The 59,993-nt window shown below is 37.9% G+C and overlaps 2 protein-coding genes across 3 annotated transcripts; one reads left to right on the top strand and one right to left on the bottom strand.

Moving 5' to 3' along the window:
- Window positions 1–3,436: 3,436 nt before the first annotated feature.
- LOC104611315 (glycoside hydrolase family 2 protein) lies at window positions 3,437–47,496 on the bottom strand. 2 transcript variants are annotated; one of them, XM_010278318.2, is made up of 18 exons: window positions 47,268–47,496; window positions 46,452–46,584; window positions 44,612–44,851; window positions 32,814–32,960; window positions 28,138–28,216; window positions 27,338–27,521; window positions 27,025–27,090; window positions 17,801–18,037; window positions 7,371–7,577; window positions 6,924–7,227; window positions 6,700–6,859; window positions 6,490–6,598; window positions 5,787–5,922; window positions 5,591–5,646; window positions 5,183–5,482; window positions 4,966–5,088; window positions 3,971–4,660; window positions 3,437–3,789 (listed from the first exon to the last, which is right to left on the bottom strand). In XM_010278318.2, the coding sequence occupies exons 2-18, from the start codon at window positions 46,579–46,581 to the stop codon at window positions 3,619–3,621; spliced, it is 3,339 nt and encodes a 1,112-aa protein (XP_010276620.1). In that variant the 5' UTR covers window positions 46,582–46,584; window positions 47,268–47,496; the 3' UTR covers window positions 3,437–3,618. The 2 variants fall into 2 exon arrangements, with proteins under 2 accessions (XP_010276620.1, XP_010276621.1); XM_010278319.3 differs by having other exon boundaries at window positions 46,452–46,594; window positions 47,268–47,389.
- Window positions 47,497–54,134: 6,638 nt separating this feature from the next.
- Window positions 54,135–55,004, top strand: LOC148790184 (uncharacterized). Its single transcript, XM_088892222.1, has one exon. The coding sequence runs from the start codon at window positions 54,135–54,137 to the stop codon at window positions 55,002–55,004; it is 870 nt and encodes a 289-aa protein (XP_088748348.1).
- Window positions 55,005–59,993: the final 4,989 nt, after the last annotated feature.

Genomic DNA, 59,993 nt, shown 5'->3' with positions numbered 1-59,993 from the left:
GCTATATTATATACCCGTGTCTTTAATCATTTTTCCACTAGATTTAGATGATCACATTAATACATTATTATTTTCAGATGGCAATACAAATGGTTATTAACAAAAGCTCGATTAAGTAAATTTGTTTGTAAGTTATAGGGGTGTTTTAATAAAAAGCAAGTCTATAGGATAGCATTAAAGGGAGTAATGGAAATGTGGATGAGACGAAAATTAGGGTAAATAAAAGAAGAATCTAAGGCAGGGCCCATGTATTCGGGAGGACGTTGTTTGCCTGTAGAATGGGTTGATGGACCCCAGCTTGATGACAAAATCTGTATCAACGTCTTGATTTGTCATCTTTGCAACCACATCTTTAATCTTTATCTTAATAATTGAAGCTTCATACCCTACAAGTTACACTTATCCATCTGGAACACAAACACCCAACTATAAATAGGTATTCCTCGCTCGAGATAAGGGACTTTTGGAATGACATTCTTTGAATACCTTTTCGCACTATCTCTTCGGCCTAGACCAGCATTACTCTAACCTGCTTGGCCCGGCCACCTCTTCCTCTGCTCAACTGACTTGAGCATCAGAATACTTACCAGGGTATTAACTTCTCGAGCTTCTAACCTTTCTCCTGGTAGCTAATCTCAGTGCGTGACTTCGTCCAGTTAGCAAGATTATCTGATTGTGTCATCGGTTCGAACAACATTAGCGATTTCAAAAGGAATCCCATAGAGACTTTGTAAGGGCCATTACTTGGTGTAATGGTAAATTCTTGTGATGTCAAATCCAAATCCCATGCAACATCTGATTGTCAATGTTAAATTTGTATTCGATTAATAACTAGATCAGATGCTAATATAATCTCATTCCACTAGATTTTTTTTAAACCCCAAACTTTACTCCAAGTGGAGGGGCGGCCACCTAAAATTTTATTAAAAATCTACTAAATAAAAGAGATATAGGGAAGGACATAGCCTGCTTTGCCCCAAGCCCAGGATACAAATCGCTCCCTGACACTCACCCCTAAGCCTTCTATCCTATTCTAAGCTTTGGAATGTACAATAAATCATAAAAAATGAAAGCTCAAACATTACGTGGTAGGGCTGTTCATGAGTCGGATTGGGTTGGTTTACTAAGATTTTTTCAACTGACCCGATCTGGTCGGGTTACCTGAAATTGAAATGAAACTGATCCTGTGTTAAGCAAAACCGACCTGGTCGGTTTGAGTCGGGTTGGGTCGGTTTCGGCTCTAAGTTCAACCATAGTAATAAATTGGTAGATTGGAGAAAGAACACTGAAATTTGATGTAAAAAATGACACCTAATTCTATTAGAGAAAGAAGACTTAAATTGGTAGGGGCAGACCAAGTTAGAATAGAATTATAGAAATTATCAAGAAAATAGAAAGTCAAACTATATTAGAGAAAGAAGACTGAAATTTGTATATTTCAAGAAACCTTATAATCTAAGTAAAAAAGGACACCTAATTCTAATTGTAATTAGTTGCCTATTTGGTGTAAAAGACCATAAAAAATAGAACCCTTTGATTAATTTTTTTTAAACTTTTCCAAAAAAATTCCTTGTCTAGTTGTTTTACAATACTTTCCATTAATGTCATTCATAACTAGAAGACTAGAAATTAAGTTAGGTTGTAAGTAGGATAGAGACAACTTAGTTAAGTAGGAACTAAGTAGGTTGTAAATACTAATTAGGAATTAATTAGTATGAAACCGACCCGAACCATCGGTTTATGATTTTTTACAACCCGAAACCGACTGGTGCTGAAGAAAACCTGGCCGATTCGAATTGGATTGGTCCGGATTGATCGGTTTGATCGGGTTGGGTCTTCTTATGAACAGCCCTATTAAGTAGAATACAAGAAATATGATTAAAGACAAAACTTGTTTCCTCCATCACTACAAGCTTAGCAAGAGAGTCTGCTACCGAATTCCCTTCTCTAAGAGTATGATGAATGTGGAAGTAATTAATCTGATCAATCATGTCCATAATTTCATCAATCCAGCAGAGCAGATCCCTTGGACCATGGGTTTTACTTTGTATGATGTTCACTGGCAACTTGGAATCACTTTCAAGAATCGCCGAGTCAAGCTCGAGTTCTTTAGCATGATTAATAGCATCTAAAATGATTCGACATTTAGCAGTTATGTTTGATCCTAAATTGTAATAGGATGTAAAAGCAAAAAACACAGCACCATGCTTATTTCGAAAAACACCACCACCTCTTGATTTTCCAGTTTTACCTGAGCAAGCATCTCCACGTTAATTTTAATTTTACCTGCAGGGGATGCTCCCGTTTGATCGCTCTCAGCTCGGGACGAGGACTATTAGCAATGGAGACATTAAAAAGAGCAAGAATTGGTTTTTCTCTTTCTGTAGAAAGTCGGCCTGGGTTTGGGATGTTCAGCTCATGAAGCCAAGAAAGAACTTTCGAGATAGTTGTTTGGAAAGACAATACCTTGTTCTCCATTCAACGAATCTTGTCCCACTCAATTAAAAGCAGATTAAGATTAAAAATTATTATTATAAATATGTCCAGTCCGAAACTTGCATTTTGTGGGTAGTGATATTTAGTCCTCCATACTTTCATTTGCAACAAGGGTTGTAAGTTGAGCGCTTAATTTGAAGGGTTTACATTGCATCTTTAAAAACGTTTAAACAAGCACATGACAGTGAGTTCACATCTCCGCCTCACAATGTCCCACAGTGCATCCCCGTCAAGTATTGAGAACATCTTCCAATGATGATATCATTAGTTCTGGTATTATCATCAGATGTTCTCAATACACGGCAGGGATATGCTGTGAGATGTTATGAGCCGAGATTTGAAACCCATTGACAGTTGCATTAGAATCTTTTTTTTTTAAGTTAATTGATGGAATGCTTATGGGCAGGGAAGGGGTGAAATGTGTGAAGTGCTGGAATGTGGAATCAGAAAGATTCTTTGTGCAAATGAAAGTTTGGGGGATAAGTATCACTACCTCCAAAGTATCACCAACTCCTCCAACAACCAAGGGGAAGCCAAGTATGGGAGTCCCCCAGGGGTGTGCTTATGAAAAATAGAAAAACCAAGCCAAACAAAAAATGTAATTAACCGAATCAATCAATTCGATTTTGGTTTGGTTTCGGTCTGATATTTTTGAAAAACTCAAGAACTAGTTTGGTTTTCGGTAACCTAAAAAACGGTGACTAACCATATAAAATAAAATTTCTTTTTATTTAATATAATAATTATATAATATTAGAGATTACCTATAATTTTATATTTTCATTATTTAATTTATGATGTTATGGGTTGGCTCATTTGACCTGGATGGTTGAACTGCTTATCTACCACCCAAGCCAAAAAGCAGTTCCATTTCCCGGTTTTGGTTTTAACAACATTGTGACAAACAAACTTCCATCAAATTTACAGAACGAAGATCTCATGCAGCCAAAGTAACTCTATTCATTGATATTTACGTCAAGTTTGCTCTCAACTTCCCTAATACAAGCTGCTCAAGGAAGAACGCTTGTTCACAAAATGACAAGACTGATTTATTTTTGCCATTCAAAAGCATCAGATAGCCAGGTATCTCATAGATGTCATGAACGATGAATGTTGAAACCCCTAGTTTGGAAGCTGGGATCTGTATATGTCATGACAAGAGGTAGCTGCATCAACCGGGCACAGGCGCAGTGTAAAGGAGTAGGGCACTGGAGGAATTAGATACTTGTCATGGACGCATGGTGACCAACTATCATCCCCACCCAAACCCATGTGCTTGTGGTCAAGATGTACCTGTAAAACCAAAATGCTAAACCAATCAAAAGGAACACGCAAACAAAGCATTTATACTCTTTATGGTACACTTCCGAACTAGAATATATGCTCAGTACTGTGTCCACTGGAACAAAAATTTCAATATATGCTAACCATTGTTGTAAATTCACACTAGAAAGAAAAGAAAATGAAAAGGTACCTCAATGTCATTTCCCTTTACTAGTTCTTCATTGTGTGTTGCCCTGTCAAGCTCTGCAGTGCTGTAGTAACTTGCACTTATTTGCATAGGTGGAGAGCTTCCATACATGGAAGCAAAAATTCCATGACCATCTTTGTTTTGTAATACTACCCATCTGACGTCTGCTCTACCAGAACATTCCCCGGGAACAATGTATGGCACATGCATGTCATTCACATTCTGTTGATATATTCCTACATGGGCAGCTTCTTTTCTATCTGGATAACATTCAAATGGCCCTCTTCCATACCATGTGATCTGATCCAGTGATTTGTCTACTTGGAATTCAACACCGACACGTGGCAAAGGTGGAAGATCAGTGCTTAGTTGTACATTGCATTCCATAATCACATCTCCAGATCCATAGATCTTATAATTCACATCAACCTTCGACATAACATTGGATGTTCTGGCTTCTAAAAGGGTATTTTGCTCATCCTTCTGGACACCAAGATAAACAACATTAATTTGCACCATGACATCAGTCATATTCTTTATGCAGCAGCTTTCAGTATGAAAGACCAAGTTATCAAGGCCTGCATCTTTCCACTTGGAGGCATAGCTATTTGGGCCACCTCCTCTATCATTGTCTGTAGGTGCTCGCCATAAGCATGGGATGATACCGCTATTCATGATTGAAACTCCTCCAACCTGTCATTTATCACCAGATGATTAGAAATGGATGGCTTGTAGCCATTCAAGTATGGTTCCATATGTAGAGGACCACAATTTTCTCTATCAGAAATAAGAAATAAAAACAAGAATTAAGTGGTGCCAACAGGAGAGTTTTTAGTATTTTTTTCATTGTGTAGTCTGCGAAGATTATAACAAGTTCAATAACAACGGGAAAAAAGGCCTCAAAGGTAAGTAAGACCAGTGCGTTACATTTTCTAAAGCTTTGTGCATGTCAATGAATAGGACAAAAAGGCTTGAAAAAGATTAGTACTAGACACTACCTTCCAGCTCTCAATTATTCCTTTTTGAGCATTCATTTTTATCTCCCAAAAATGCTCTCTTGTGATTTTGATAATACCACCAAGATTTTCCACAAGTAAAGTAGTAGCTGTGGTTTTAATAACCTGCATATCCATTCATAATACAGTAAAAGATCCAAAAATGTGATTGATGCACACATGTATACTTTGGGAACTAGGGTACCAGAACAGCACATACATGAGGAATACATTCTCTTTTGGCAGGTAGTTTGACTTGTGTGGAGGCAAGAATATGACCTGCCTCAACCCAGCGTGTGGAATTCAAAAGTTTTGTGGTTATTGTCAAGAAAATTTCTGCTGCAGAAGAAGATGCCCATACAGAATACCATGGAGCTGATTCCCATTCTATGTCATAAGCATTCTGGGGTTCTATTGGTGGGAGAAAGAGTACCCCTGATCCAAGGCTACATCCATCCCCATGAACGACCCAGATAAATTCTAGTGCTTCTGTTGTTTCAAAAAAGTATTTATTTGCCACCTACAAAAATGAGCAATCTAATTGTCATACTACACAGATAAATTAAGAAGTTTTCTAGTAGTGTGAAATATGTCAGGAAAGTCTTATAGTTTTGTATGAAATGAGTACCTTAATTACTCCTTCCCTGAATGAAACCTTTATTGGTTGATATACATATTTGACCTCTGAAAACCACAAATCATTGACACTGTTATTGGGAAAACCATAACTAAAGAGATAACTTAAATATAAAATTACTTGGCACATGGTTACGTTTTTACATATTACAAATTGTTACAAGAAATATAAGTAACGTTGAAGTCACCATTTAATGCAGGGTGAGGAGTTCGATCTGGCCATGTAAGACCATTCAAGCAGAAGTTTAGATCATTAGGAGTATCCCCAAAGTCACCTCCATATGCCCAGTGCTTACTACCATTTGCACCATCCTTCAGCAGTCCCTGCATACAATTACAAAAAGAAAGCTCCTCAAAACTCCATGTCACAAAAATTCTGCAATATATTTCAGGGAGTTGTTCAACTATAAGGTATTAGTGACTGCAGTGTCTCAAAGCAATGGATACAACCAATATAATATCTCTATTGAACCATGGTTAAAATTACAAGGTGTTCAACACTGATTATACAATAAGTAGTATTAGGCCATTAGTAATCAAAGCAGATAAAATATTATTTCATAGATCTGAAGGAAACCTTCTTGATTATCAAATAAAAAACAAATTGAATAAAACAAAACTCTCACATAATCCAGCAACAAGGAAATATTCTCCACCATGGACCATTAAGACTGTAATTTATTTCTTGTGTAAATTTGTTTAGACCTATGCAAAACAAAAAGAAAAAAAAAAAACATGGTACAGTAATTATGATATGGATGCCTATATTAATTTGGAATACATCTTCCTGCAAAGGATAGACAAGATTGAAGCTCAAAATTGTGCAAATGAGGTCTGGTGAGATATGATATTGATCATCAACCATATAATGATCTGGGAGCTTTTACTCACTTGATCCACCCAATCCCAGATAAATCCTCCTTGAAGACCAATTGTGCTATCAATTGCTTCCCAATATTCATGAATATTTCCATTGCTATTTCCCATTGCATGAGAATACCTGCAATGAAGCTTGAAGATCAGAAAGAGGAGAAAATGGTCTTATTAAGAAGATTAGAGAACATCACTGTACCACATTAGAGGGAGGAAAGTAGAACATACTCGCACAAAATTAGTGGACGAGTTTCATTTGGATCATTTGCAATTTTAACTATGTCCCAAACACGCATATACATGGGGCATACAATATCTGTTGATGAGGTTCTGGATCCACCTCCTTCATAATGTATTACCCTTAAGGGATCCTTTGTACGAATCCAACCTGAAAGGAATAATTTCATCAAAAGATGACACATAAAACAATGATGACCAGGGAAAAATCATACCAGCTAATGCAGAATGATTAGGTCCATATCCAGATTCATTTCCCAAGGACCATGATATGATGCATGCATGATTTTTGTCCCTCTCTACCATGCCAATCACACGATCCAGCATAGAAGAAGCCCAACTTGGTTCTGAAGTAGGATGCTTTAAATGTCCAGAGAGATCAAAACCATGTGTCTCAATATTGGCTTCATCTATCATGTAGACACCAAACAAATCACATAACTCATACCATCGTGGGTGTTGGGGATAGTGACTGTTTCTCACAGCATTTATATTGTTCTGCTTCATCAAGATCAAATCCTACAAAACAATGACACGAGGAAATTTCAATAAGAAAAACTTTGGCATGAGCAGAAAGTAACTGTTTCTGTCATTAGTAAAGGTTGGGGAATGCAATAACATAATTTGAAGAGGTAAATACTAGGAAAAGAAAAAATAATCACCTTAACCATGCAGGACTCCATGTTGGTCTTCCCTAGACGTGGATGATGTTCATGTCTGTTGACACCACATATTACTATAGGGTGCCCATTAACAAGTAGATATTTTGGGGCTTGTGATATTTGCCGTATGCCTACTTGGCAAGATTCACAGTCAACCAGATGACCAGATGCATCTTTGAGGATGATGACAAGAGTGTACAAGTTTGGCTGTTTATGATTGTAAATAAGAAAATCTTAGAACAACAATACAATTACTTGTGTAAATGCACTAAATCATTTCTGCAGAGCTCAAGTAAAATGCATTAGGCAAAGAATGAAATAAGAAATATAAAAGGGAACAGAAGGAAGTCAGTCCTAAATAAGAAATATAAAAGGAAGTCAGTCCTATATATATATATATATGAAATATAAAAGGAAGTCAGTCCTATATATATATATATATTAGACCTGTTCATGGGCCGGGTGGCCCGACCCCCGGACGGGCTTGAACAGGTATATAGGCCCGTGGGCTTAACCTCGGGCCAAAAAGCCCGGCCTGCAATAAATTCGAGCCGGGCTTGGGATTTGTCAAAATAGCCCGGCCCGGCCCGACCTATAACTAAACCTAAAAACCCTAGTTGAATACCCCTCTTTTTTTCACCTCTTTCCCTTCTTTTTCCAACCAAATTCTTCTTCTATACATCCTCTTTCCCTTCTTTATACTCTTTTTTTTAATATAAATAAATTTTGAATTTATATATATTTTTAATGTAAATAAATTCTGATTTATATTGATTATTGAATAGGGAAAATTTCTAATTTTTTTATTAGGTTGGGCTTCGGGCTCGGGCTCGGGCTTCGGGCTTTTTATTAGGGCCAGGCTCGGGCCCAAGTTGTAGGCCCGTTGGTCGGGCCGGGCTCGGGCTCGGGCTTGGGCCTAACATATTTCTGTTAATGAAGAGTAAAAGACCAGCCCGAGCCCGGCCCGGCCCGGCCCATGAACAGGTCTAATATATACATATATATATATATATATATATATACTTCAAATCATACTCATCTCATCAGATCTGGACCTTCATTCTCACAGTTCTCAGCTCAAGGTTTAATCTACAAGCATGACAAAAACTCTATATTCTTACTTTAACAGATCTTGAGTTTCTGACCTAGATGGACCTGGTTGCCTGCTGACATCATTTATATGGCCTGCTGATGTAGATAGAGTTCAGTGTGGAGAAACCAGAAACAGAACCAAAACTTCCTCCAGTGGGTGCTATAGTAATAAGTGCTATAGATCAACTGATTCTAAGAAGAAAAGTAATAGAAAGAAGAGAAAGTAGGAGAAAAAGAGATTGTTTGAGACAAGAACAGGGCAGTTGGCCCTCATTCTGATATTTATATATAAAAAAAAGTAAAAGGACAATAAACGCCTCTAAAATTTCATAAGTAAAATATACAAAAATGGTGCTTATCTAGACCCCTCAAAACACTATCACCTTAGGCAATGCATTGGAAACCATGTATGTAGCTACAAGAACTAGAAGACTCTACACAATCATTTCTTTTTGGTCAATAAATTGAAAATTTTTTGTTAGGAATATATTCAATACAATATTTATATCTTTTTTTCTTCTGATTTTTTTGACCACATATGCAAGTATATGAATGCAACTGCTTGGTATAAGAAATGAAAGAGATTTACAGAAAAAATATGCAGCTCTTTACAATATGTCACCTTAGACAGCAGACCAATTAAATACACAATCTTAGCCATCTATACCTTTTAATAATATATTATGAAGTTTAAATGCCATCTTCACTCAAGTTCTAAAATAATACCTCATATAGATGAACAAAATATTCATTCTTTTGCCACAACTTTATTCTTGTGTGGTTTGTATAACCAGGGACTAAACAGATTAGTTAGGCAAACAAAGTTGAAGGTGTTAGACATTTTCATACAAAAAAGGTTATAATTGGGAACTGAATAATGATCTTAGCTGCACTATTTAGAAATGGCAGTTAATTAATAATTCTAATTTAATACCTGTATAATTCAATAACTAAACACTTATTTAATAGAGTAGCCCCAGCCCAAAGGAGATTCACTCATCACAGTTGTATGGTATAAGTATTGTTGTCTTATGAAAATAGGACATTATATACAATCAGTCTTGAATTAAAAAGAAAAAGGATGAAAAATTGAAGAGAAGAAGAAAAGAAGTACACGAAGAGAGTTTCAGAAAAGAGAGAGAGTAGGTCATAATTTCTGCCGACCCTCTCTTAGTATTTATATAACTATTGGCCAACTGTAAAAGGGCTGAATTGCCCTTATTGCTTACATGGCACATAGAATAGAAATAACTAATAATAAAGCTGAAATAACTACCAACTAACATTGTCATATCTAACAGAAATATTGCTTCCATACGAACACTGTGGGGACCACATCAGTGGGGTCCACATCAGTGTTCTTTACACTCCCCCTCAAGTTGGGAATAGATATTTGTTATTCCCAACTTGCATAGATCTGCCTCTAACTTCTTCCTTGGAACAACCTTGGTGAGAAGATCTGCAAGCTGCATGTTGGAGGTGATATACGAAAGACACACTTCTTAAGATGAAACCCTTTCTCTGACAAAATGTCGGTCTACTTCAATATGCTTAGTTCTGTCATGTTGTACCGGATTATGAGCTATATTAATAGCAGCCTGATTATCACAATACAGAATTAAGGGCTTCTCATAAGCAATACCCAACTCCTCAAATAGTGATTTCAACCATAGGATTTCAGCCACACCATTAGCCATGGACCTGTATTCAGATTCTGCACTAGAACGAGAAACAACACTTTGCTTATTACTCCTCCAGGAGACCAGGTTACCTCCTACAAAAGCACAATATCCAAAGGTAGACCTTCTATCATCAATACTCCCAACCCAATCAGCATTTGTATAAACCTCTATCTTCATGTGATTATCATTCTTGAATAGTATACCTCTACCTGGGCACCTCTTCAAATATGCTAATATCCTCGCAACTGCAAGTAAGTGAGTAGTCCTAGGAGAGTGCATATACTGACTGACAACGCTGACCGCATAACTAATGTCCAGTCATGTGAGACAAAGATAGAGGAGTTTTCTAACTAACCGCTGGAACATAGCTTTATCTTCAAGTGGCTCTCCACCCTCTGCACTGATCTTGTGATTCTATTCAATAGGTGTATCTGCAGGCTTAACACCTAACTTTCCAGTTTCTTCCAACAAATCTAGAACATACTTTCTTTGGGAAACAAAAATCTCATGTTTAGATCTAGCTACCTCAATACCCAAGAAGTATCGTAGCTCTCCCAGATCTTTCACCTCAAATTCTTGATGGAGTTGTTTGAGAGACTCAATCTCATCATTATCATTCCCCGTCACCACAATATCATCCATGTATGTTCACTCTCTTAATGAACAATGTATGGTTTGACTGGGCCTGTACATAGCCGAACCTTTCAAGGGTTTGTTTGAATCTATCAAACCAAGCTCTAGGGGGCTGTTTTAGTCCATACAAAGCTTTATTCAACCGGCAAACCTTATTTCCTATGTCTGCATCATAAAATCCAGGAGGCAACTGCATATAAACTTCTTCCTGCAAGTCTCCATTGAGGAAGGAATTTTTGACATCCATCTGGAACAAGGGCCAAGAGTAACTGGCTACAAGGGACAATAAAACTCTAATAGTGGTCATCTTTTCTACTGGAGCAAGTCTCCAAGTAGTCTATACCATAAGTCTGAGTAAATCCCTTTGCAACTAACCGAGCCTTATACCTTTCAATGGAACCATCAGCATTATGTTTCACAGTAAATACCCATCTACATCCAACCGGTTTCTTCCCTTCAGGCTGGTCAACTATCTCTCAAGTATTATTCCTCAGAAGAGCATCCATTTCAATCTTCATTGCATCTTTTCACTTAGGAACTGACAAGGCCTCTTGCATTGTTCTGGGGATAGGAATATCAGCAATAGATGTGAGGAAGGACCTGTAAGAGGGGGACAAGTGATCATAGGACAAGAATTGGGAAATGTAGTGGGTTGTGGATGTGGTGCAATGTCGTTTGCCTTTACGGACTGCAATGGAGAGGTCAAGGTCATCCAAAGGAGGTAAGGGCTCAACAGTGGAAGGTATCTCAGTGGAACCCGGATCCGATAAAGGAACTGTAGTACCTAGATCTGGATCCACAGAAGGAACTGGGGCTGGCCTGGACTGCTAATGACTGAAATCAACCTGCCTCCACCGCCTGTGATAAACTCTCAAATCCCGGCACCTCTTACACCCCTCCCCATTACATCCCTCATCACTCAATGGAACAAGTAAAGGAACTTCTGATGATTTAATCCCACACTCACTACTCTCCCCCTGAGGAGAAACCCTAGGATAATAGGGTACATCCGCGAATAAAGTAACACCCATAGAGACAAATCTTTTCCCAAAAGTGGGTTCATAGCAGCAATATCCCTTTTGAGTTTGATACATTTGGAGGCCTTAGGATCAAATTTGGAACGATGAGGTCCAAGAATCTGAACAAAGCAAGTACAACCAAAGGTTTTAAGGGGAACAATAAACAAGTCTTCATCAAGGTATAGGAGGGTAAATGGAGGCTTCATGTCAAGAACCCATGAAGGAACTCGGTTAATGAGACACACTGTTGTAAGAATAGCATCTCCCCATAAACGAATAGGCACATTGGAGTTAAACATGATGCTTTTGGCCACCTCCAATGTGTGCCTATTCTTCCTCTCAGCAACCCCATTCTGTTGTGGTGTATGAGGACAAGTACTTTGGTGGATAATCCCATGGTCAAGCAAATAGGAGGCTAATTGGTTGGCAAAGTATTCTTTCGCATTATCGGATCTGAAGATTTTGATTTTGACCCCAAATTGGGTTAAAATCATCTGATGAAAGATCCGGGTCAAAGTAGGAACCTCATCTCGAGAACACATAAGGTAAACCCAAGAAAACCGGGTATAGTCATCAACAAACAACAAGAAATATCTATACCCCCCCCCCCCCACAATATCAAAAGGATTATTACTTCTTTTATTACTCAATGAATAAGATGTTCTACAATGCTTTGCAAGCTCACAACTCTCACATCTCAAATTGGACATCTAAACAGACTCAAATAAATCAGGAAACAAACTCTTTAAAGACAGAAAAGATAAATGACTCAACCGATTATGCCAAAGCATAACCTGACTAACAGACTGAGAAACAAAAGACTTCCTATCTTCACTATCTTCCCAATGTGAACTCTCTCCAAACAAATAGATCCCATTTGTCTCACAGCCAGTCCCAATCACCTTCCTTGTCTCCAAGTCCTGAAAAACACATTGGTTAGGGAAAAAGGTTACTGAACAATTCTGATGTTTTGTAATGCTACTGACTGAAAGTAAATTAGTATTAAGCTTAGGAACATGCAGAACTAAACATAAGGATATGGCATTAGACAACTTGATGTCTCCCTTGCCAAAAATGGGAACAAGGGAACCATCAGCAATGGACACCTTATCTATGCCAGAAGATAAGTGATAGGTAGTGAACAGTGATGGCAAGTCAGTCATATGGTCAGATGCTCCTGAGTCTATTACCCAACAATGTTCAGTGTTACTTGGAGCTAAAGCATGATAAGTTGAGGCCCGAGTACCTGAATGAGAAAAGGCTGATGTGGGAGCTTATGGTGGCTGAGATGATTGAGCTGAATTGCCAACTTCCTTTTCCAACTGAGTCAGGGCAGCCCGGACAGCAGCTAGGGTGTCTAGGGGTGTGCCTTTTGTGCCCGATGAGGAGGCACAATCAGTATTAACAGCCATATTAGCATTACCCCTTTTGTTCCTAAGTTTTGTTGGGACTAAATGAGGGCGCAACTTCCAACAGGTGTCTTTAGTATGCTTAGGTTTCTTGCAATGTTCACATACTAGACCCCGCTTGTCTTCCTTCTTTATATCCCCCTCTCCATATCACCCCCGGACTTAGGTTTGACTGCTGCCAAGGTTGGTGGGAAGGGCTGATGCTGCATCATAACCTTTCTCCTAGTCTCTTCACTATGCACTAAGGAGTAGGCTTGTGATAGGGTCACACTGTCTCTTGTTAGTAGTTGTTGTCTCACAATATCATACTCGGGATTCAGACCAGCTAGGAACTAAAAACCCTATTAGTCTCAACCAACTTTCTATGAGCTCGTGCATCATTCTGGCTTTCCCACTCAAGTGTTTCTAGGTGGTCAATTTCATGCCACAAAAATTTCAATGTAGAGAAGTAAACCGAGATTGGTTTCTCTCCTTGCTTAAGGTTGTTAACCTCACATTTCAGTTCATAAGCCCTAGCAACATTAAGGGGTTGGGAGTAGGTCTCTTTCATGTCATCCCAGATTTCCTCAGCTGTTTTCGCCCACAAATAGTTTCGGCTGATATGTGGCTGCATAGAGTTGCACAGCCATGTCATAACCAAATAGTTCTCCTGAACCCATTTGGTATAGGTTTGGTCCTCCTTAGTTGGTTCTTTCACATCTCCCAACAAGTAGCTCAGTTTTCCCCTACCCAATGGCCATCATGGCCGATTGAGCCCATTCTAGGTAGTTTGATCCATCAAACTTAACTGTTGTAATCTGAAAGGTATTCTCAGACATGTTACCAGAATTGCTAGTCCCAAAAACACCTTCCCCTTTGTTAGAATGCTCGAGTCAGGGGTATTTTGGTCATTCTGGTGTATCTTCTTGAAAGTGAAAGGTCTATTGTATCTGAGCTTAAGTTATGTGTCCCATCTTCTATGAGGGACAAAATTGTTTTTCTTGTAACTCTAAGTTTTATGAATAAAATTCAAGTGGGTCGGCTAGGAGAGTGATTTTTCACATTCTCTCTTCTAGTCTGGCCGAATACTCTTCTCTCCTTCTTCTTCCTCTTTCTCTTTTCTTTCTTCTTTCTTCTTCTCTACTTTGACCTAGAATCAACTAGGGTTTATTCACACCCTTGACTCTTGAACTCCATTCTTGATCAAGAATTAATAAAAAACCTTTTTTTAATTACTGTAATAGGAGAAACAGCACCCAAACAACTGATAACAGCCGGCCTAGGTCTTCCAAAGAACACGGAAAACAGAATTCTGAATGAAACCAGTTCAAATTCTGATCTGAAACAAATAACAGTTCTGAATTTTAGGGTTTCTCTCAAAACCCTAAAGAAAACACAAATTCAGAAGCCGCACCCCTCAGACTAAACCAAGATGATCTTTTCTGAACAGAATCACAAGAAAAAGCTTACTTTATCAAAAAATCTCTGGCCGCCACCTTCTGGTTAATGCAAAACCCTAATCTTGAGGATCCGAAGCTTCTTCTAATTCTTCCTGACTACTGGAACTCTCCCAGACTTCTACAATCTCTTTAGTAGCAGCCACACACTACCAGTAACCTCCAAGAATCAGCCGATCCTCCTTCCTTGTTGAAAAAACTTCCAAACCTAGGAGGTTCTCATGCAGTCGGCCTAATCAGACTAGCATAAGAACTCCTAGGTCGGCTCTGATACCAAGTAGTCAATCTAGACTACAATCAGTCTTTAATTAAAAAGAAAAAGGATGAAAAATTGAAGAGAAGAAGAAGAGAATAGAAGAAAAGAAGTACACGAAGAGAGTTTCAGAAAAGAGAGAGAGTAGGTCATAATTTCTGTCGACCCTCTCTTAGTATTTATATAACTATTGGCTAATTGTAAAAGGGCTGAATTGCCCTTATTGCTTACATGGCAAATAGAATAAGAAATAACTAATAATAAAGCTGAAATAACTACCAACTAACACTGTCGTATCTAACAGAAATATTGCTGCCATACGAACACTGTGGGGACCACATCAGTGTTTTTTACACTTTCAAATATTTAATTAATTAATTTGTGACCATAGTTTCTTATATGTATTATATTCATTGCTATGGTATCAAATTGACTGGTCAATCCTCACATGCAAGATGTTCCATGGTAAGGTCTTTTCTTATCAGTAACTGTAAAATTCATTCATTAAAATCAGAAATAAAGCTCAACTATACAATAAAGATACAGACGCAGTGAGAGATAACCCTCTTATCTCTCGCCAAAACAATTTTTCTTCTTTTACAACTGTGCCCAAAGCAACTGATCTCAACCCACCCCTTGTTTAGCAAGAGCATCAGCAAAGGCATTTGCACTCCTTTTGACCCATTGAACTCTCATTTCCATTTTTGTATGAACCATTTGAATTTCTTCCTTTCGTTGTTATAACTCCACAGATTTGCCTTCTCACTTAGTATCCATCCCACAACCAATTTGGATTCCCCTTCAATAACTAATTTTCCAATGTTCAGAGACCTTGCCCTCTTTAGGTCAGTGGGCCATACGTACACCCTGTTCTATCCCCATCCCTTAATCCCCTGTAATGTGCAATATGTAATACCAAAAAAACAAATGACTGGTCAATCCAATAAATCCGAGTAAGCAACATATATATACAACTTTGAATGCTTATTTGCTTGCAATTTCAAAATGAGAGACGATAGGAATACATCATGCATCATCTGGATTTTACTATTCACATTAGGTTTAGAATATTTAATGATACAGAAATTACTTAGAACTACTTTTTAATTATAGCTGTATTAAAATAATCTAATTATAATATTTTCAGGATGCATCCACAAAGAATAAGAGGAAGGGGAAAAATAAGATAATCCCAGGACCCTAAAAGCTCACAAGAAACCACCTTGAAGTGCCTAACTGTAGTACCAACCAGCTAACAGCAACAAAACTTACAGCCCTCCAACCTATGCAACTCCCAACACCTAGTCTCCTAAGGCTTAACCCCTATAAGGCAATCAAATAAAGTAGATGATCAAAGAAATGAATTTCTCCAACTGTCATCTCCCACTCAACCTCGATACACCCCCCTTTCCTCTTACTTTCCCCCTTTCTTCTTCTTCTTGGCAGATAATCCTTAAACCTCTCCCTTTGTGAAAAATCCATAAATAAACCTACCTAAATTCTCACCAACACCCTCATTAAAATCATCTTGGACTACTGATTCCTCACCGTTTTATCAACCATCAACCTTCAAAAGGAAATCAACTTAACCTCTATGAACTTAATCTTTTTGCTCCATCCTTTTAAGCATCTGGAGTTATTCATTTTCTCTGGCATCCCACAAGAGAAAACACCCAACTTTTCTACTGACTGTAGCCCATTTTCCTATAGTCTATCTCTTCCTCAATATCAAGCCTCCTCTATCCACCCAAACATCCTCTTAGAGTAGACTTTAGATATTCCTGTTTTATTGAACCTGTTATTTCAGATTGTTCCAATAATGCATCTGTTATAGAATAAAAGCCTCACCTAATAGCTTAAGCTTTTAGGTTGAACAATTCCTTGAAATGGTATCAGAGCCTGTTTGACCAAGTGGTCTAGTGTTCAATCGTTATCACCCCCCATTATAATTAATTAAATTTCAGCACAAGGTATGGATGGGCCTGTGCTTTTCCACACTTCAAGCCCGATGGGCTTTTGCATGAGGAGGTGTGTTAGAGAATAAAAACCTATTCGGGGACCTCACCTAACAGCTGAAGATTTTAGGTTAAATGGTTCCTTGACAGCATCAATAGCTGAGCCAGCCGCCTTCATCATTTCTAAGGTGTCTCTCTCCACCTCTGAGACCATTTCCTTTAGAATAGACCCTCAAATCATTCAGATTCTTCCTCTAGCAAGAGCCCATGGTATGATAACCAATATTGTTCCCACTTCCAACAACTAAGTTTCTTTTTTTTTATCGATAACATCAAATTTTATAGAAAAAGACATAAGCTGATTGTACATAGAAATAAAGGTGTAAATGGTAAAAGGACAGTGAGAGACAAAATTCTTCTCTCTCCCTACACCCAAGTTCCTGATTTACAACTGTTCCCAGAACAATGTTTCTCTTCCCACCCCTTGTTTGGCTAAAGCATCAGCTACAGAATTAGCATATTGCTTTATCCAATTGAATGAGATTTCCATTTCTCTTGTCAACCACCTAAATTTCTTCTTTTCATTGCTATAATTCCACATCTTCATCTCTTCCCACAACTAAGTTCATTCAGTGGAAAAATGTAATAAGAAAAATTGTCTTATTTTATTATATTATTTGTACTCTTCAAAGTAAAGAACGAAGCAAGTTGGGAAGGAAATAACATTCAGATATGGCAGTAGAAATCACAAAATGTCTATTTGGTTTTGATAGTGTAATTGCAATGCAGGTCAAGCAAAGTATATGCAATACTTTAGTGATTGCCAAAGAGTTTCCAGAACACATCAACACACTCAACATGGTCCAGAACCCTGATTTATGAGGAAGCTAATGTATCTCTATTAATTCTTACTTGGAGGAAGACAAATCTAAATGAAGTGAGATTCCTTACTTTTTCTGCAGACCAAAGCTTAGGCATCTCCAGTTTTCCACTGAGTACATATGCATGAAAACCAGGACTTGCATTAAGGGTTGTATTCAGTTCCAAGCGAGCCACTTCAAATGAGAGTAGGTTGGCATTCCTATCACACTCATACCACCTCCCATTGTCATAAAGTGTAGCTTCTATAGTGAACTTTTCAAGCACACTTTCTTTAGGTGATCTTGAGTTATCAATCTTAACTTCAACCTGAATTTTGAACATAAAAAAGTATATATCATGAATGCTTCCATGCTAGGATATTATATAATCAATACATTGCATGTATCACAAATGTAGATCCAAGAAAAAAAAAATAAAACAGATCAATGAAACCTCTATTAAATTTGTAAAGAGTGATATAGATATATGGTACATGCTGGGCTGAAAATAGCCAGCAGATCTCAAAACAAAACCTGACTAAAGAGGCATTAATTGGAGAAATAAAAATAAGGGTCATTCACTGGATCAAGACCATGGAGGAACTCTCTTGCTTCGCTATAAATGAAGCAAGTAATATCACATGACAACCCAAGAGAATGGTTGGTGGAGAAGCATCATTTTCTATGACAGATGCAAGTAATATCACGTGGTTGCCCCCACCACATGGTTGTAGTCCTGGAAATCCAGGTGATTCAAGAACTGATGGTGCATTAAGAGGTCACGAGGGAGGCATCACCATCATCATCTAAGCCTTGTCCCAACTATATGGGGTCAGATAGAGATGACAAGGGAGACTCATAGGTAATTACTAGTTGGATGAAAACCATGGCTCCTAAGAAATGAAAGAATAGAAGCAAGATAGTTGGCCAATTACATGGAAGCAGAAGCTTTTTTTTTTTTGAAGATAAATAAAAAATAAAATTTTATTGAAAAGAAAAAGGTACAAAGAAGGTGACAAGAAATCACCCACAACAGAAAACAAAAAATAACAACCCAAAAAGCCAAATCCCTCCAATCCTAAAAAACAATCTTTATCCATACTCCTTACAGAATAAACAACTCTTGCTGTCAGGACCCACTCCCCTCAAGAACCCTGAAAAGCACCTTATTCGACCAAACAAACTTTAACAAACAACCTTTCTCCTCAAAATTCCTCCTAAGAATTTTCCTCATTCATCAAAGACTTCTTCTCTGATTCCCAAAACACTTTTCTTGCGAAATCATCCCCTCTTAAAAATGAAATCCCCAACAATTTGCTAACTTGGACTTCAGTTTCCACCATCATCCCCTCCTTAAAAATGAAATCCCCAAAAAGAAATCACCCACAGCAGAAGCTTTTTGGATACCCCAATCTGCAAACCCCTTTGCGCATTCACTAGCTGAAGAGGGAATGACGGAAAGACATTGATTTGGGAAGGCTATCCTTAAGTTAAAAACAAATATTATTTCTGGGTTTCATCTTTTGTACCTTATGAGTTGAGGGGTGATGAGAAATGGGCTGGCCTTTTGTAAAGAAATAAAATAGAAAGTATCACATATCATGCTGTAACATACTTTGTATATTTTTCATATGATCAATAATAAATTTTCAGTTACTGATAAGAAAACAGCCAGCAGCTTCCAACAATCAAAGCTCCCCTAACTAAATTAAATCCTACCTCCTAGGCAGACCATTGGATCCACCTAAAATAAGTAATGAACCTAGGTTCTAAGAATCATGCTTCCCTAATGGTATGGAGATGTAGCCATGGATTAGTGATTTTCCTTCCTTATCTATCAAATTACAACTTGGTAGCCTCCATCAATCTCCAACCTTGTGTATTACAATGAGACTACCAGTCTCAGATCATGAAGGACAATAGCTAAACCAGAAATGAGGTTCCTAATGCAACTAGAAATTCCACAAAAAAAAAAGAAAAAAAGAAAGGTGAACAGAAATGACTTATTACCAATCAATGAAAGAATATGTAAAAGCAAGTCCAAAATTGTATTGATATGACCAGATTTTTTTTTCGATAAATAGATATGATTGATGTCAGTTCTAGTCAAAATAGAGAGGAAACAAGAGAGAAACACAATTTGGTTGGGTGTGCCTAGATCTCACAACCCAGAATATATATATATAGTGTAAATGGACAATCTTGTCCTTACAAAAATGATAAAAATACAGCAGTGTACATGAATGATAAAGTACAACAAATAAAAGAAAGGTAAAATTACAATATTAACCCCCATCTTCTCTACACATCCCCTCAAGTTGATACCAAAGCAAGAGATTGGTCAATTGAAGATTGGATGACACATTAGGAAGAGTGATGTGACCTGCAGTGAGAAGATCTCTGATGAAGTGGCAATCCACCTTGATCTGTTTAGTCTGTTCGTGAAAGACTGGATTCAAGGCAATCTTGATTGCACTCATGTTATCAGCAAATAAAGTAAGGGCTGGATGATCAATGGCTAGGTCATGAGGAAGAGCCTTAAACGAGACGAGCTCACTGCAAACAGATGACATGGCATGATATTCAGCTTTAGTGGATGACTTGGAGTCTATCTGTTGCTTCTTACACTTCCAAGAAATGAGTGAATCACCCAAGAAAACACACCATCCAGTGGTAGACCATTTGGTGTCAGGGCAACCGACCCAATCAGCATAAGCAATCAACTAAGAGGATGAGAAGGACAAGAAAAAGAGTCCATGAGACAATATTCCTCTAATATATCTAATAATCTGAAGGACTGGAAAAATGAGGCTACCAAGGAGCAGACACAAACTGATTGACTATTCGGATGACATAGGATATATTTGGCTGGGTCGCGGCAAGATAGATGAGACTGCCAACAAGCTGACAATATAAGGTGGCGTCAAGAAGAAGTTCTCCGTCATCCCTATTGAGCCTCCGATTCAGTTGCAATGGGGTATCAACCTGCTTCAAATCAGAGAGAGTGGTCATCTTAATTAAGTCACTAGCATATTTCTCCTGGTTGACAAAACATCCCCTAGCACTTCAAGTAATCTCAAGACCAAAAAAGTAGGTCGCTAGACAAAGTTTCTTCATCTCGAAGGATTGGCTGAGAAGTTGCTTCAATTGATTGATCCCTTCCAAATCTTCACCAATAATAAGTATGTCGTTGACATATACTAGAAGAAGAGTCAAGCCTTGAGGATGCTTGAGAACAAAGAGAGAATCATCTGAGGAATTTTGTTGGAATCTTGCTTCAAGGATGACCCCACAGAATTTCTCAAACCAAGCTTCCAAAGCTTGTTTAAGTTCATATAAAGACTTCTTAAGTGAAAAGACTAAGTTAGGATCATCATGGTAGCGTGGTGGAGGTTTTATGTATACTATCTCATGGAGGTGCCCTTCAAGAAAGGCATTCTTTACATCCATCTAGTGAACAATTCATTGCTTAACAATAATGAAAGCAAGAAAAAGTTTAATGGTAGTCATTTTGGCAACCGGTGCAAAAGTCTCCTCATAGTCAATATCATGCTCCTGCTAGTATCCCTAAGCAACAAGGTGGGCTTTTATCTATCCAAGGTCCAGACTCCCATCTAAATTCAGCTTAACAAAGTATACCCAACAGCTACCAACAACGGAGGCATCTGCTGGAGGGGGGACAAGTTCCCAGGTTTCATTTTCCAATAGGGTCTGGATTTCAAAGTCCATAGCATCTTTACAATGCTCAACTGCTACAACCTGTTGGTAAGACTTTTGAATATCTGTGGAAGACAAAATAGCAGAAAGGGAGCAATGGGTTGCAAAAAATTCCATAGCAGTTAGGAGGATGAGAAAGAGGAACAACGTAAAGGAGTGGGAGTAGGAAGTGAAAGGTCACTTACATGAGGAGAAGAGGTGAATGGAATAAGGTCTAAAGATGACGGAGGAGCAGGCACTGAGTTAATGATGGAAGAGGAGGCATAGACATTTATGTAGCTGAATACTTCCTAAGGTAGACTTAAAGAGGTAGTATTGGAGGATCAAAATCACCTGTAGAAGCAAAGTATACAAAATAGAGAAGGATGGTGTAGGTAACTTAACAATGTGTTCAAAGGACAGATTTTCAAGAAAGATAACATTCTGAGATATGCAAAGATGATGAACTTTAGGAACATAGCAAAAAAAAGTCCCTTGTGTTCTAAACTCTAACCCATGAAAGAACACCTACCCGATTGAACAGTAAGCTTAATGCGCTCATGGGGAAGGAGATATACAAAACAAATTCAACCAAAGCCATGAAGCATAGAATAATTTGGTGAACAATGAAAGAGACAATAAAATAGTAATTTATTAACAAGAATTGAAGACGAAATGATATTAATGAGATGCACAGCAGTGTTGGTTGCCTCCACCCAAAAGGTAACAGGGACATGGGAGTTAGGCAAAAGGGATCTCACCATGCTCAAGATGTATTGGTTATTGTGTTCAGCAACTCTATTTTGTTGAGAGTTCCTAGGCAAGACCTTTGGGACAAAATACCATGCTTCTTTAGATATGTTTGGAACTCTCCATCCCCATCAAAATATTTGCCCCTTGAATCTGAGCGTAGTATGTGAATGGTGGCATTATGTTGGGTCATTACCATAGTATGAAAGTTCTGAAAGGTAGAAAGAACCTTTGATTTCTTGTGGAGAAAATAAACCCAGGTGTATCTAGTGCAGTCATCAATAAATAGCACAAAATATCTATAACCAAGTCTAGATATAATAAGAAACGACCAAACATCAGTACATCACTATGTATAACTTGATAAGGAACAGTAACATGCTCAAAAGAAGATAGAAAAGGAAAAATATGACTTCTTCTAAGACCACAAGTTATGCAAGATTTATTAATGTTCTTACAAACAGAAGAAGCTGTATGCAAGCAACCAGAAGCAAATAAATGATCCAAGTTCTTAGCATTTGTGTGGCCTAAACGTTTATGCCATAAATGCAAAACATCACTAGTAGAAAGAAAACAAGAAGTTGTAGAAGAGGGTCTTCTCAAACTCAAGAGCAAATGGCCTCCCAAGCCTACGCCCCTTCACTTCCCCAGTGTGTTGGTCCTATATAACACAATCATCACAAGCAAACAAAACCAATTTACCATCATTAACAAGCTGTCCCACATATATATGATTGGTTGTTAACTAGAGAATAAAGAAGGCTTTTGGGAGATGACTGAGAAGTAGAAAGAAAAAAATCATCATTACCAACAATTTTCAATGACTCACCACTAGTAGTTATAATCTGGTCATTAGAAAAGTAGGGTTTGGGAGTCTAACCAAAAGAGGCCCCAGTTATATGGTTTGAGGAAATCGAATCAATAATCCACATATGGTTAGGAGAGGGACAAGTGGTAGAGGACTCACCAAATAGGTTGGTAGCAAAAGAAACAGGTGAAATAGCTGAAGACATAAGCTGGCGTATCTTTTCTTTAATCAAAGTGCTAGAAGATTTCCCTTTTGGAACTTTAGTAAGGTAAGGAGTACCATCAAGGTGAACACTCTACAACTGTCTGAAGTGCCTTATGTTGATCTTTCTTGGGGGGCAAGTAGGGCATTTAGTGATAATATGCCCTTGTTGTTTACAGTGGGTACAGGAGTTCCCTTTCTTATAGTGAGAGGCCACATGCCCGAACTCCTTGCATTCATAACACTGAATCATGGAAAAGTCCTTCCTTTTTGGTTTGGTAGCTAGAAACACTGTGTCTAGGCCATATTCTCTCTTGCTGTCAAGAGATGACAGTGTGTACAGTCTAGTCTCCTCCCTTAGAAGTTTACCCAATGTAGTGTCCAAATCAGGCACACTTTCCCTACCGAGTATGTTCGACCTTATCATCTCATAATCTGGTCTAAGATGCATCAGAAAATGCATAATTTTCCTCTGATCAAAATGTTTTTTCATAGTCTTCACACAACAATCAGTTGTGATAGCTCCAAAATAAACAAGTTCATATTCAGTCCATAAATCCAACACAGTATTATTGGATATTTCTCTCCCCCTAAGTGTAGGAGAATATGTCCATTTCAATCAGATATTGCCTAGACATGTTTGACTTCCGATAAACTTTCTCTGGGTAGTCATACATCTACTTAGCAATTTTTAGATCCCTCATAGGAATGGATGCATCAACAGTAACCAAACTCAATATCCAAGAAATTATTTAGGCATTATTAATTTTCCATTGTTTCAGCCCTTTAGCAACTATGCTATCAAGGATGGTTGTGGTACCATCCAAATAACCCGACATACCCACTTTAACAAAAAATTGGAAATGAAATTTCCAAAGTGTGTAGTTTGTTCCATCAAACTTAACAAAAATGAAATCACTCCTTTTGGATCCCATATTCAGATAAGAAACCAAGAAAACAGCAAGAGTAACTGATAATACCCACCAAAGAACAGGAGGAATGCCTTAAAGTAAGACAGATAATCACCAGGATTCACTGAAGACCTTTGAGTAAGCAAGACAAGCCCAAGACTTGAGCTCGAATTAGTGATAGTCCAAAAAAGTAAACTGTAAGTAGCAGCCGCCCAAGTAAGAAGATCAAAATTTCACCACAACAAGAGTTGTTTATGGAGAAGAGAGATCAGGTCTAGGCGACACCAGATTTGAAGTTTGGCCTTGATCTGAACTCTCCCAAGAGAAACCTAATGAAACCTCTCTAGCCGATTACGCAACTCTGTCTGGACTGCAAGTAGGGCTGGTCAAAACAGTCCTACACTCTTCCACTGAAAGAAGAATATAGTAGATCCCAGTGGGAAAACGAGATTACTGGGTACAGAGAATATTAAACAATCAAGATACTGATCAGAGAGAGACCTGCTTTGATACTTCCAGTTGAACTTATATTGAAGTAATAAATCAAAAGGACAAAACTGGACCTTTTTTCCCTGACAATAGACTAAAACTCTAAATCACTCATACCTAAACCTAATCAATGAGATTTAAACAAAAATGCTAGACCTATGGGTAAGGCTGCAACTTGGGCCGGGTTGGCCCGAAAAAGTTGGGTTAGGTTGGGTCGGGTTGATGCTTGGGTTAGGGTTAGGGTTGAAATTCATGAACCCGACTTTACTTCGGGTTGAGTTAGGGTTGACCCCTTAGGCAACCCAAACCTGACTCTATGTACATGTCATATATAAATATATGTTATATGTAATATATAACATACATTGATTTGTTTAGATGCAAGATATTTGTATAGCCCCCACCACATAGTATCATGTATTTCTTTTAAGATAATCGATACACTTAATCCTAATCAGAAAGACTAAAACCTTAATAACATTATTTTATGTTTTTTGAAAATTTTATTCTTCATCTCCTTTCTGTTGTTTGTTGCCCATAAAAGATCTATCATAAGTCATAACTCATGATAAATTATAGTCATTTCTAACACTTGTATTTCTGAATTTTGTACTAAAAGAACAAAAAAAACGTCAACAAATAAATACTAATGAAACATAGGATTAATATATGTAGTGAAAGTTGAGTTAAGATCTAAAATCGAGAAATTCCATGAAGTTTTAAGGGATGGGAAGAAGGTTGGGTTGGGCCCAACCCGAAATTGACTTCGGATTGGGTTGGGTTGGGTTAGGGTTGAAGGAATTTAGTTAGGGTTAGGGTTAGGGTTGAGTTGGTCGGGTTGAAGGTCGGGTTGAGGTAGGGTTAGGGTCGGGGGTTTAGAACTCCAGGTTGGGCTAGGGTTGGCATCAACCCGACCTAACCCGGCCCGACTTGCAGCCCTACCTATGGGCATCTTAATATGTGGGGTCCATGTGGTTAAACTTTAACTTTGGCTGTTGACATTGTTGACAGTCCACATATTCCAACAATAAAAATATTTTTGATGAAGACCTTCTTCTGATCTGATCAGTTTGAGATTTTGAGGAATATTTTTGCAATCTTTAAATATTGACAAAGTTTTGGATCAATCCAATGGTGGGATCGAGAGAAACTAAGCTTGTAAGTTCTGTCCAGAAGCAGTGTTTTAAAAGTGAATGGTGTGGCTACCCGAACCGGTGTGTCTACACATGGCACAAGAGAAGTGCAAGAGCCTTTTAACATATGAGGCACAAGTACAAGGTGAGATTGCACCTTTTTGACATTGTTGACAGTCCACATATTCCAACAATAAAAATATGTTTGATGAAGGCCTTCTTCTGATCTGATCAGTTTGAGATTTTGAGGAATACTTTTGCAATCTTTAAATATTAACAAAGTTTTGGATCAATCCAATGGTGGGATCGAGAGAAACTAAGCTTGTAAGTTCTGTCCAGAAGCAGTGTTTTAAAAGTGAATGGTGTGGCTACCCGAACCAGTGTGTCTACACATGGCACAAGAGAAGTGCAAGAGCCTTTTAACATATGAGGCACAAGTACAAGGTGAGATTGCACCTTTTTGAAGCAAGGTGCAAAATTTTGAAAAAATAAGATCAAAATATCAAAAAGAAAATTAGGACTTGATCCCCTAAAGGGAATTATAAAAACCCGGGGTGGCTAGTAGCAATCAGTATACGTATTAGGCAAAACCTATGGTACATGAAGCAAAAAAACATGAACCAGTGATAAAATGACACATCATAGCTGACATCTTTAACGTTGTTGAAGTCTTGATGGTAAATATACCTTGTGAAATATGAACCAATGAAAAGTAAGTAGACCATGTGACATCTTTAACGTGATTGGTTGAAATTTTAGTTAACGTGTTGCAAATATTTGTTAATAAACCATAGTTGGGCTCTACATATTATTCTTCCATATCTTTCTAGTAAAATTTCAACAGTTAAAACTCCCTAGGCCCACATCCATTGAACTGCCTATCTTACAAGGCAAGGCCCACAAGTATTAAAAAGCCTGTGAAAATTTTTCAGTGACCAGAATCAACTTGCCCTTACATCCATTGGATGATGAGCCAAGGTTGCAAAACAGTAGCTCTCAATTAATCATCAGAAATAGAGCTATAGCAACCATGCCAATGGAAACTCAATCATGTTGAAACCAAATATCAAAATGCAGCTTTAACATAACAAAATCATTGTCGTGACACTGAATAGAAAATAAGGATAAATAGATGCATAGCAGTAAAAGCATCAAAATCCTGTAGTAATATGTGCCTCGTGTGTGAAGGCAAATGGAGTACAAACATCCCTTTGACTTATTTAAGTATAATTGTATAAGTGAAACTGGTTAAGATTCACTTTTCTAATCAACAACAAATAAATTTTCTTGAAATTAAGTATTCTTCTCAAAATAATATAAAGCATACCTGAATATCTGCACAAGAGAAATCTTCCACTAAACTTGATTTGAAAAAATAATCTGTGATGAACACCTGCATAACCAATTAATTCCTTCATTTTGTGATCATGAAAAACTACACAAGATAGAATTTAACAACATGGATAAAACGAGTATAGTTTGTATAGAGATATTGGGCTGGATGGACAAAACAATAGAGATTTCAGCTCTCAAAATCTTATCTTCTTCTTTATTCTCTTCCCTATCTTTCCTTGATTTCTTATATGAAATAATAGGTTAAAAGAAAACAGTGTTAAAATTGTAAAACAAAGCAAACCAACCTGTGGCTTAGCTAGAAGAAGCACATCACGATGAATACCAGATAACCACCAATGGTCTTGATCTTCAAGATAAGAACCATCACTCCACCTAACAACTTGAACAGCTAGTACATTTTTCTTGTCAGAGCCACATGGATGGCAGAAATCAGTGACTTCAAACTCTGCAGGGAGCCTACTATCCTGACTGTCCTAATTCATAAAATTGATGTTTTCTTGTTAATTCATCTGACAAAGGAAATAATAGAATTGTCATCAAAATTTTCATTATTGATTAATTTAAACAGCTATTTTTGGTCAAAAGCAACAAATCCAAATGAAGGATCAGAAACAAGTAGAAAGGTGATTGTTCAGTACAGTAGTACATTTGCATGTCAAATGATCCCTTAATGCATCTTGAAACTGTCATTTTCACTAATTGGTTTTGCATCTCCATTCAACTATCTATAAAATCTGTAGAGTCTTCCATAAATAAAGTATACAAAGATATATTATTAAATAACAAGCCAAGATGGGCTAATCTAAGAAATCAAGAAGGAAAGGAACATGCAAAGGAATTCCCAACCTGCTGAAGTTGCCAAATCCATAAATCAAGATTAGTGTAACAACCACTCTTCCAGGTTACTATAACAAACCTATAGTAAAAATCTAATAAAAAAATGTGGTGGAGTTACTAGTTACTAATTATTCAAATAAGAATACAAAAGGTTAGTGTAACAAAATCTAGGATCAGAAGCATAGCACCCATGTGAAAAATGGTCAGTATATTTGTTAACGACTTGCTTCTAATGCAAATTACACACCTATATCCAACAAGGATCCCATTTATCCAAACATGAAAGGCAGAATCAACAGCTTCAAAGTGCAACAAGATCCGACGACCTGTCAAATGCCAATCAATGTATGAATTTTTTTTAATCAATAATTGAAGACCAAAAAGAGCTTGTGACATACAAAGAAAAGCTAAAAAGGATTTAGAAGAGTGCAATGCAAATACAGTTAAGAAGACATAAAGCAAAAGAAAAGAACCCCAAGCACCAAGTGACTTTCGAGTTCAGATCAATCCAACAGTTTAAGATGAGTTTTCGACTTTGGAAGGAAAAAAAAAACATGAATTCTGGTGCCCTCTGTTGTTCAATTCTTTGCTTTTTTTTTTTGATGAATAATAATAAATTTATTGATTCAGAAGCAAATCTGTTGTTCAATTCTTTGTTGTTTACTGAAAGAAAACCCCACAGCAGATGAACAAACCCTCGATAGATCATCTATGGTGACTGCTTGGATTCTTACATGTCAAAACCTAATATGTAATTTTATGTAATTTTATGTAATTTTATGTAATTTTCAACATGATGTGATCCATTCTGTCCTTATTCTTGAATATTCTTGCATTCCTATCAACCCATAAACTCCACAATATCGCTGTCCTAATGTTGTACCACAACATTTTCTACCTTTTTGTATGGACAAGAGATTAGTTGAAAAGAAAATGGCTCACAAGCGTTTGAAGAGGGTGATCAAGTTGCCCCCAAAAAGGAGGAAGTGATTCCATAACTGAGGCACGACCGTGCAAATTGACAAGATAAGAAAAGGTGATTTTTACTCTCCCCACTTTTGAATCAGAGGACGCAAATGTGAGGAGATAAGAATTAATGATCTGAAGCTGCATCCAAGTAGAACACTTCTCCCTTTTGAGGAAAGGGAACTTTCCAAATGGCTTTAACTAGCAAAGGTTGGGTTGATGGATTGGTCTGATAAAATGTTTTTAAAATGAAGTCTAAGAATCACTTTAAGAGTTCTCACTTCTTGTGCATCAAGGAACTTTCCCAATATGATGGTATCATCCGTATATCATAGATGATACTATCGTATTTGATATGGTATGGTATGAAAACATTTTTTATCAATAGCAGTAACTTTATTAGAAAAGATATGGAAATTACAACCAGAATGGAGGGGTAAAAAGTCTTAACCTTCCCTGTCAAAACTGAAAACACATATTACAAGATAGCCCAAAAGAAATTTGTTCTTCCCACCCCCTGTTTAGCTAAAGTGTCAGCCATGGAGTACTCCTCTTGGCCCATTCAACCCTTATAATCATGTTCTGAGTTAGCTGATTAATTTTCTTTCTTTCATTTGAGAACTTCCACAGGCTGGACTCTTCCTTCTGCAACCATCTAACAGTCAACTGAGAGTCACCTTCCACCAGCAACTTACTAATATTCAACTGCTTAACTGCTAGGATTTCAGCTCTCAGTGAATCCCCCCAACCTAAAGGTCCTGAGAACATAGCAATAATTCGACCTTCTTCATCCCTGAAAATACCACCCATGCCTCAATGGCCTGGATTTCCTCCACTGCTACCATCAAAGTTCAATTTGATGAAACCCGAATCTGGTGGAGTCCAAACAAATCTAAGAGCAATGGACATGGGAGCTGACCGAGCCACTTCTTCCCAATTTCTAATGATGCCTCCTACTGAATAGGCTTCAAAGAGCTTCAAAGACTTGACCCAATGGGCCACCCTAACATATATAAGTTCTATGATGGCTTCCTTGCTTTTTTTCTTTTTTTCTTTTTCATGAAATAATCTTTGATTTCTTTCTTCTCAGACCGTCCAACAAACAGCAGCTCTAGCACATCTCCACAAGATTTTACCTCTCTTTTTTAAACCCCTCACTGATGTAGAGCTAAACAAGCTTTGCACACTTGAAGGGGAGGGCCACCTGCAACCAAATAGAGAAAAAAACCAACACCAGATATCTGAAACAAAAGGGAAAGAAACTAACAAGCGATAACACTTTCACCATTCTTCTTACATAAGATGCACCGGTGCAGGGATAAACACCAATTAGGCCTTTTCTTTTGAAGTATGTCACAAGTGTTACACTTTTTCTAGGATTGCTTCCCAGCAAAAAGCACCTACCCTAGGAGGGATTGGGCTACCCCAAACTTCCCGAACTAGAAAAGGAGACCCAGGTACCGGACTAGGCTGTGTCAGTGCTTTGAAAACAAAGGAACAAGAAAAGATACCCGAAGGAACAACAGACCAAACCCTAGAGTCCACACTGGAAGGTTCAAGAACTACCTCATCCAAGATCTTAAGCAAATACGAAATGGGTTCCAATTCAGAATCTCTAAGAGCCCTTCTAAGACCCAAGTTCCAACCAATAGCAGAATTAAACAAGGTAGCAAAGGTTGTTACTGGTTCAATTTTAAACCTAGACAGAGCAAACAAAGAGGGAAACTGCTCTTTCAAGGGAATATCTCCCACCCAAGTGTGTTCCCAAAAGTTTACAAACAAGCCAAAGCCAAGATCATACCTGAGGAAGGGAAGAAATGATTGAAGGATGGCATGGATCGCCTTCCACGGAGAAGCTCTTGAAGCCCTAGATGATAGTCCTGAATCCCAACCAGTTGCCTCTTGCCCATGAATACTTAGGATTATTGTAGCCTACAGGTTCTCCCTTTCTTTGGACCACCTCCATAACATTTCCCTAAAAGAGCTTCATTCTTCTTCTGCAGATTTCCCAACCCCAGTCCCCCTTCACTTTTAGATCTTGTAACTAGATCCCACCTAACTCTATGGTCCCTTTTCTCCTCCCTGGGTTCCCATAAGAAGTCCCTCATTAGTTTTTCCAACACCCTACAGACTCCTTCAGGAATTCTGAACACAGACAGGAAATAGATTGGAAGGTTTGCCAATGTTGACTTAATCAGGGTTATCCTACCCCCCAGAGACAGGTAGTTCTTCCAAGAAGCTAACCTTTTAGTGAATCTGTCAATCACCGGATTCCAAAAGCTCATTTTTCTAGGATTATCCCCTAAAGGAAGCCCTAGATATTTCAGTGGCCATTGAGCTATCTCACAACCTAACACTCGGGCCCTTTCCTCCACCTCTCCAACACTCATATTAATACCAATCACACAGCTCTTACCAAGGTTTACTTTGAGGTTGGTCATTTGTTCAAACACCTTAATCACCAACTTCAAGTTGCTCATCCATCTAGTCTCATCTCCATCACAAAACAGAATTGTGTCATCTACAAATTGTAGGTGAGTGACCGGAACCTTATCCCTCCCCACTCTCTAACCACTGATCATACTTCTTGAATCTGCCCTCTCAATAAGCCTCCCTAACACTTCAGCAATTAGGGTAAAGAGGAAGGGGGAGAGAGGGTCCCTTTGCCTAATACCCCAAACAGCTAGAAAATGATCCACCACCTTGTCATTCACTAACACAGAATAATGGCAAGTCCCGATGCACCCTTTTATCCACTTACACCATCTTTGCCCAAATCCAAAGGACTCTAAAACTTCCAACAACAAAGACCAATCAACCAGATCATATGCCTACTCCAGATCCAGCTTACACACCAGCCCTTTCTCACCTCTACTTCTATAATCTTCCACACTCTCATTTGCAATTAAGATTTGGTCCAGAATTTGTCTATTCATCAAAAGGCACCTTGATTGTGGGAAATAATTGAGGGGAGCAACTCTCTAATTCTTCTGGATAACACCTTAGCAATGATCTTGTAGAAGCTATTAACCAAACTGATGGGTCTGAACTCTTTAGGGTGACAAGCCCCCTCCTTCTTCGGGATTAAAGCAATAAAAGTAGAATTCAGGCCCGGGTTTATCACACCTCTTTCAAAGAAATCTGAGAACACGACTTGAATGTCTGCCTTAATTATCTCCCAGCAATCTTGATAAAAGGCCATCGTGAAACTTAAAAGATTAAGTAGTGGAGATGGAGGTGGAAAAAGGATTAGGAACAGTAACATTAATGGAGAATGCATGTTGAACAAAATAACCAGGGGGAATGTGGTTGAAGGTTAGAGATCATTGCTTGGTACAATGGTTAAAATCTTGGGCCAAAAAGCATGAGGATGGGGTTCAAGTCTGAAAGGGGACTTCATGAAAAAATGCTAGAGTTTAGATATGTATATAATCCATCTGTCTGAAGACCCTGGATAGCCTAGACTGTTAGACAGTATATATGCCCTCAGCTCCAAGCCTCCAACTGATGTATTGTACATATCTTTAGCAGGTTTATATTTCTTGTATTTTGATGTTATTCCTGATTTTGTGATTGGGATGTTAAGGGGCAATCCTGATCTTGTATTTTCTTAAGGGGTGATTCCTCATCACCTATTGCTTTGGATTGCCATATCATTGTTTTTTATTAATGAATTATTTTTATTTATTATCAAAAAAAGTTAGCTTGACATCCTTTTCTTTCTTCACCAATAAAATCTAATTACAAAGTAAGTTTATAGAGTGCACAAATGTTTGCCAAGTTACAAGATCTGATTACAGTTTTAGGCCATCTGGATGGAGGCATAAAAAAAATTGCAAGATGCCTGATAGAGTTCATTTAGAAACAAATGCTCCAAAAAATGAAGAAGCATAAAAAGATTAGACCTGTGTAATAAATAATTAGCAACTTTTACCAACACAATCCTAGTCATCATACCCTCCCATTCTTTAGGGATGTGGAAGCATGTCCTGTAGCATCCAGTAGGGTTGTCTGCAGGAACATATGGAGGATCAAGTGGGAAAGGATATACAACATTTGTGTAAATCGGTCGATCAAAACCATGCATCTGCCAGTTGGAAGGGACTGTTCCAGAGAAACAAAAATGTAAGATTACATGAAAGCATGTTTCAGAAGAACATATATTTAAAAAGTAATTACTGAATTAGATATAGTGAAAAGAACAAACAGAAATAATTGAATATAAGTGATGCAATAAAGTTATCTTGTTAAACTAACAAACATGCTAAAGCTATGAAAATAGTCTCTTGGAACAATAGTATTCAATGATTAGTTAAAGAAACACAAGAATCACACACACACACACACACGATAGTATTCAATGATTAGTTAAAGAAACACAATCATCACACACACACACGCAATAGTATTCAATGATTAGTTAAAGAAACACAAGCATCACACCCACACACACACGATAGTATTCAATGATTAGTTAAAGAAACACAAGCATCACACACACACACACACATATAGCTCTATGGTTTTCGTTTTTCTGGTACAAATCCCCTTTGTACAGCTCCTCAGTGACACACACACACACATATATATATTTGATAGCTCTATAGTTTTTGTTTTGCTGGTACAAAACACAAGCATCACACACACACACATATTTGATAGCTCTATAGTTTTTGTTTTGCTGGTACAAATCCCCTTTGTACAGCTCCTCGGTGACACACACACACACACATATATTTGATAGCTCTATAGTTTTTGTTTTGCTGGTACAAATCCCCTTTGTACAGCTCCTCAGTGTACAGGGTTACCTTGATGTACTCTTTTAAGTTTCTTTAATACAATATACAAAGGAATTCAAGATGAAGTAAAAGCTATTTTTTCAGGACCACTAGGACAAAGGAATCCAATACAGGCTGAGCTCTTGGCGATAATCCTAGGTTTATAGTTGGGGACATCATTGGGATATAGAAACTTTATAGTGGAAGGTGACTCAAACAATAATAGGCTGGTTGAAACAGAACAGTTTGGGACCTTGGAGGCACAAACATTTGATAAGAGAAGCAAGAAATCTAACAAGAGTTCTGAAAACAACATTTGAGTGGGTTCGTAGATCAGCAAATGACATGGCTAATACTTTAGAGTTCAACTCTTCTGGGGAAATACAAAAACAGCAGGTGAAGAATGTAATGTAGAGAAGGATTAACCGAAAAGTTAGACAAATGACAAAGCTGTGAATGGCTGGTTTCTGCTTGTACCCTTTGTATTGTAAAAATTTATTATTCCTTCGCACCAATGAAATGCTGACAAATGTGCATATATGCCTATATTCCAATGATTCTCTAGAATTCCTTTTTAGAAAGAATTAACATAATATAGATATTCACTGAACACTAGAAATCTCCATTTCACTGGTTTGGTTCAATGAGTGATTGAGTCAATGATTCCTTTCCTTAAGTTACTAAGATAAGGGTGGGTAAGCTCAGTGAGGTGTGACTGAAGCTCTACACTCTAAGCAGGGAAAATGTGCCAATCTCTCAATGTTTTGAAGTCAGAAATGGGTCTGTGGTTTGGTACCCCACCTTCAACGACCTCTTCTTGGGTGAGGAGTTGGCAAGAAGAGACTTTAGAGAAGCTGAAGAAAATGGTTGTCAGTTTTGGAGGTTTTGCACTCTACATATTTGTACTTATACTGTTTCCAAACTGAGCCTAAGTATCAAAAGTGTAGGGGATTTGTGTTTTTTGTTTTGTATGGTTGCTTTTGGGGGTGGTTTTTCTTTCTATCTGGGGTAATTTATTATCACCTCAGTTTGTATTCCTTCTTTCTTTCTAATGAATTTCCTTTTTTATTTATCTTCAAAGAAAGAATTGAAGAATGTGTGGTGCTGTTAGATAGGATGTGAGATGGTAGATGGAGAGCAAAAATGGCAGTTTACAGTTAAATCCTTTATGTAGAGATAGTGAACTCTAGCCGTAGGGCTATTTTTGTACTTTTACTTTTCTTTGCTGTATATCTATTCTTTGTATTATTTCTCTCCTGTACATTAAGGGCAGATCTGTCCTTTTACATCTTAATATAAATATATCTTTTAGGGTGTCGACTGACACAAGGTGTCACACTCACCATTCGGCTGTTCTCTCTCTGTCTGCCACTCTCTTTCTCTGACTTTTGAACTGACTCTGACATGGTATCAGAGCAGGTTACGACCTGAACTTCACTCAACACCTCGGATACTACTGATTCAAGAACTCCATAACAGTATTTGAAAGTTCTTGAGTATCTTCTTTTCCTCTCTTCTTGGATCGGCTACAGATCTAGACTCTACAGATCTGTTTTCTGGACTGTTGCGCCACTGGGTTCAATCTTTTTTTTTTATATCTCCCTATAGAGACATCGGATCAGCCTGAAATTTTAGATCTGTTGTCGCCCAGAGCAGATCTATTGAACCTCTTTGGTTTGGTTTGGATCGGTTTCGTCTTTGAGGGGTTTTGATCCACTTTTCAGTTCAGCAGAACTCTACAGTTGCCTTTTTTGGACATCAGCCGAAAGGTATTCTTCTTTTCTTCTCTGGTTCGAATTTCTTTTGGTTTCTAGAAGTGTGTGTTGTTGCCCTTTGCCATTCGACTGCATCAGAAAGGATGGATGTTCTTCCTATTAAGTTCAACGGTACAAACTACGCACTATAGAAGTTCAATTTTCAGTTTCATGCCGAAGCAAAGGGTCTTTGGGGGTACCTAGATGGATCTGTGTCTAAACCTGATGACTCTGACATCAAGGGACTTAATCAGTGGAAGATCGACAACACAAAAATTGCGTCATGAATTCTAGGCTCAGCCGAAACTGATATTGCTATCCCTATGAGAGGGTACAGGACAGCCTATGAGATGTTTCAATACCTTGAGAAAGTTTATCAACAATCGAATACCTTTAGACAATATCAGATAGAGGTTGACATTTTTTCTTACTATCAGGGTGATAGAAAGGTCCAGGAGTACTATGCCAGGTTCATTAACCTTTGGACAGAATATGAGTTAGTTCACATGGGAAATGATCCTTCAGACTGTTGTGTTAAATACATGAAGGAACACTTCGACAAGAGAAAAATTATGCATTTCTTAATGCACCTAAGGCCAGAATTTGAAGTTGTCCGTTCTAATATCCTAAGCCGAGGAACACTTCTTAACTTAGATACTATTCTTGGGGAGATTTGAGGGCAGAAACTAGATTGACTACTCAAATTGCACTAGATGGAAGGAAGGATTCCAACATTAATGCTGTCTTCTTGGCAACTAAATCAAAGGGGCAGAAGGATTTCTCTAAGATACAGTGTTATGAATGCAAGGAGTATGGGCATATTGTCTCCCATTGTAAGAAGAAAAACACATGCACCTATTGCAAGCAGGTCGGCACATCATCACTGAATGTCCTACTCGGTCGTAGAAAGGTAGTGGTCCAAATCAGAAGAAAAGGAACTACAAGGCCTATCAAACTGTTGTAGATGGTTCAGATGCCTCCTCCTCTATCACTTCTGTAGCTGGACAAAATGACACCTCCAACGGTATGTCTGAAGAAAGGATTCGATAGGTCATGTCCTTGATCATCTCCTCAGTGTTTTCTGCTATCGATCTGTCTGGTAAGTCACTGACCCATTGCCCTTCACCGAACCACCTCTGGTATATAGACTCAGGAGCCTCTAACCACATGACAGGGGCTACTCTTGGTCAGTATCCCAAACCCCACCTTCCCAATAGACATATTATTATTGCAAACGGTGAGAAACTTGACATACTTGGTTGTGATGCTTTGTACTTATCTACCTCTAAATTATCACCATTTCATTTATCCAAAACTCTATTTGTACCTAAACTCACCACCAATTTGATTTTTGTTGGCCAACTTGTAGAAGAAGGTAATAATGTCTCATTTACTTCTGATGGTTGCTTGATACAGGACCGGCAAACTGGGGAGGTGAAGGGGAAGGGGCGTAGACTGGGAAGACTCTTTATCTTGGAGTTTGAGAAGAATAAGACTGATTTTGCTTATACTTCTTGTTTGCTTTCTACTACTTCTAATTCTGGATATTTTAATTGTAATAATGATTGGCATTTGTGGCATAGACGCCTTGGCCATCCTTTTTCTAAGAAACTTGATCAGTTATTTGCTTCTGGTAGTTTACCTGTTTCTGTTGTTTCTTTTAAGAATGTGAATAAAGATTGCATTACTTGTGATTTATGTAAGAGTCATATTTTACCTTTTCCTTCTTATTCTGAGCATGCAACCGTTCCCTTTCATTTAATACATAGTGATGTCTGGTCGTTTCCAGTTGTTTCACGGCTGGGATATAAGTATTTCGTAACCACATTGGTGATTGCACTAGTTTTACTTAGGCTTATTTTCTTCGAAAGAAATCTGAAGTGTACATTGTTTTTAAACACTTTCACGCTTATGTAATTACCCAATTTGATGCTCGAATCTGTGTGCTAAGAACGGATTCAGGGGGAGAGTATATTGATCGGGATTTTCAGAACTACCTGAAACAACATGGAATTCAACCCAAAAATCTTGTCCGGGCACCCCACAACAAAACGGGGTAGCAGAAAGGAAGAATGGGCACATCTTGAGTGTAGTCAGAACCCTTTTACAGGATTCCCATGTACCCTCTTGGTTTTGGGTGGAGGCGGCCAGTACTACTATGTATCTCATAAATCGTCTTTTGTCATCTGTTTTGAATAACTCCTCTCCTTTTCAATCTCTTTTCCACAAACCTCCAAACCTTATCCATGTTCAGAGTTTTTGGTTGTGTTTGTTTTGTCCACATTCCACAACGCACAAAGTTAACTACACAAGCAGCTTTGTGTGCCTTCATGGGATACAGTTTTGAACATAAGGGGTTCCTTTGCTATGATCCCTTGGTTCGTCGCCTTCGAATCTCTCACAATGTAGTTTTTTCTTGAAAGTGTGTCCTTTTTTGAACATATTGTGAAATTCCCAGCTCCTTCTATTTCCTTGTTTCACAGTTTTGATTCTACAGGCACCTCAGATATTCCACTGTCACTTCCGCAGCAGCTTCAAACATACTTCAGGAAGCAATGGCCTTCTTCAGTCTCCATCCCCCCTCTGCTCTGCCTCCAGTTGCTGATCCGGCCACTCCAGCTCCCTCAGTAAGTGTACCTGACCTTCCTCCTGAACCCACTTTACACCGTTCCACTAGAATCTCTTGACCACCTAACCGCTATGGTTATTCACCAGGCAATAGCTCCTTTTCTGTTGTTTTATCTACCACAGACATTCCCAGATCTTACCAGCAAGTCGTAGCAAAACTACACTGGAAAGATGCCATGGATTCTGAGATTCAAGCCCTTCTTGAGAATGACACCTGGGACCTGGTTCAAGCTCCACCAGAAGCCTCTCTCATAGGAAGTCGATGGGTCTATTCTGTGAAACTGAAATCTGATGGGAGCCTAGACAAATATAAAGCCAGACTTGTTGCACAGGGATATAAACAAGAATACGGGATAGACTATGAGGAAACCTTTGCTCTTGTAGCTAAAATGAATATTATACGTCTTCTAATGGCCATATCTGCAACCAAACAGTGGACAATCCATCAGATGGGTGTCAAGAATGCTTTTCTTCATGGGGAGTTAAAAGAGACAATCTATATGAAGCCCCCTCCAGGATACTGTACAGATCCACAACTTGTATGTCGTCTGAAGAAGTCACTCTATGGCCTAAAGCAAGCCCCTAGGACATGGTTTGAAAAGTCCAGATCCGTCACCACCGATGTTGGCTTTACCCAGAGTCCTTCCAATTATTCCTTATTCATCTTCAGAAGGAAGCAGAGAGTAACAATATTACTCCTCTATGTTGATGATATACTCATTACAAGAGATGATACAGAAGGAACTTCTAGGCTACAACAGTTACTCAGTGAATCCTTCAAGATGAAGGACTCGGGGCCTTTGACATATTTCTTGGGCCTTGAAGTGAGTAGAAATTCTCGAGGCTACTTTGTTAATCAACAGAAGTATGCGGTTGATCTTGTTAAACTGGCAAATCTTAGTGACTCTAAGATTGTGGACACTCCACTAGAACTGAACCTAAAACTCAACAAAGGTCTCCCCTTGAAGATCCTACCCTTTATCGTCAGCTAGTGGAAAGTTTAATCCATCTCACCATGACTCCGCCGGACATATCTTATGCAGTTCAGATAGTAAGTCAATTTGTTTCTTCTCCGAGACAACCACATTTATCTGCAGATCATCAGATTATAAGATATGTGCGAGGCACACTGTCACATGGGATATTCTTCTCCTCACCATCTCCCATTCAGCTTATGGCCTATGCGGATGCTGATTGGGCTGGATGCCCCGACACCCGATGGTCCACTACTGGCTAGTGTGTCTTCCTAGGCAACCCCAAGGACTCGGGGCCTTTGACATATTTCTTGGGCCTTGAAGTGAGCAGAAATTCTTGAGGCTACTTTGTTAATCAACAGAAGTATGCGGCTGATCTTGTTAAACTGGCAAATCTTAGTGACTCTAAGATTGTGGACACTCCACTAGAACTGAACCTAAAACTCAACAAAGGTCTCCCCTTGAAGATCCTACCCTTTATCGTCAGCTAGTGGAAAGTTTAATCCATCTCACCATGACTCCGCCAGACATATCTTATGCGTCAATTTGTTTCCTCTCCGAGACAACCACATTTATCTGCAGTTCATCAGATTATAAGATATGTGCGAGGCACACTGTCACATGGGATATTCTTCTCCTCATCATCTCCCATTCAGCTTATGGCCTATGCGGATGCTGATTGGGCTGGATGCCCTGACACCCGATGGTCCACTACTAGCTAGTGTGTCTTCCTAGGCAACTCCCTTATCTCCTGGAAGTGCAAGAAACAAGCTACTGTGTCCAAATCTTCCACTGAAGCTAAATACAGGGCTATGTCTTCTGTATGTAGTGAGATCATATGGCTTCGGGCTCTTCTATTTGAAATACTAAATGAGCCATCATTGTATGTTCCTCTTTATGCAGACAATATCAGTGCAATAAAAATTGCATCCAACCCCGTCTTCCATGAGCGCACCAAACACATAGAAGTTGATTGCCACTTCATTCATGATCTCCTTCTTGAGGGTACAATATCTCTTCCTCATGTCTCTTCTGGGCTTCAACTAGCAGACTTGTTGACTAAAGCAATGACACGGGCTCGGCATCTATTTCTCATGGACAAACTGATGCTTATTCCTAGGCATCAGTTTGAGGGGGAGTGTAGAGACAGTGAAATCTAGCCATAGGGCTATTTTTGTACTTTTACTTTTCTTTGTTGTATATCTATTCTTTGTATTATTTCTCTCCTGTACATTAAGGGCAGATATGTCCTTTTACATCTTAATATAAATATATCTTTTAGGGTGTCGACTGACACAAGGTGTCACACCCACCATTCGGTTGTTTTCTCTCTGTCTGCCTCTCTCTTTCTCTGACTTTCAAACTGACTCTGACATTCTATATAGCATTAGTAAGGAACCAGGAGGAGAATTCCCAAGTGGCTGGTGTGTGGGGTAATCCAGTTCCCCAGAGAGTGGAGGCCTTTGTTTGGCTGGTGACCTAGGGCTGTATTCTAACTCAAGATCATTTGATGAAAAGACGGCTTCAGCTGAAGATTTTCTGGAGTTGTATGCCTTTTGCAATCTGTTGGGAGGTGTTGAAGGAGAGGAAATGGATGAGTTTTTTAAGGGAAGGGAAAGGGCAAGGAGAAATTGTGGGAAGGGATAAGTTCAAAGCCGGTTGATTGAATTTTATGTCTACAAGACTTTGAGGGGGTTAGAAGAGAGGATTTGGGGGATGATTTTAGGTGTACTTTAGAGCTGTAATGAATTGTCTAATCAGTTTTTCTATTCTTTTGTTTCTGGATGAATTTGGTGATGCCTCATCACCTGCATATCTTGTAACTTTTTTCTATTTTAATGAAAATTTCTTTTCTACTTACCTTCAAAAAAAAGGAGAGCAAGAGAGAGAGTACTGACAACCTCTCCTGCAGTGATTAGCAACATTAGCTAATCTCCACTCTGGATTGTTTACTATAATTCATCCCCACATTAGAGCAACCAAAAGGATCCATTCAATCCCTGAGGGGAACCACAGAAATAGTCATTAATATTTTAAAGTCTCAAGGCAATGATTAATGCCACTTTTCCGGAATCTAACAAATATTATTCTGAAGAAGAGCAAAGCATCTCTTTATGACCATTTTAAAAGAACCAGAAAACATTCAACATTGCACCCAAATGAAGCAATAAGGTCCCTATTAAAACCGCTTTTTTCATATGAGCAGTTCAGTAAAAAATCCTAGTAATTTACCATTTTATTAATCTGGAAAGCACTATGCACTTGGACACAGAAACGGTAGATATCAACCATCCAATGCCCTTTACAAGACACACTCAGAGATCCCGCATAGTAGGATTTACATAGACTGGAGTTTTTCCCATAAACCAAGACAGATTAGGAAGTTCTGCTTTTGGCAATTTGCCAGTCCTTATGCAACCAACTATATGGGGTCAGCTACATGAATCCTGTTTCGCCATTCCATTCTGCTTATGCCATATTCATTGTTAAATTATGAGTGCTTAAAATCATTTCTTACTACTTCAACCCATGTCCTTTTTGGCCTACCCCTATCCCTTCTAGCCTCTTCAAACTTGCAACAGATCACTTCTTCTTACGGGTGCTCTTGATGGTCTTCTAGGCATGTAACCAAACCATCTTAATCTACTCTCTCTCATTCTATCACCTATAGGAACTACTCCAAGGTTCCTTCAAATAACTTACCCTATCCTTTCTAGTGTTTCCACTCATCCATATGCATTTCTACCACACTGATTTTTTGGACATGTCGTTTCTTGACTGTCCAACACTTCAATCCATATAGCATAGCTGGCCTTACAACTGTTTTGTAGAAGTTTTTTATTAGTCTAAGCAATATTCGCCTATCACATAAGACTCCAAATCCAGCCTTCCATTTTGCCCATCCCACTCTAATTCTATGGGTAACATCCTCCTCAATCTGTCCCTTGTTCTGACATATTGAACCAAGGTACTGGAAAAGGTCACATAGATTTTTTTTATCAGTAACAGAACCAATTCATTAATGAAAAAAGGTTAGGTACAAGGCAAGGGAGATAAACTCTCTTAACTCCCCCAAAATTAAAAAATAAAAATTACAAGCCCAGAACAATTGATTCCTTCCCACCCCTTGTTTGGCTAGTGCATTTGCAAACGAATTAGCACACCTCTTACCCATTGAAACCTCACTGTCATGTCTCGGATCCACCATTTGAAAACTCTCTTCTCATTTAGGTAACTCCACATTCTGCTTTCCTCTTTTGCAACCAGTCTATTACCAGTTTCGAGTCTCCCTTAATAACTAACCTCCTTAAGTTGAGCTCCTTTGCCTTTTTGACACCATCCAAAACAACTACTAGAACTACTGCCATCAAAGTTATCTCTTGGAAAAGGTCACGAAGATCTGATCCTAAGTGTACCCTGATTTTAACTCCTATTATTATACATAGCATATATTCTATTTTCAAAAAAAAAAAAGCATATGTTCTGTTTAAGTCCTACTTATTTTAAAACCTCTTATTTTCCATTTTCCAAGGTAATTGTCCATAAGTAATTTTACATTTAATCCTTCATTAGTTTCATTAATTAAAACAATATCATCAGCAAATAACATGCACCATGGTATCTTCTCCTAAATATGTTTAGTCAATTTGATTAATGCAAATAAATAAGGGCCAAGTGTCAACCTTCGTGAAGACCCATCATAACTGTAAAATCTAATGTCAATGTTCTAACATGGGTTGTTGCATACATATCCTTAACTAGGTGTACATATCTACTTGGAACCCCTTTATTTTCCAAAACCCACCATATTATCTCTCTAGGGACTCTATCATATGCTTTCCCCCTAGATCAAAGAACACCATATGAAGATCTCTCTTCTTCTCTCTAAACTTTTCTATCATCTCAAAAGAAAGATACATGGCTGATCTCCCTAGCATAAACCCAAATTGGACCTTTGAGATAATTGTTTCATGTCGTAGCCTTTTCTCAATTATTCTCTAACAAAGTTTCATAGTATAGCTCATGAGTTTAATCCCCCAATAGTTATTTTTTTAATCAATTCCCCCAATAGTTATTACAACTTTATATGGCACCCTTTATTCTTAAATATAGGCACCACGCTTCTCTTTCTCCATTCATCAAGTATCTTCTTTTCTTTCATTATCTTATTAAATAGCTTAGTTAGCCATAAAAAAACCTGTCTCTCCCATTCCTTTCCACACTTTCATTAGGATACCATCAGGTCCTGATACCTTTCCTTTCATCTTATTTAGTGTTTGTTTCATTTTAGTAGTTTTAATTTTACAAAGGTAATGTTTTTTAACACTATTAGTGTTATTAATCTCTCCCCATTAATGCCCTCTAAATGTTTTTCATTTAATAATTTTGCCATCTTTCCTTGATGGAAATACAGTGTTACACAACTTCTTTGTGTTTGCAGGTGCAAGGTTGTCCCTCCCCAAACCCCGCATTAACAGGAACCTCGTACACTGGGCTGCCATTTGCCTTTCCTTAATTTGCTCATATTTTACCAAGACTCTTTGATCTTCCTCTTTAATGTATCTAACATGGTTTAAGTCTCTCCTTCCTTTCTCTCATCTCTGCTAATTATAAATTCTTTGTCCTCCCTCTTTAGTGCCTAATTTATGATAGAGCTCATCATATGCCTTAAATTTAACTTCCTTCACTTTGCTTTTCAACTTCCACTTTTATGGTTATATATTTTTCCAGGTTTTCTCCATTTTTATTATTTTGCCGATCTTTCAGAAAAACATGCTTGTCTCGGCCTGGTTATATTTTAAACCTTTTCATTCCACCATCAAGTTTCTTTAGCACTTTTCCATTTGGTTTCTCCTAAAACATCCTTTGCCACTTTTTTATGCAATTTATCATTTAAAGCCACATATCATTAGTATTTCCATCTTAATTCCATTTTCCTTCTATTGTCAAGTTATCTCTAAATTGAGCTAGTTTTTCTCCTTTTACATTTTCCCACCTAATTCTTGGACACCTATTTTCTTCCCTATTTCTCCTAAAACAAGATGCTTATTTTCGAATAGAAATTATACCAATGAAAAAAGGAATTATTGAAACATTTTTGAGCCTGCAATTAATATGGGATTGGGATTTGATAAAAGGATTTCCAAGGGATTCCTTTGCCTTTCTTTTAGGATGGTTGACTTTGTAATCAATGACACTAGCACTTATTGGAGATCTCACATAAATCATTGTATAGTTTTACAATGATCTATTTTCATTTTTTATATAGTAGCCCCCCTAAACCCTCCCTGTTATTTAATTAAGACATTTCCTTATCAAAAGATCAAAAGAATAGGTAAAATGACTAAATTACCCCTGTATCTAATAGTGGAGAGAATTACAACAATTAGTAACCTTACTTTTCAACTTTTCATCATCAGCAAGTTGCAAGTAAAACAAAAGAAGAAAGTCATTAACAAAGTGCAATTAGCCACTAATCAAGAAAAAAAAGTGCAAGTAATCAGCATATAGATAAAATAGTCACGCATGTACACTTTTCTTACATACTCCAGTACAACTGCTTTTCCATCATCTATTAATGCATACCAATAAGAACCAAAAGTAAAGCAAAATGAACTAACCTGGCAAAGATTCCCATGTAGAATCTTCAAATTCACTATCATAAAAGTTCTTAGGAATACTTGTTGGACTTGGGGCCAAGAAAAATTTCCAATAGTCTGACAATGATTTAACAAAAGGCAAGCCCTTGACCCACCAAGCAGCACTATCAAGAGCTCCAGGAACAGCATCATCATTCCAAGTAGCTGACTTAGATACTAGAAAATCCACATTGTTTCTTTCATACCAGTATCTAAGAGATCCTATACAAACAGCAGAGTGTAAGATAATTGACTTCTTGATAGTTAACAAATAGATAATATACAGGATTAATTACCTGCCACATCACATGAATAGATAAGTGAAACACGATAAGGTAAGAGCAATGCACAGAGTTCTTGTCAAAGAAAAATTATTAAACAAAAGAAAATAACAGCCAAGAGCAATATATTCAAAGAAAGAGTATGATCTTATTCCTTATTCGCCAGTCATACAAGACTACCAACTGCGCCAATTAGAAGAAGTGATTTGTTACTCCTTGAAGGGGTTAGAAGAGCTCAGGGTGGTAAACCAAAAAGGACATAGGTAGAAGTAGTAAGAAATGATTTAACCACTAATAATTTAACAGTGGATATGGCTTCAAATAGAACTTAAATAGAACAGATTGGTGAAACAGGATTCATGTAGCCAGCCCCATATAGTTGGGACAAGGCACGGATGACTGTGATGATTCACCAGTCATAATCTCAGGTTGACAAGCATGAGAAAACGGGTTCAGGTCTGAGAGTGACCAATTTGTGCATGAAAAATGTCAAAGCTTAAGTCCATATCCAGTCTGTATTCACTTTATGCATAAACTGTGTTTGGAATTAGAAAATCACCACCATCTTCAAGACCATCACCATCATCCCAATTGATCATTGCCCTTGTTACTGTCTAAGAAGGCAACAAAGCATCGCTGCTAATCGCTGCATCATAATCACTATGTAAGCCGACTGACTCCGGTGAGGCGGTGGTGGTGGTGGTCTGACTCTAAACGTCCAGAGGAGAATAGTGGTTGGAGAGAGGTCGGTGATTCTGAGAAGAGAGAGGGAGGAAAAAAGGAGGAGAGAGAAAATGAGGGTAATGGCCCTTTTTTTCAATGGCGATAAGATCAATAACTTCGTTTCTTTTTTTTTTTGTCAACAACAAGAGAAAGGTCATGGTATTAAAGTATGAGCACAAGGATCCATGGGACCCCATGGTTTAAGGTATTTAAGGAGTTTTCAGGAGCCATGAGAGGGAGATTCTTCAGGTGTATTCTAAGCCAGTGAGGTGGAGCAACTCTATTAGCAAGTTATTATCTTTCTTTATAGAACTTTGTCTCGCCTTTGCTCTTGACTATTCTAGAGTGGAGGGGATGGGGGTTCCGAAGTGGATGTGAGTTGTATGAGAGAGGAGAATGAGACTTGGATCTACTGGCATTGCATTAGAGAGGATGTGTGTTTAGCCACCAGAGGAAACATCTTATTTTTCTGTATCCAAAGATCTGCTAATGACCTAACTGACTCTTTTGATGAGCCAATAAAAAAAAGTTACAAGTACAAGATGAAAAAAGGAGGAACAGAGTAGTGGGATATGGAATCCTAGACAACCACCAGTAGACGTACTGATATTAGTTCTAATTAAATATTTCGTGCATAATGGTTCATTCTAATCTTGCAACCATCTTACTCAGTAACAGATGTCAGTCATAAAATCCAATAACTGTGAAAGAGCAGTGAAGACATGACACATAAGAAAACACTTGTTAAACCAACATTCTTCCTGTTAGTTATTGACAATAAGCTGCTACTAACATAGAAAGTCAACATAGGATTTTACCTTCAACTGTATCATGGCAGTGAAGTGAAACATGAGCATCTCTTTTTCTCCACTTAATGAAGGAGGGATCTTCCCAGACTTTTTGGCCATAACCCGAGGGGAAAACAAGTTGGGCAACCAGAGACACCATAGCCTGATCACAACTACAACAACTTAAGTCTTGTCTGTCCAGAGAAAATCTTGGATACATTAAAAATAAACTTTTTTCCTATGTTTCAATGTAAGACAGCATTAAATCCACATAGATGTGCAACAAAAGAAGTACAATTCCAAACCAAATATGTTGATTAACATCATTATCATCATCATCATCCAAGCCTTAACCAACTATATGGGATAGACTACATTATTTAATGCCATATACATTTTTTAATTATTAGCGCTTAAATCATTTCTTACTACTTCCACCCATGTCCCTTTGGTCTACCCCTAGCTCTTCTAACCCCATCAATTTTCAACAAATCACTTTTTCTTATGGGTGCTGTTGATGGTCTTTTCCCATCCTTTCTAGTTTTATACTACAGTCATTTTTATGGACATGTTGTTTTTTGACTGCCCTACGCTATGTTCATGGCTCGTCTTACAAGTTACAAGTTACAACTGTTTTTATAGAAATTTCCTTTCACGGAATATTGATTAACATAATACACAAAATAACAGAAATACCCCATGTTTTCTGCAGTCCGAACACAGTATGAACTATGAAATCTAACAGAATAAAATAAGGGAGAGAGGGAAAGATCAAAATCGACAGACGGCCTTCGGATGCATCTTTTGTAACAGAAAAGAGAGGAAGGACCGATGTCTTATACTCACCTCGCGCTTGAATGTTGATAAGCAAAAAGGATTGGACAAAGCACAAATTCAGTCTCTAGTCTCTCGGCTTCGTGAATGGTCAAGTTGATCAGTCCATAGAATGATTCAATGGTGATTTTGTTGCATCTTCTCTGATATTTTTGGGTTCAATACTTCGGTTTCGGATGACTCTGAACTGAAAGTGCTACTCCTTTGCTACCGCAATGCTGACGTGGTCCATCCAAGCATTGGACTCAACCAGCCTCCACGTGGTGTTAAGTACAAAACCACCCATTTCCGGATTCAAATACAGCATCCGAACCGGGCTTGAAAAATAGATTGTTAACATCTCTCACTGCAAATCAATCAGATGTAATGTTAATTAGGGTTGTTCACGGTCGGGTTGGGTTGGTTTACTGGCGTTTTTCCAATCGATCCGATCGGTTTGAGTCGGTTTTGTGAATGATTCTCTCGGTGTGAATGGTAAAGGATTCAAGTCTAAAAAAGCAAAGCTGGATGCCTGGAAATTAAAAATGATTTGATGGATTGAAACTGATATTTTATATATAATATGTACATTTTTTAAATAAAGCTGACATATATATATATACATATATACATCTAAGTTGATTCGGGTCGGTTCGGTTTTCATGAAACCAAACCAAACCATCGGTTTATGTTTTTTTGTAACCCAAAACCAATCGATGCTGAAGAAAAACCGACCAACTCGGGTTGGTCGGTTTGGGTCTTGTTATGAACAGCCCTAATGTTAATGACTCATCAAAAAAATGGATCAGATGTAATGTTATTCGAATTCAGCCTTATTAATGTGAGACCGGATCTCCTGCCCACAAATAAGAAGGGTCCATCTGCTTTGCAATCGGATTCAAGATCAAAATCTCTCAAAATTCGAATTGAAATGGTCTATTTTGTTCACTTATTTGGGTCAAATTGGAATTTTTAGTTACTAAATCGACTGGAATGAGACTCTCATTTCCAAGGAACTTAAATCAGGGAATGTCATTTGTCAAGAATGGAAATTGGATTTCAATTTCATTCAATCAAAAAGTTGAAATCGGAATGGACCATTTTGATTCCGATTCTGAACCACTATTCCCGCCAATCAAACAGAATCTAATGTTCTTTATGTCCCGATGTGGTGTGGATTAATCTTAATTGCATATCCCTTTAACATCAGATATAAATATGATATGTTCATTAGGTTGCGTTTGGTTACAATGCAAACGCAAATATGTACACTACATATTTACCCATTTTTCGATTCATGAATGCAAACACAGTTCATATTTTAAACCGTTTTTGCATTCATCCTGTTTGTTTAAAATCGGTGCAAAGGTGTGGGCCCATCATTAACTGCTCCAACTATCTTATGCTCAAATTCCTCAACTTTGGTCAAAAAGTTAATTATCAAATGAATACAAATTTGTATCCAAAAAATAGGTACAATAATGCTCTCTTTTAAGAGTGCAAAAGTGTCAGAAAATGCAAATTTACTTTAATAATCATTACTTTTTTACGTTTCAAACAAGCGCTCGCAAACGCGAACCAGGGTGCATAAATACCCCGGTTCGGCGTTTGTATCACAAACAAATGCAGCCTTAATGGGGCCAACGAAGCCGGAAATTACTGGATTCAATCTGTGGGATCCGATCCCATACCATTATAATATTTTTAGTATTAAAATTCTTAATGGTTATGTTGAATTTGGGATTCATATCAAATCCATATAATTGTTTAGATTTATTCCTATTTTAATCAAATCACATATGGTAAATTGCTGAAATCTCCACTGAAGTTTCTAACCATAGCTAAAACCACCCTTGAAGTTTGGTAGTTGCAATTACCTTCGCTGAACTTTTTTACACAATAATAGACCCCTTGTGTAAGAATCCTCCAACAAGAGGCACAAAATGTCCAAAATATCCATGTAATAACTTTTGACCAAATTTATTTTCCATTTTTTTTTTGTATCAATCTCTACCACATGCGGCCAAACCCTTCCAATCTCTTTGTCAAAGTTGATTTATTTTCCAAAATACCAAACTTTTGTTGTTCATAAAGTTTGTATTGCTTTCTGTAGAAATCAGCCTCGACAATAGCTTCATAGGTATTTTGGACATTTTTCCATGCCTCTTGTTAGAGGATTCCAACAAAGGGGATCTACTTGCAATTGTGTCAGAAAGTTCAATGGAGTTGATTGCAATTACCAAACTTCAAGGGAGGTTTCAGCAACAGTCAAAATTTTCAGTGGAGGTTTCAGCAATTTACCAGCTTATATAGACAAATCGAACTTATCCGCAATTACCTCAAGCTTGGATCTCTCAAATCCTTCATGGATCCAACTCAAATTTGCCCCACTATCCGAATTTAATCCAATTCATTTGTAGCCATATTTTGTTGGTTCATGTGAATGGATTGTAATTTTAATGTTTTTTTATTAATTTATGGATTGTAATTTTTACATTCTCCACATTACATTAATGTGGGTTTCATTTAAACCCATTAGTCCAAGGAGGTGGAATTATGCTCAAGGACTATGGGGTGTAAGTGAGTCAAACTACTTACAAGCCACTTGAGCTTGGTTCACTAAATGCTTGAACTCGACTTGAAGATAATCAAGTTTGAGCCAAGCTTGACTCGAGTCAAGTATTAGTTGCAACAAATTCGAGCAATACTTGCCTCAAGTGTCTCACGAGATTAATCAAGCTTATAATAAAAATACTAAATTTTAATATATTCTTATTGATAATTTAAATAAATGAATTTATAATTGAGTTGCATAACAAATTTTATTTTTAATAATTTTTATATTAGTTTATGTACAATTTTTAATATTAATTTATTTATAATTAGTTTGGGTAGGAAAACTTGAAACTTGGTTGATCTCAAGTCAAATTTTGAGCTCCGAGTTTTTAATTTGAATCGAGCTCAAGTAAACCAATAATCGATTCGACTTGACTTGAGTACAACCTTATCAAGGACAATGTTTTAAACAAGCCTCAACCTAAAAATTTCCCTTCCATTTTTATTTACTTTCTTACCCTTTTTCACTTCACAATAGCTATTACACATACTATAGATTGGAATTTAGAGGCATGAGAAGCAAAACTAAGCATCTAATGTTATAGGGTTTAAGAAAAAAAATATATGGGATAACTATATTTTGGATTAAATCTTTAGTAATACTAAGTATCTTTGTATCACGTTTTGTGATAAAGAAATAAATTTGCAAGTCATAGTTGCAGCCAAGGGTTAGTTTGGAAAGAGTACAAATAAAAATGTACACTGAAAATACATACAAAATACAAGGTTTTGCACTCTACATATCTGCATTTGTACTCCTTCCAATGCTTAGTTTGGAAATAGTACAAATACAAATACACACAAAAATAGTTCAAAATACAAAGTTTTGCACTATTTGTACTCCTTTCAAACTAAGCCTAAGGTTCAGTTGGAAATAGTACAAATACAAATATGTATAATACAGATACATACAGAATACAAGGTTTTGCACTTTACATAAAGTTTGGAAGAAGTGCAAATACAAGGTATAGAAATACCATATACAAGGTTTTACACTATACATATTTGTATTTGCACTATTCCCAAATGAAGCCTAATGGGAATTATCTTTTTAAGAATTCAAGTGTCATAGTCAAGCATCGAAGCATTTGCCAAAAACATTTGGAACATTGCAAAAAAAAAAAGTCATAATTAACCACATGGATGGAATTGGGAGTTTGGGTTTAATGATGAAAAATATACAAAAACAATCATTAATGGTGGTCAATGGTTCTTTAGGAGCAATGGATGATCATGGAAGCATTGGAAGACAATGCAATTGGGTGCAAATTTATTATTTCATGGGCCATATGTAGAAAACAACTTATATGAAATGTTAGAAATTGAATTGATTGTGAATAGCCCATGTTTTATTTATGGATTAATAACTTATAGGGTTAAATACTTAAGCACCCCCTAAGGTTTAGCAAATGGACATTGTTGGTGCTCAGATTGGCCGAGGTCAACACTATCAATTCACCCCTAAGCCCAAGGGGATCCGATGTGCTAGAATCCGAGGGCTAGCGTGACCAAGGAGCGGAGTCTTCAATGAGGGAAATCTGAGGTCAGAGGTCCACTACGTTTGGTATCCAAGGTAGATGAGGATCCCGAGGTCAGTTTTGCAAGGAAGGGTAATGTCAGAGGCCTTAGGTGAAGACCCGAGGCGTGGATTCCAACGATCAAGTTAGCAAGAAGGTACGAAGTGGATGAGGTTTGAGGTGTGAACACCCAAACGAGGTCATGGGAGAGCAAGAGATCTCAAGAATAAGTTGGAGAGCTAGAGTTTTCGATCCCCTTGAGGGAGTTGCCCCTATTTATACTTGTATTCGCCTGGAGGTAGGTGAGCTCGGACGGTGGGGATTGAGTTTGTAAGCAGGGTACGTGGCCATCCCAGGGCACCAAGTGACCCCACGCCATTGGTTCCCCACTTGGCGCCGAGCTATGTAGTGTGCACAAGCTGATTGGCTCAGCCTTGACGCACGCCGCCTGACACGCGCGAGTCCTACAATTGGTTTGGGCCATCTGCGCCTACATCAGACATGAACTTACCCTACTATTTAAGAAATTACTTAAAATACCCCAAACATTTCTGATAATAGATAAAATCGTTAAATATGAACGAAGAAGGTAAAAAGACCTTAATGCCCTTCCATCAAGTGAACTGTAAAAATGCATTCGAAGGCAAGATGTCTTTCTTGCCCAATGTCTTCATTGTTACCTTTTCACCGCCAAATGGTAAAATGTAAAAACGATTTTAGAGGAAGCAAAGTGCTACAAATCCGAGCTTCATCTCCGATAACCATTGCAAATTCTAGCAAAATAATCTCTTGTTACCAACGGTAAGTAGCATATTTACTTTGTTGTCCATTGGCTAAACCTCCGAACAGGATTTTTAAACCTTAACCCCAACTATAGATAAGATAAGAGCAAGCGGCAAAAATAACAAGTTTTTTTTTGTGGTTTGTGCAGATAATTTGTGGAGGGATTTGCGATGAGATTCGTTGGAATATTTATTGTTCAGACATTACCTATATGTGACCACTAAGGTAAGCGCAGAAGCTGTCATGTCTGATATATCTTTTTCACCTGTCTCATCCTTTGCACTTTCCATATCCTTAGTTAATTGTTGTGGGGACCAAGTGTGTGTTTCTTCAATTTTTTACTATTGAAGTCATTGTTTGTACATTGAATATGTACATTTACTATGTGTTTGGTTTAGGAATGGCAATGGGGTGGGTTTGGGGCGGGGCACCCTCCCCGTCCCCAGTGGCGAGGCGGGGCATCCACTTTCCCCCGCTCCAAGGCAACTTCTTAAAAATTATTTATTTTATGGACAATTTACACATATAATATAGGAATTTGGGGGTACTTTAGCAATTGAATTATAATACTTTTGGGGTACTTAAAAAATGGAATTATGGGATTCTAGGCTTTTAAGAATTTAGGAAAAACTTAGAGATATTTTAAAATATATTTTACTAATTTTACCTTCAGGTTCGGGGAATTATATACAAAACCCGTCCCCACCTCATCCCCAGTTTGGGGAAAAAATATTTTCCTCGTCCCCGTTTAGGGTCGGGGAAAACCTGCCCCGTTCGGGGCGGGGCGGGGTCCCGATTTTACGGGGGAAATTGCCACCCCTAGTTTGGTTGGACCATGTGCTTGTTCAAATGCATGCATTGCACTCACATGAGTATGAGGCACAAGTGTTTAATACAGGCGTTGGTTGGACCTTCGGTTCAAACCATAGGTGTTTGATGAAATGTCCAAATGATAAGCATGGTTTGTAACTTAGTGTTTAATATCAGTTCAAACCATGAGTGTTTGATGAAATGTCCAAATGATCAACATTGGGTTATAATTCAGTGTTTAATATATGTTCAAACCATGGGTGTTTGATGAAATGTTCAAATGATCAGCATTGGATTATAACTCAGTGTAAATATCTAGGTGTTTGACGAGATGCCCAAATGATATAATTTAGAGTGTTAATTATCTGGTTGTTTGATGATATAATTTAGTGTTAATACCTAGGTGTTTGATGAAATGTCCAAATGACAAACATGTATTATAATTTAGGGTTAATATCTGGGTGTTTGATGAAATGTCCAAATGATAAGCATGTATCATAGAGTTAATATCTAGGTGTTTGATGGAATGTCCATATGACAAGCATATATTATAATTAAGTGTTAATATCTGGGTGTTTGATAGAATGTCCAAATGACAAGCATGTATTATAATTTAGTGTTAATAATTTGCAGATATTATATAACTTACATGTACGTTTTTGTTGAAATGAAATATTTTGTAGGAATGGAGGGTGGGTAGTTTATGTTCATAGTGAATTATGGTGGCCATTTTATTACAACAAACTCTAAATTAGAGTACAAAAATGGTGAAGTTGGGTTCATAGAGAATGTTGATAGTGACCGGGTGTGTTACCTTGACATCATGGAGGAGTTATGAAAATTGTGCAACATACCCCTAGGAAGCATTATCGCTATAAAATACAAGATCCCCTGGTTGGGAATTGGAAGAGAAAATTGGGGAACTAGGATGTGAGAATGATATATTAGTGATGTTTGTATGCCATGGTGATTTGAGGGAGATAATTTTGTATGTTGATTTTGAAAGTGTAAAAAGCGTGTGTTGTGGATGGAAGGCCCTACAATAGCAACATCCCCACTATAAATGTTGTTGTTGATGATGAAGTTCATTAGGGGGTGTAGAATATGAGCATGATATAAATGTGTGTGATGTTGACTAGGATGGTGTAGATGGACTTTATCTCAATGGGGCATGATGAATGCTCTGTTGGTATGGGTGGAAAGATGGAGGGCAGCGGAGACATTTGGTCCTAGTGGTGGCTCAAGAGAGGATGTTGACTTGCTGTCTAACTATGAGCCGGCTAGTGACTATGAGAGTCCTACATGTTCAATGGAGGGTAAAGCTTGTGTGAGCAAAAGGGTTGTTGATCTTGAGTTTAGTTTTTCATGCCCAAAGTTCCAGGTGGGTATGGAGTTTGCTAATGTTAAAGAGTTCATATCAGCTCTGAGACAGTATGTTGTTGTTGATGGTATCCAGGTCAAGAGGGTGAAGAATGAGAAGAGTATGTTCACAGGGAGGTGTGATGCAGAGGGATGTGATGGGAGAATTCATGCATCACTTAATCATGATGGAGGAAGCTTTCGTGTCAAGACATTGATTGTGATAGTTGATCATAATATATCAATAAATGTCATTCAGGGTGAGATTAGAAAAGTGTATGGCATAGAGGTGCATAAGAGAAAAATTCAAAGGGCTAAGGCAAAGGCTCTTGACATGATCCAAGGTTGTTTGAATGAGTCATATTCATTATTGCCTAAGTATTGTGCAGTACTGATGAAAAGTAACCCGGGCACCATTGTGAAGTTGCATGCTCCATTAGATTATGAGAGAGCCACAGTTGGCACATTTAAGAGGATTTTAATACGCTTAGGGGGTCCTAAGCAGGGATTCTTAGAAGGGTGCAAGAAGATCCCTAGGTTTGATGGATGCCATATAAAGACTGGGGCAATTGGGGGTATTATTCTATCAGTTGTCGGGCTACATGGGAACAATGGATTATTCCCACTTGCTTATGGTGTAGTGGAGAGTGAGATAAACGAGAATTGGATATGGTTTTTGACATAATTGAAAGATGATGCTGGTGTTGATGATCCACTTAGGTGGACATTCATGTCACATAGACTAGAGGTGTGTTTTGTACTACAATAAAAACATTCAACATGTTTATGCGTTGTTATTTTTAATACAACATATGTCTAACAAACTTATTGCTAAGTAATGTACATGTTGATGACTAATGGCGGGTATTGTAGGTGGGGTTTTAGTTGTCATGCCAATGGCAAATCATAGGTTTTTCTTGTGACATTTGTATTGTAACTTGAGAAAATACACAAAGGGAAAGTGTTGAAAGATGCACTATGATCAACCGGCAGGGCCTATACAAGTTATCACTTCCAGCACTACATGGAGGTAGTAATGATCTATTTGAAGGAAGCTTATGAGTGGCTTGCAAAAACACCCACCAATTCATGGTCTAGGCATGGGTTTGATTCCATTGTAAAAGCATATGATATTGCCAACACCTAGACTGAGTCTTTTAATGCTTAGATTGGGGATGCAAAATCAAAGCCAATTGTTCAACTCTTGGATGGCATTTGGAAGCATTGGATGGAAAAAATGTATGAGAGACGTGAGAAGGCCAAAACTTTTAATGGTGAGTTGCTGCCTAAAATACAAAAGATCATTGCAAGAAGGTTAAGGGAAAAAAGGTAAATTTCTGTACTAACCTGTTATGTTGAATGCAAATTAATTTAGCCAAATATGTTAAGATTAAATACTTTAATTACCCCTATGGTTTTTCAAATTGACACAAACTTTCCCACTTTGTTGAATGCAATTTCATTTGACCATACATGGGTGTGCATGTTGGTTAGGGTGTTGAGGTCAGGCTTACATGAATATTAGGCTATGAGGAATCACCATGTTGATAATGTCATAAACCTAGAGTCAAGGACATGTACATGTTGGGTGTGGGATAAAAGTGGCATCCCATGTGCACATGCATTAGTTGTGATAACATACACCCGAGGGAAGATTGAAGACTACTGTGATAGAGCATTTCTCAAGTCTATGTATGTGTAAGTGTATAGTCACTTTGTGCGTGTTATTCCAAGAGAAAAATATTGGCCCCAAGTGCAAGATCGAGCAATTAATCCACCTAATGTGAGAAAAAGGCCTAGTAGACCACCAGTTGTGAGGAGGAGAGAGGAAGGTGAAAGGGGGGGACCAATGCACCATAACAATCTTGAAAGGAAGACAATTAAATGTTCTTTGTGTGGAGGGTTCTGCCACAATAGAAGAAACTATTGTGCACCTCCACTTACTGGCTTAGGGGCAAAGGTAAGGTATTGATATTATCTCCAATATGATGAAATTTACTTCCAACCTACTCTCCAATATTGTATTATAGAGGAATGCACATGATGTTTCTCACCTAGGCCAAGTAATGAGAAATAAACTAATGTGCCTAAGAAGGGGTTCTCACATGGCAACCCATGTACAATCATCGCATAAGGCTAGTTCATCTTCCCCTCAAGCTGCTACAACAGTTCATGAGATGGGTTCAATTCCCAAACCAGCCCCATGTTGAGTCAGAGGAGGTGTCACCACGAGGACATCCCAATACAGTACTAGGGAAGGTAGAGTATTCCATCCTCTGAGACAGAGTCATCCCCCTTCCACAACTGTTGTGGGCCACCCACCCAAGCAATTGTAAGTGACCCCAAAATTTAACTTAAATGTTCTTAATCTTTTTAACAAAGAGAAAATTTTCTAATTCATGTCCATATGTGTGCAGGGACAGGAACCTTGCAGCCAACAGATCAGATACTCCCAACCATGAGTCACATATTCCAAAATGTGTCTATTGAATGGAAGAACCTAATTTTGGTTTGTATTTTTTGTTTAGGTTGAATTAGTATTTTTTTGTTTGATATGCATATAACTAACACAACATGACACACACCACATTATAGGTCCTAACATATTTTTTTGCACAGGTACATGATACACACATTGATATAATGCACCATATGTCAACATCTAATTTTTTTGTTCCATGTAGATATTTGTTGGTGGGAATATCCTTACTTTTATTTTATTTTTTCTTTTAGATACATTATATGCTATATTTGCTCACAAATAGTGTGTTGATTCACTTGTTATATCATGTACTTGTTACCTAACTTACTTGTCATGGGTCATGGATGATCAACATGAAACTAAAGTCCAACACAATTAATGTGTAAAACTAGAGAATTAATTGGTTGATATGTAAAACTAAAGAATTAGAAATGTATACTATAAAGAGAAAACAAGAATCATAAATAGTTGATGTTGTTGGATTCACCTTATATAACCATAACCTTTTGACTTGTAACTATAAAACTAGAGAACTAACTGGTTGGTGCATGAAATAACTGGATTCACCTTATATAACAATAATTAGTAGGTGTTCTGTTCTGGTTGATGGGTTTAAGTAATCAAGATTTTCCATTGATGTTTGCATGGGACTCATAGGTTGATTCACCTTATTAAACCATCTAGTTAAACCGGTTGGTGCATGAGGTAGCTGGATTCACCAACCAGCTAGTTTATTGGTTCTTACAAAATTAAACCAATTAGTTTAATTGCTCTAATCCTGGATTTGGACCTGCATCTCTCCTAAGGCAATGTGCCTCATGACATGGCAACTAACAGGGTATGAGTTAGGTTCAATAACCCAACCATGCTTAGACTATTGAGCCCAACCATGTTAAGACTAGAGTTCAACTAACAAGGTATGACCTAGGTTAAATAAGCTTTAGTTATGACTCCAATTAGCATGAATTATACTATGATGTCAATATTTTTTCCTTTGCCTCTTAAATGTGAATTAACCATTGCCTATCCACAATGTAGTCACCATCTTGACTTAACCATTGGTAGCATGTATCAAACCAACTTCTTGGATTGATCTATTGCTGATTTAAATTCATCATATCAGACTGGCTTAAGGTTGTAGGGTAAGATTTCAACACATTGGGTTGACTTATTTTTTATTTAAATTCATCTAATCAGGTTTACTTAAGGTTGTAGGGTAAGATTTCAACAAATTATATTGATCTATTATTGATTTAATTTGATCTAACCCGAATGAGTTGCAACCCTAAAGTTTCAACACATTTAACCCGGATGATTTAACTTGATCTAACACATTGGATTGAGCTATTCTTGTACTTAGACTGTGAATGTTTGAGAAGATCAATTAATTCCTTATAAAATTTATGGGTTTATTATGATCATTTCAAGACGATGACTACATTCCAAGAAGTTGGCTTGATTGTTCAATCAATTACTTCAGTTCAATAAATATTCTGATAACAATAAAGGCTGATCATAATGCTAGACAAATTACAACTTGTTATTCTCTAATTGCAACACCAATTCAACCTCATCTAGTGTATTTCTTAGATGATGAAACTTGCATGTAGATGATGTGGAAACTCCCCCTTGATGAGTTCTCTACTTGGTTAGGTTCTTCTTACTTATGTATCCAAGCAAAAAACCTACGCCCTCCTTCCTCCTGCATTAACAAATCATGACACAATTATGTATTTGACAAAATCTGTATGAGCCAGGCACAACAATGTATATGACAAGTTGTATACTACCTCTGCCTTAGCATAAACCTATAATTTATCATATGAGCCAGCCCATTTGGATGAAAACACATGACATATGCCAAGTTCACATGGGTACATTTTCGCCTCGCCTATCCATAATAAGAAGCTGCAACTAATGTTCTTGATATGCTAAAACAATATAATAATAATTGTTAGTTAGTCGTACGCACTAACGTTACAATTGAAATTGCATGCACGCAATTACATTCACTCACATAACAAGGGCATGCATAATACTTGCGCCCATTATTCTCCAATTTCCCATTTCTATACTTCATGGTGGTGCATTCTTTGCATCCGCACGGATAATTGATCTTCATAATTTAGTTGAAATATAATTCCAACAAAAAATAGAAACATAAAAAGAGTAATTCAAGCATATGATGTGCGGGATAGGTAGGCAAGTTGATGGTGGTGGGTGAGGTAGGCAGGCGGATGGGTGTGTGGGCGGGGTAGGCAAACGGAGTGTGCGGGAGCAAGGGGTGGGGGGTAGGCATGTATGGGCAGGCGAAGTGTGGGGGTGTAAGCAGGCAGAGTGTGCAGGGGCAAGGGTGGGCGGGTGTAGGCAGGACGGTTATGCACTGTACACATAAAAGGGCATCCCCTAACATTTTGACAAACCCCCCCTCCCCCCATGACCAAACACCTTATCACCCCACCTCACTTGCTTGCTACTTAACTTGTTGTGGTTGTTGATGTTGTTAATGGAGTAAACATGTAAAGGACGAAAGGTTATGGCAAGGGATATCCTTGTCCAATTTGAAGATAATCAAAGACCGAAGGGTATTTTCGACCATAAAAGGGTAGTTTCAGCATTTAAAAAACGTAATAATGTCACGTGATAGCGCATACTGGTGGATCTTAACGGGAAGCTGACGGTAAGGTAACATTTGCCTATTGTCAGAAATGTCTGGGGTACTTTAAGTAATTTCTTAAATAGTAGGGTAAGTTTGTGTCCATTTGCTAAACCTTAGGGGTGTTTAAGTATTTAACCCTTACTTATATGCATGCTTTTTAAAATCGACCCGGAGACCGAAACGGTTAGGGGTCCAGTTATCGAATCGAACGGTCCGCCCGTTCTAACAAAAAAATAAAAATTGGTCAAAACTGTTCGAACGATTAACCGCCCGGGTCAGCGATTTGCTAACCAAAATCTACGTTTTTTTGAGAAATCTCGATTTTGGGGAAAAACGAAATTGGTCACTTGACCGGTTCTCGGTTTTTCTACCGGTCTGGTCCGGTTTTGAAAACCGTGCTTATATGTACATTGTACATAATTTTCAAAATATGCCATCCACTCCTCTCTTTTTTCTTTTTTTCTTTTTGTATTTTACACAAATTTGAACCAACACAAGAGATCTCACCGCCTCAAACCCACCTCTCTCTCTCT

The sequence above is a fragment of the Nelumbo nucifera genome, chromosome 7, assembly GCF_055504915.1.
Source record: "Nelumbo nucifera cultivar China Antique chromosome 7, China Antique-T2T, whole genome shotgun sequence".
Taxonomy (NCBI): Eukaryota; Viridiplantae; Streptophyta; class Magnoliopsida; order Proteales; family Nelumbonaceae; genus Nelumbo; species Nelumbo nucifera.
The sequence above is the reverse complement of the archived record's forward strand: the minus strand, read 5'-3'. Positions and strand labels throughout refer to the sequence as shown.

Coding starts and splice junctions, on each gene's coding strand:
- LOC104611315 (XM_010278318.2), bottom strand. CDS start 46,581: ATGGTGTCTCTGGTTGCCCAACTTGTTTTCCCCTCGGGTTATGGCCAA. Junction 44,852..46,451: donor CTGCCATGATACAGTTGAAG/GTAAAATCCTAT, acceptor CTGTTTGTATAG/GATCTCTTAGATACTGGTAT. Junction 27,522..28,137: donor GGGATCCTTGTTGGATATAG/GTGTGTAATTTG, acceptor GAATTAGGACAG/TCAGGATAGTAGGCTCCCTG.
- LOC148790184 (XM_088892222.1), top strand. CDS start 54,135: ATGAATGCTCTGTTGGTATGGGTGGAAAGATGGAGGGCAGCGGAGACA.